The 56489-nt window shown below is 40.2% G+C and overlaps 2 protein-coding genes across 2 annotated transcripts; both read right to left on the bottom strand.

Moving 5' to 3' along the window:
• Positions 1 to 4112: 4112 nt before the first annotated feature.
• On the bottom strand, positions 4113 to 7139 carry AHL22 (AT-hook motif nuclear-localized protein 22). Its single transcript, XM_088984652.1, has one exon. It carries the CDS (start codon positions 6455 to 6457, stop codon positions 5573 to 5575), a length of 885 nt encoding a protein of 294 aa, XP_088840778.1. The 5' UTR covers positions 6458 to 7139; the 3' UTR covers positions 4113 to 5572.
• A 25485-nt stretch (positions 7140 to 32624) lies between these two features.
• LOC148862013 (brefeldin A-inhibited guanine nucleotide-exchange protein 2-like) lies at positions 32625 to 56180 on the bottom strand. The gene is given in 12 exon segments (XM_088981898.1): positions 32625 to 33436; positions 37080 to 37762; positions 37928 to 38309; positions 38407 to 38728; positions 39574 to 40079; positions 47544 to 47817; positions 48082 to 48374; positions 48461 to 48883; positions 49001 to 49346; positions 49435 to 49752; positions 54868 to 55894; positions 55897 to 56180. Coding segments are annotated over 12 exon segments (5340 nt in total). The 5' UTR covers positions 56048 to 56180; the 3' UTR covers positions 32625 to 32821.
• Positions 56181 to 56489: the final 309 nt, after the last annotated feature.

The raw sequence follows: 56489 nt of genomic DNA, 5'->3' as shown, positions 1-56489 counted from the left end.
AATGCAAATAAGTGCTTATTCAAATAAGCACTTGGTTTTAAGCACTTATTTTTAACATAAACACTCCCAAACATGGCCTTAGACCTATAAGTTTTTGGGTAGGTCATAATTCTCCACCTTTATTTGGCTAAATTAACCGCATTGAACCATTCCATTTTTTTTACACCCCAACCACCCCATCAGCTAGGTAAGCAAATTCTTTTCTAGTTGACAATATCAAAAAACTTCTTTTCTTTATTCCCCCATAGGAACTGTTGTTTTTCATCTTAGCTTTGAGAAAGATAAAGGATCTCATTAGAAATTGAGGGATAGTCTTCTATTTTCATCCACTAGGTTTAGCTTGAATTTTCTCCAATGTTTCTTTTATTTTTAGAGCAGAATTAACTGAAGGTCTAGCAAATATGAGGAAATTGTCAACGAATTGGGGAATAGGGATTTTTGGCTCTTTTCTTAAGACTTAACTCCCTAGTATATAGTTCTTATTATTGGCTTCCTTACAAATTAATCTTATTCGAGTTTCCCCACATTAAAAAAAAAGGGTATAGGGACAATGGATCACTTTGCCTAATGCCTCTCCTAAGTTCAAAAAACCTAGAAGGAGGCATTAGTCGAAATATGAAAAGATATTGTACTAATACACTTCATTACCTAATCCACCAATTTACTTATTAAAACATAATTTTCTCAATAAATGCCATTCTATTCTATCCTGTGCTTTGTCCATATCTATTTTATAAGTCACAATTCTAGGTTTTCCTTTTTTTTCTTTTTCGTAGTATTAAAACAATTAATATATTGTTCATAGTCTATCTGTTAGAGATAAAATCACTTTGAAAAGGAGAAACCTCACAGGATTGGTTTTAGTCTATTTACAAGAGTCTTGACCATTATTTTGTATGTCGCATTGCAAAGATTTATTGCTCAGAAATTATCATTCATTTCTGGATTTACAACCTTCAGAACCAAAGCTACATTTCCTTTGTCATTTTCCCTGAGTGGAAGAAGCCATAATTATTTGTTCAACCGAATCTTTGATGGTTAAATGGGATTTCTTAGGCGGTGTTTGGAACTGGTGTCGTTACTTCAGAAAATGGTGACATATCAATGCCACGTTAAAAAGTCGATGCTCCAGGAAATGGTAACATGTTTGGAATCGTTTTTATGAAAAAATGGTTCTAAACCATGCCTTGAAAATCGAGAAGGCATAGCCTCGGAAAACTCTGAATTCAACATTTTCTCAATTTGGAGTCGTTGCTACCAACGAGGACATGATGTGGTAGTGACATGGACTTCCTATAATGGGTACCAATACTGAAAACAGATATGGAGCATTGGTACCAAACATAAAGTATTGTTGTTGCCCTAGTAAACATCCTACCTGACAGTAATATTTTCGAACAAAAAAAAAACACCATTTTCTCAAAAAAACAATGCATTGATGCCAAACATATACTTAAAAAATAAAACATTTAAACCACCTAGCTCAAGGGCCTATAGATCTTACATGGAATTTAGGGCTTCCCAAAATTTACTCATAACTGACATTCTTCCCCAATATCAGAGCAACAAGGAAAAATCCCATTAATAAATTCATCAATACCCTCAATTGAGTCAAACTTAAATCTATCTTCAAACTTCTAGCAAAAGCATTCTTCTTCATCACTGCTTAACATTAAAATGATAAAAGCTAAAACAATGATTTTTAATTCCATCATCATCATCATGGAGGTGCCCATACATTGGGCTTTCCACGTGGGCCTGAAATGAACTTTAGAAGAGAATTCTTAATCCAAAACCCAACTCAACCGACATTTATTGTGTGTCTGTAATATGTCTGTCTGTATGTATTCATCAATAAGTATATATAAAAGCCAAACATGAATTTAATACTCTTAGGCACCATAACTTTCTTGTGATATATAAGCTAATGCTAAAGTCAATCAACCTTAATTGGCTAATTCTAAGTTTAAAAAGTGATTAACATTTTTAGGGTCAGGATTGGGAGTTCAACAACTCGGGTTGGGTTGAGATTGAAGGTTGACCTCAATGTTACCTAACCTACTAACCTAGCCTGACTTAAACACCTAGATATGAACAAAGAAAAGAAACTTTGAACTAAACTTCAGAAGAGATATCAAATCCAATATCTATTTAGCTAAGGGCCATTTCAGAACATAATGTTAATCATGGAAGTCAGCACCACGGTAGCCTTAAACCACAAAAGGACAAGACATAACTACCTCTGACCTTGACCTTTTGTCCTTTGTGATTTAAGGGGCTCGTGGCCATAGAGCCCACGATATGATGTCTGAGAATAGAATTCGTTTTTGACATTGCAGATGTTGGTGAAACTAGAGGGAGTTGAACTACCACATGCACAAGAAGGCTGAATACTCACTCATGCTTATACATCTTTTATTCAATAGAAGTGATTTGGTTAAAATCACCAGCCTTCTTACAGAATTTCACTGAGTTGGGAAATAGAGAAACCAAAACTATTAAGCCCAAAAGGTGCATCAAATCTCCTATATATGATTAACTTTATCCGTGCGTTCATAAACAAATCCTGGTGCATGTTTTCATTGCGAGTGGGTCAAAACCAGTTCTTTCTCGGCCCCAAAAATATGAACGGAGGAAGTGAGGGACAAAAAGAGATTAAAATGATCGAACCGATCAGAAAATCAGAGTGACGCAAATGGGTATGAATCCTTCACCGAATGGCTTATGGCATGAAATAGAAGAATGAAGCCCCTTGGCCTTACATGGAAGAAGAAGACATGGGTCACCTTCAATCAGAACAAACAGTCACTAAATTGAGGAATAAAACGTAAGGGAAGGAAAATCACTGGCATCAGCTAAGGGATCGTTCTACAACATGAATGTTTTTGTTTCGTTTGTTTTTGGAATCGCCACATCAACAAACAAACAAAAATATGTTATTGAACTCTGTCTGTATTTTCAAATGGAAAAAACAAGTTGGTTTTGTTTCAAGAAAACAATACATGTTTTCGGAACCAACAAAATACTAGCTTTTAAAACAAAAATAAACTTTCTAGTATAGAAATTATATGATATTATGGAAGATGATGTTGAATAATTAATCAAATGAAAAAAATGTTTTTGAAAACAGAAAACAAAAACAAAATATGTTTTTTGGTTTTAGTTTTGAAAACAGAAAATATATACACAACCAACCAAGAACATGTTTCTTTGTGTTTTTGTTTTAAGAAACAATCTGTTTCAAACATGATGGTTTTGATTTATTTTTTGGAACCAACAACAAAAAACAAAACAAAACAGTTCACATTGTAGAACAACCCCTAAATCATTCATATCATATTGCTAAATCAAAGACTACCATCACCAAGAGGCTGCACTGGTATTTCAAAGAGCTTCGTTTCATTTCCTGCTCAACTCTATAAATTCTTTCAAATCTTTGTATTTTACACATTGAGGCGTCTGTGTTAATTTTTTCATGCATGGACCAGAAGAGGTCAAGAGTTAATAACAATATTAATTGAAGAAAAATGGGTTAATTAATTATATGCTCAAATAAATTATATATCCGCCATTAGAAGAAAAGGGGAATTAAAGAATCAAAGAATCACGGTGTAATAGTCCTAGTGTGCTGCTGCTGCCTAACTCCCATCAATTTGGACACAGTTTCTCTGCATGAATACTTTGTACTGGATTATGGTTGACATAATGATGAAAAGGAGTAGGTTTATCTCGAGTGCAGCAACATGGACCACTATCAACTTGTGATATATATTAAAGACTACTAATAGAGACCAGAAAACATTAAAACACTAATTAGATCTTCCTGGGATCAAAACCTTTGTGGTACGAAGCTTGCACTCTCAAACTCTATAAAAGTTACAAAGAAAGTAAGTACAAAGCTTCATGAAAGACCCAAAAACAATCATTGGGAAAGCTGAAAACTGGTTAGCAGGACAAGCCTGGAAAAGAAAGCACTTCCTTTGGTGAAAAGAAAAAAGTTTCTGAGAAAAGTGCATGCAGTATGAGTATATAGCAAGCAGAGATTTATATTTAATTGAGACTCCAAAAAAAACCCAGAAGAGAAGAGAAAGAAATGGGGAAGCCAGAAAATATTTAGGACTTAAGCTGATGATTCCCATAGAACTGAATTACATTGTTTAATGGGTGAAAGTGCGTGTGTCGAGAAGAATGGTTAAGCTTATAGCTACATGAAAGATTAAAAAAAATATGGGGAACTGCTGGGACCAGTTGGGAGCTAGTTCGAGTACAAAGAACATGATGAGCTGGGCTTTGAACATCTGCCCCATTCCAGACAAGCAGATTTTTATTTTACTTACCTTACTTGTCGATCCTCTATTCCTTTACTGCCGTAGCTTTACATTGATCAGGCTAATGAAATGAGAGAAAACTGAATAGAACTTTAACGTAGTTCCAACTCCGTCTTTGTCCTCGTTTGTTGCCTTTTTTTTTTAAGTGTTTAATTGTTTTCCTCGAAAAGGAGCTTGGAGCTTGGTTCAGAGCAGTGCACGTGTAATCCAATACCCGATATTCATGTCTCCTTCCCGCCTCAGACACCATCCAACCATGGATATATCCTACACTGTGTCTAAGGCAACTCTAAGAAGCCCATTACCCTTTTGCAGTCTGCATTGCCACCTTCCCCATTTCCCTCACTGGTTCACCAAATGAAAATCAGCCTTTCATCTCATCGATCTCGCATCAGCAGCAGTAATTCTAATTCTAATAATAATAACAACAACAACAAATTGTTCAGTGTGGAAGTAAAGAAAGGGTTAAGAGATAGGTGGATGCGTGATGATGGGTTTGAGTCTGCTGACAGAACGAAATGAATTCAAGTTGGAGTGGTGGACAGTAGTGAATATCAGAAGGCCTTATCTTGAATAGTTAAGACTGAGAGGAGCTCAATCAATCTAAGTCTTGAATGCTTGGTGGGTCTTAGGGTTCTTCTCTCTCTCTCTTTCTCTGAAGATTTTTTTAGTTTGGGCAGGGAAGGGGGGCTGAATCATCTAAATGAAGCTTGATCACTCAGACAAGATAACCACTAACAAACCTGATAAAGGCAAAAATTAGAAAGACAATACTCGTCAAATTTCGTTTGAAGAGAGAGAGAGAGAGAGAGAGAAGAAGAAGAAGAAGAAGAAGAAGAATTGTCGGGCAAATTACCGGACTGCAACAGAAAAGGAACTAGAAAGAGGGAAGGAAAGATAGTCCAACCAACATCAATTCTTCTTCTTTCTTCTCCTTTCTCTTGTTGTTGCTGTTGAAGTTTTCTGTTCTTCTGTATGTAGTGACATTGGCCATGGTTTCCGAAGCTCTTCTTACCCCACCAAAAGTTCATTGAATTCGTACATGATTGTAATTCTTCAATCAACCGTCGGCAAACTAATTATCCGGTCACCCCCGGAGGCAACGCAAACACTAAAAAGGAAAGGAGGAAAAGAAAGCTCGAATCACCAACACCACATTTCTCATTAGCTCCAATTCTTTCTGGGCTCTTTTCTGGAAATAAAAAAAGATGATAGAAAGGTAAAACAAGACTGAGAGTAGCTTGTCAAAATGGAGGGCGACCAGTGGCCCAATAGGCCTCAGCTGGTAATTGGCATGGAGTTAGAAGGTTTGGTGGTAAGCCATGAAAAAGAGGCATGTTAGGGTCGGGCAAAAGCTGTTGCTGTTGTTGCTGTTGTTGCTGATCAACCATTCCTGGAGAGCCGAGAGGGCCTCCGCTCTGCATTGGGAGTGGTGGTTCTTCATCCTCAAGGGGGAGCCGTTCATAAGCTGCGTTACCGAATGAAGCTGCCATTATTACAACTGGACCTGAAGCAACCAGAGCACCAACCACACTTCCTCCCACTACTTGACCTTGTCCGCCTGCTAAGTAAATGGTCAATCCCGTCGCAGCGGGCGGAGCCGGAGGTGGTAGAAATGACCCAGAAAGAGAAAGGATTTCGAAGCGGCCATGTAAGGTCACAATTGCACCGGGCGTTGCAGGTTGCCTGAGAGTGACGTTAGTTACAGTGCCACTCCCACTTAAAATGCAGACTCCTCGCTGGCGCCTCCGGGCAAAGGTTGCGACACTCTCGCCGACATCGCACCCATTAGCGATCTCCATCACATGGGTTCGGAGAGCATTGGCACTATCTCGGGTTATGATGATCGGTGGCTTAGGCTTGTTCTTGGAACCAGCTGGTCTACCTCGTGGTCTTCTCGTCATTTCTCCTTCTCCGGCTGCAACAATCATTTCGTTGCCATCACCGTGGTTGCCGTTGATGTCATCACGATCGCGTTTCTTCCCTTTGTTTAGGCCGCCGCTGCCGCTGTGTTCATCTTCAGAATTCTGCTGCTGTTGGTGGTGATGATGGTGCAGATGTAGATCTCTTGTGTGGAAAGGAGGAGGGAGACCATGGCCATGTGCTGATGCTGTTACAGAATGATCCATAGCTTTCTTCTTTCCTCTCTCTCTCTCTCTCTCTCTCTTTTCTCTCTCTCTCTCTCTCTCTCTCTCTCTCTCTCATATATATATATATATATATATATATATATATATATATATATGTCTTCTACTTCTCTCTCTTCTTCAAAAGAATCGAAACCCCGTCTTCCACATACACAATACCCAAGTAGCTGAACCCCAGAAATCAGAGAAGTAACAGACAGAGAGAGAGAGAGAGAGAGAGAAAAGAGGGATCTTTTTGGAGAACACACAGCAAGAAAAAGATCAGGAAAGCCTTCTAGGCTGTCTCTCGTATCCCTTTTCTCTTTTGGTTTTTTTGATGAATTAATTGCTACTACCATTCACCAGAAAAGGGAAAAGGAGGAGGTTTTCGGCATCACCCACCGATTTTCTAGCTAAACCAGCCATCTTTCTCCTCTCTAACCTCTTATTAAGGTGTCTCTTAAGAAGTCTGAGTTTCATTTTTGTTACTGTTGTTGAGGGTGGAGGTAAGATGAAGAGACAAGGAGAGTAGTGATTTGGGTCCTTCTTTTTGGGTTAGGGTTAGGTCAAGGAGACGGGTGGCTGATGAGTTTGGTTTCGGTAAGATAGCGTGCGCATGGGCGGTGGATGGGCCCCCTCTCCCTCTCTTTTGTCTCTCCCAACATACCACGTTCTCTCCCCCTCTCTCACTCTCTCTTTCTCCTCTGTATATAAATGTCCAAGAAAGTAAATAATAACTCCGTCTAATCCTTCCTTATTCCTTTCCTACTAGCTACATTATTTCATCTCATCACCCCTTTTACACAAGAAGTCCTCCTTTTCTTCTTCTTCCTCCGTTGGTTATCACTTGTAAATATGCTTGAATCCAACTTTCTTTTATCAGCTTTTCAATTTGAGAATTATTGTAACTGAAAGAATGGTATGATTTATCTAATGGACGCTAAGAAGGGTGCAGAATGGGGGGTGAATTTCAAAAAAATTTCCTATCTTCTTCCAACTAGGAATCATATTCCCTAAATTTAGAATACTTTATTCAATGATCCTAATTGAACCATAAACAAATCAGATCTGAACCAAAAGGAAACAAGAAGGATTATACCTGATCCGGAGAAATAATATCTCCCAAAGTTGGTGTTCATGCCCAAAGAAGAAACCAAGATCCGCTCCTGCTGAAGATGACACAGCTGTGGATGGAACGGAACCAGTAGGGTGCGTCTTACACACTGGATTCTTCACAAGAACCATCTGGAAACCTTGAACACCGAATCATATTGTCTTTCTTGCAAGACTATTGTCAAGAACTGCTTTCTTGACTTCCTGTTGCTACAAAGATTCAATCTTCCAATAGGGAGTGGCGGCGGCTGAAGGAGGAGAAGTCCAGGGATGAAGAGGGTAGAACTGTTTCTTCTCTCTGGAGTCTGTGAGAGATCAAATCTCAGATTGCAGGATGTGTTTCTTGCTTACTCAAACCCCTAGTTTGAAATCTGATATTTCTGCTAGGGTTTTCTCCTCTTTCTTCTTGATTAAGAAACCTCCCCATATTTTGGGAGTTATCCCAATCCAAATCAGTATTTGGGATAGGGCTTAATCTTAATCCTATCTGCAGATTAAGTTAGTTAACTCATGATCTTATCAGGAGGTTACCAGATTTAAATCTAATTTGAATTTGGTCTCTTAGAGTGGATAAGGTTAAAGACCCAATCCTTTTACTAACATTAATCTCAGATTCGCCCCATGAACTGGTGATCATATCAGCCTAGTTTGAAATGGGCTTTTGGCCCATTAAGTGTTCATTGTTTAACCAGTTTCCAATCTGCTGCCCAGTTGGGCCTCTTTGTATGGCGTGGGACCCAAGCATTGATCTACACACCAGCCACATGGGTTCGGCCCAACCTTTGTTACAAGGCCCAGCCAAATTCACTGAAAGACTCAGTGATCCCCTTGAGCCCATCACATGGACCCTATGGGCCCAACACTTACATTAAGTGGTCCCTGGGCCAAGCCATCTTATAAAAACCCAAGGACTGTGGGCAGGTGCAAGATTAGCCCATCAGGTATTATCATAAATGGTCTTACACTTAACCTCTCAGCCCTTAATGATCAAGCACTGCCCGACAAGAGAAGACATCTTCCTCGGCTGCAAGGAACAGTGCCGTACTCTCTACTCACATGGATCCCGGGAATTAAAACCTTTTGCAAATCTTTTGAAACCGTACATATATATATATATATATATTTTAATTTTGCAAAACAAAATTCCAACGATTGAAATCAACTGCCGGCAGTTTGGTTTCCATCAGAGAGAGTGCATTCCCAATCATTACCATTGTCCGACAAAGGGGCTGATCCTGTCACTATGACCACTCACTCAGATGAATTCTCAAACTGCCCCAACATGTCCAGGTTTTGACCCCCACCAAGGATCTCATTGATTGACACATCAAAGACAACTCGATCCGACACCTTGTGATGTATCATAATCGAGTCTAGGGGTCAGGTGTAACTTTCCAGTTTTGCCCATCTGTATCCAAGGTCTAGGGCAATACTGGAAATCTGGTCTGGTTCAAGGGTTCAAACAATCCCATACTGCATGTGCCTTGGGTCTTATCAGATCTGAATCAAAAGGAAACATGAAGGATTATACCTTACCCTGATGGCACATCAGTATCAGCCTTGGCAGGATAAATCTCCCTAGACTTATCCAATGGCTGTAAACATTTAAAACTAACACAAGTTTCTATAAGTGACCAGTTTTAGGGTCTTATACCAAACAACATGAATCAAACATGCACTTTAATTTATTTCCACTAAATAACAAAAGTACATCAAATCCGATTGAAGCTAAGGGCATACAAGACTGTGTAACAGTAAGAACTAAATTCTGTTAATTAAGCCTTCTTCTTATTGTCAACATCTTTAGAAGTAACTGAGACCCATTTTCCTTCTGCATCTCCTCTTTCATGGGTTCTCTTACCTTTCTAATGTTTGATTGTCTCAAAGCATGAATTCTTCACTTGTCTTTACTGATAATATGGAAGATTTGAAAATCTTTTCTTTTCCTGATAAACAAAACTTAATTAAAAGCAAGAAAATATAAAATGTATGTAGCAGTCTAGTCTAGCAGAGTAGAGAAGCGTTCCAAGTGGTTTCTTGCTTTGATGCATGCCCAAATACTTAGTCCTAGAAAACTAATACGTAACTAAATTCTAAACAAAAACCACCTGAAGAGAAATTAATTTGACAGCCAATCATTCTTTGATGCCCAAAATAATTTTGTTTCATCTTAAATGTTCCAATGGTTTCTTCATTCTTGCCCTGCATGTTGAAACCTTTTTCTATTCCAAGTTTAAGTGCGGGTATGGATATGAGGGAAGCCATGATTAGAGTTTTCAGTTTCCAGCGGCAGAAGAAGCTAAATCCAAGCTTCTCGTTAGCATGCACAGAGGGTATAAAAGGAGAAAAGGTACAGAGAAGAGATGCTAGCGCTTTGTGATGACAAACATGGCTTCTGGGTATTTCTGGCATTCTATTTCCGTCCACCGGACAATCACCGTAGAACTGAATAATTCACTGATTTGAGGAGAAAGGTACAGTACAGTACAGTAAAAGTACAGTAATATCTGTATTATAACTTTTAGGGATAAGTAAGACAGGTAAAGACCGAGAGGGAGGGAGCGAGTCCCGCAGCACATCCCGACCATGTATTGGGATGTGCTGTGGGCATTGTGGGGCGCAGATGTGAACTCGGTGGGAGCGCATCTCCAACAGTGCAAATTTGATAGTATTAGATGGCGGGATGTGTTTGTGAGGTGAGTGTGAGACGCGCTCGGTAAGGAGCAGATCCCAATTGAGCAGTCGTGGAAGGAACCGGAAGGGCGCGGGAGGCGGGACCCTCACAATGAAGAAGTCAGAACTTAATTGTCTTAAACGCTTCCAATCTCCCTCTGATTCTCCCAGCAAATTTTAACGTTAGTGGGTCCAATCCTTTTTGTCAATAACACGTGTCACCTCCCGGTTTTCCTCACTCATTTGGTTGAACCTCCAAAAGACCAATCAGTATAGACCACGTCACTTCTTGTACACATCTGGAAAACAATGGGTCCCACCTAAACATCGCCGCCACGATGGCTAGTAGTAGTAGGAGGACCAATTTGGACAATGGGTCCCACCTAAAAGTATCTGACGGTGCTGATGCATTCACAAATCATACCAACATTTGCATTTGGCAAATGGCAAAGGCAATTTGGCATTTGGCATTTGGCATCAGGAGGGGGAGGAGGAGGAGGAGGGGAGGGGAGAGGGTCCCACACTCCCACTCCCACTTTTGATCAAAACCACACAAAGTCATGATGATGATGATGAAGAGGCTACGCTACGGTCAACCTCTGGTCTCGTGGGATTCCGGAACTGAACGTCACGCACAGACTTACATGTGTGCCAGTTGTCCAGCTTCTGGGTGATTGGGCGCACGTGCACACCTAGAGAAGATAAACGTGTGCGCATTGTGCACCTTCTCCTCTGGGACTCAACTGGGACTGGGAGTATTTATTGTATTAATGGACCATGGAGGAGTTCTCATCTTTCAATCTTATATTTATTCCTCGGTCTCTCTTTTCGTCTCTTTCTTTTTGTTGCTTCGCATGCAAGTACGGAGGGGATTGAGAAAGCTGAGTACCGTGAAACATAAGTGATGCCCCCATGGGCCATCTTGAACTGACGGAAATGCCCTTTGGAAAGCTCCATATCCATTAATGAAGCATTATCAGGGTTAAATTAAATAATGCATGATGTTGAGGGTAAAATGGTCCTCGAATGGAAAAAACAAAGGAGGTGGGGTCAGGTGATCCAGGTGGGAAAGTGAATCACTGGATCCGACATAAAAGAGCTGAAGGCAAGGGGCGGATGTGGAGCCCACTATGATGGTGATGTTAATGCCATCCATGATCCCATCCCTTTGGTGGGGCCCCAAAGGGATGGGTGGAAACAAGGCGCTAGACAAGATGCAGTCATTCAATCCTGTCATCTTAAAAACTGTCCCAGCCAACGGTGAGTTGTATTCCAGATAAAGTTGCATTGCATGTGAGAGAGTCGTATGGTAACCAAACTAAGGCATTCCCCTCCTCCTCCCCCCCCCCCCCCCCCCCCGAGAGAGAGAAAGAGAGAGAGGCTGAGTGCATTGACAGACTCTTGGTGCAGTCACCATGGCTCTGCCCAAGGCATCTCTGCACCAGAGAAAATGCATGACCATATGTGGTCGGTTGGGGCACAGAGAGTGCTTTCAGTGCCATTTGATGTCAGTCACTTCCCATCTACAATCCATTACAGCTTAAAATCCATCAATTAATCTTTTCTTTCTCCCCCAGTTTCTGGACCCTGGACCCATCTTTAAAAAGGAAGAGATCTGATGATCAAAGTGAAGTCTTTTGTTTCACAACACTTATGGAGAGGTTGATACTGTTCTCGACATATAAAAGACTTCTGAAAACTTGTTTTTCAAGGTTTTCCCATCAAGTGATGAATTTGCTTTAAGACAAGACACTCAACATGAAATTGTCCCATGAAACCAAACTACCTTTCAAAGTTGCACTGCCGGCCCAATCAAATTTGGAACAGCCACTACTCTAACAGAAAGCTACATACATACATATCCAAAGCTATTCTTCAAAGGTTATATATGCCAGACATGTCAAGCTCAAACCCTTTTCTTATTTAAATAGATATATTCCAATTCACACTCCCTTTCTTTAGGAGTTAAGGGAATCTACCAATTCACTAAAAGATATTGTTTTATTTTCAATCATATTGAAAAGAATTGCTTTAAAACTATTCTTTTATGCCTTTTCAGCATATCCTTCCTAAAACCTCTTTCACAAGTCTTCAGATATTGCATCAAATTAAAAAAAAAATAATAATAAAAGAAATAAAAGGTCCTGTGATATGAAGCTGCTTCAAATTAAATTATACAGTAACCCAATCAAGTTTGGATAAGGTATGTGCTTCTAGAAAAATTATATGTAGATGCATGAGTAGACTATCTCTTGAAAGCTTTTCCTATGGTCCACTAACATTTTTTGTTGTCAAAATAGGGTATGTTCCATCTTTTTGTGTAACAGTTTTTCTAGTTTTTTTTTTTTATTTCTCATTAAATTAATTTCTCCTCAGTGATTTGGCATTGGTTACATAGATTCCATTTCCTATGACTTATCAGTCCTCTGAGTTGTTCTTTTCCTTCTTTTTTTTAAGGAGAACGTTTCAAGAGGTTTGTATGATATATAATTAAGAGAAAAGACAAGGTTCATTATCATGAAAAGATAAGGAAACAAAAGAACTAGACAACAAGTTTATGTAGTTCAACAGTTGGCATACATTGAGGCAATTTTTGAAATTAACTCATCTCCCCATTACGAGCTATCAGCTTATACCTGATCGCATAGCTGAATTGAATGATTTATGCTTGATTTTTTAGTAAATAAATTATATATTCAGGAGGTTGTAGCAAACTCTCCTTAATGGCTGAAGCTAGAGTTGGGTTGTTGAATTACTTGCTGTGCATTGGATATTTTACTCATAAAAGGAAGACAAAGCCATAAGCCATTCAATTCAGCCATTTCGGCTGACATCAAAGTATTGAAGAATACATAGCATCTCCATTCTCCATACAAAGTTCTGAACTGAACTTCTTCTAGTAATAAGACAGGATCAAAATCAAGGAGACAGTGCAAGAAGGGGGGATTAATGTTGGGCCCAGCCCATTATGGGATATTGACCCATATTATAGCCCATTCTCCTTCAGTCAACTGTTTTTTTTTTTTTAAAGAAAAACAAAAACTAGGGTTAAATTTTCTTTTGCGCGCGGCGTGTTGAAGAGAGAGAGGAAAAGAGAGAAATTGAAATACTGTGCAGATTTCTCAGTGCGCAGAGTTCATCAAACGGCCAGAACTTTCCGAGCCACCGTTCGATCGAACAGAAATTTGGACAGTAAGTGGATAACTCATTTTTCTTCATTCTGAACGGTTGGATCTTTGATCGGAGCTCTGAATCGCCGGTTATTTGAGGTCGAACAGAAGCAACTCGTAGTTGTTCAGGAAAAGAAAACATTTCGCGGCAGTCTTCGTGGTTCGATTTGGCTGAAATTTGGTGGGATTGTTCGAAACTCACAAACCTACGATCGGAATGGTGGAGATCTGATTTGGAGTAGTGAAGGTCTCCATGTTGTGGCCTGAACAGTAGCCGCGTTTGTGAGTTTTTCTGACTGTTATTTTCACCGCTTTTGGTATTCTCGTTTGTATGTTTGAGAATCTGTATTTGCTCTAAGTTTGTGAGCATATTGTGGTGTTTGAGTTGCTGTAATTGTTACCTCAAGTTATTAGTAGAGATTTTTGGTTGGGTCTCCTTGGCCCCGTGGTTTTTACCCTTCACATTGGAGGGGTTTTCCACGTTAAATATCGTGTGTGTCTCTCTTTGCTTAGCTTATGATTGTTTTTGTTGATATCTTATTTGGAATTGTGATAGTTGAATGTCTACAAGTTTTTATTTTTGGGAGAGAAATAGTTTGTGGATAAACTTAGTTTCTTCCCAACAATTAATGTTTCTTTCTCGTCTCGATTGATCTAGGGCTAGCCCAAATGATACAAAGAAGGTAGCTAGCCGTGGAGAAAGAGAATGAGCGGCCATAGCTGGATAGATATCAGAACTATGATGATCGATCATGATCAGTCCAGTTGGTGGGCCATGGCGTAGGTTGGGGGTTCTCCTTCAACCAGCTCCAGCTGCTCATGCAACGAAAGGACACACCCACCATTTGACCGGACTGTTCGAAGAGACCAAGCTGGGTGTGGGAGTGAGTAGGACGCGTGGGTGCAAGGCAGCTGACACAGAAGAGGAAGCAGGCAGGCAGCTGCGCAGATGATGAGCACAAGCTCCACAGGGGCTGGACTGGACTGGCCTGCTTGGATCGATGCTCCGAGAGCTGAGGCTGAGGTTGAATCAAACTCTACGTTGGGATCTGAGATAGAGAGCCATGACCCACCAACGAAAATCTATGAACAAAAGATGCTCTTTGTCGTGGCCCCATGGCCCACTTTGTTATATATCGATCACTCCACTCACTCACTCTTTTCCTTGTTCGAATTATTATTGCATATTTACCTTCTCTGCAAATTTTCCATCTCTCTGTTATGAAGAGCTTTAGCTAGCTAGGCAGTGTTCGAACTTCGAACCTTAGAACTTCCCGAGAGTCGAAGTACAGTGCACACTGACAGCCTGAATTGTCCTCAGTCTAAACTGGTCGGAACTTGGACGGACGACTGGAAATATGTCTGGAACCCTTAATTTTAGACCCTGTTTTTGTAATTGAAATATAATTAGATTCCATTATCTAGCCCAGTGGGGTTATCTACAGCTAGGAATTAATGTTTTAGCCTTTTCCTTTACAGTGAAATGAAATTCTTTCATCTTAATTACACGCTGGACAAATGCAATCTTCACACCTTCAAATCATGCTGTATTTATCCTTCTGTTTCTTTCCTCTCTCCTTTCTTGTATCTTGGCTGCTTCTTAACTTTTCTTGTTTTCAGCAGCTCTGATCCATAACACCACGTGTATATGATGTAACTTGATTGATACATTTTTCACCCACCCCCTTCTCCTTCCGATTACTGATTGTGATTGACAAACTTATTTTCTGCATTCTCCGCATAAAACAACCACATCTCACTTATAAAAAAAGAAATCCCATGTCGATAGCTATCCATCAGTACTTGAATATGTTAATTCGTTCTAACTGACGCACACACATGTTGAAGAGGGTGGAAGCCATGCTTCTTCAACCACTGAGTGAGAGGAATAAATGACGACGGAGTCCCACTTCTGTTAGCTAACCGACATGAGGTGGCTCAGAGCCGCTGCTGTCTGTTGTGTGTATGTGTGTGTGAGAGAGAGAGAGAGAAAGGCCAGAGTGGCCTGAAGATGAGAGGAAAGTGGGCCGGTCGTCCCGGAGAGGAACCCTTCCTCGTTTTAGATTCTCAACCATCCAATCACCCAGATCCAGTCGTTGTTATATTATATAATATCATCTTATGCCTCTCTCTCTCTCTCCCTCTCCAAAGTCAGTCCTTGAAACAATATATAAACATAAATTATCACGGAAGCATCATTTTTCGAAAACCAGTCAACGCAAACCCCATCTATCTTTCCTCTGCTAGGTACCGATCAAAATTCATGTGCTTATCTAAGGATTCTCATTCACCTTTTACGATTCATGTCGACGGTGTTTCAGTTTTACCACCCTTCAAGGTTTTACTACCCTCCCCTCCCCACCCCGTAAGTGTGGATCTTATCACCATTACAATCTGTTCAATTGAGGCATTTAATTAGTAAGCTAATAATCAAGTTCAATTATATTGATTCATGTTGAGTATCATTTTTCAAGAAAATTATTTCTTTTCCTTCATTTTCATTTTATGTGCAACTGATCACAGATTCACAATCAAGTGACATTTCATGATTTACTTCCATATGGGAAATGGGATTTCAATTTTGGGCTGTGGTCCATCCTATCCAGCATTCGGCCCACAACCTGTTAGATTAATTCAAATTGATAGCTTAGAAAGTCACATGGGTAATTCAACTATATTCTCATGATTTTAGGCTCTGTTTGATTGATGTAAAATGAAGGTAATGAATGGTTTAATTTCCAGAAAATGCTATTCAATGGTGTTTGGTTGATGACTGTGGACAGTGAATAACCAACAATGAGCAGTAATTGTAGGAAAATGACAATATTGCTATTCTTCTAGTTTTCCAACATATATAGGTTTTTGATCCTCTCATCAATTTAATCTTGAGACACTACTTGTATATTTCTCAACCATTAATATCTCTTTCTCTAAGTTAAACAAAACACCAGGAATATTATTAGTTAAACAAATTTTTTCTTCTGTTTTGGATATCAGTTTCGAAGCAACAATTTGCTTATTCCCTTCATTTTGTCTGCAACCAAAAAAACCTTCACATGTTTTTGGCATAGAGAATGATGAACTTGTTAATTTCTCTTGCTTTTAACTTTGAACTCTTTTCTTGAGTTCTTATCCTAATATGATTTCATTAATTGAGAAATAGGCAGCTGATTCTCAAGTAAGACTCTTGAATTCACAAGGTCTTTGGATATGATGTACCTTATTGTCTGCAATTATCAGCAGGTGTTAGAAACGTTCAGGTCACGGGCTCAATATCTAATTAGAATATATATATATATATATATATATATATATATATATTATATATCCACCTAATTAACATTGAAAAACAATATGTGGAGCATTGTGAAGTGATGAAACATGGGAAGTTGGGTAATAAATGAAGCCATAGCTTAGTCTCCCCTTTTAGATAGAAGAAGAAAAGATGATGACAAATTAAAGCTTATTAATTAGTAACTATAAAACTCAAGAGCTAGCTACTGACTTAATAATAAATATTTCAATTTCAATGTGAAGGCTGCTGTTTTGATTAAAGAAATCAACCCATTAGCATCTCCCTATAAATAATTATTTTCGAGGAAGTTAGTCCATGGACAAGTTGAAAGAAAAACAAAGAACAGCCATGTGAATGTGACTGGCACCCATCACCACCTCGAATCTAGCAAGCACTGTGTTGCACTTCATCTGATCTATCTTCTTATCCTCCAGCTCCAGGGATGACCAACTGAAAGCTAGCTAGCTTTCACGTTGGAGTTAATTAATCAATCTCATTGCATCAAGCACTGGGATTATTTTAAAGCCAAAACAACCGACCAAAATGAAACTGCCACGTGATGGATAGCGATCGGTTTGGAATCATGTTAGTCATCATCCCTCAGACCCTCACCTGCTGCCTGCTCAATTGCTCAAACATGATGGAAACTGATGAACCCCAAGCACTATTGGCTAGCATTATGTCAACGGTTTCCTTTTCACACTGATCGAGATCTCGAGTTCATTCATGTTCAACATGCATTGTACCCCCAGACACCCTTTAATATAATACCATTAATCTACCTTGGATATGCATTGAATAGTCCTTTCACCTTGTAGTTAATTAAGGCATTTTGGTAATTAATTAAAGTAATGTAATTACCCATCTCACTTTGTTTAGGGTTTTCAAGCCTTCATTGATATGGTGCAATATTTTGCTTAAAATGGATAACTTGGGAATGAAAGGTATTGCCATCTATCCTAGGAAATACTAGCTAGCTTCATGTACTTGGTGAAATTTTCTAGTAAATTAGTTCTTTTGTTTATTTTTGCACATATATTATTATTATTCTTTAGTGTCCCTAAGGAGTAGCATTCTCTAGGTCTACATTTTTTTTTCCTTTTTCTTTGTTCCATTTAAAATAACTAAATCTTAATGCAAGTATTATCTGTCTTAACTCTTAATAGATGGTTTCTCACATTGTTTTTTAGTAGAATTAATTAGCTAATATGTAACTTAAAGTACAAATGGCAACATTTTTATATAGGAAAAGAAAACTATATCTATAAAGTGAAACTAATAAATTGGTTCCTACCTATTTGGAAATGCCAGTTATCTATGCAAATGTACCATAAGAGTTAGACAACCCCTATATCACCAAATAATTAAGCGCAGCTTGGGAAATAAGTTTCACCATTTTTAATAAAAATAATGGGATTGATTAGTATATTTAAAATTCTAAACTTCATTAAATATATTTACTTAATTTGTTAACTAAATTTGTGTAATATTCAGATAGCTAGAGATCTTGTCTTGAATGATTTGTTGTGTTTGAATACGATGCTATCCAATTCAAGGACACGATCAGATAATCCTGCTAATTGGACGAGGTTGAGGTGGAAGGACAAAGCCATGCATCGGAATCTATAACTAGGAGAAGGGTCAGAGGCCCGAGGAGTTATTCCCCCGAGTAGGCTCTCTAACGATCAACTCAATAGGATAAAGAGAGATGTGGCTGGGACAAGCAAGTTGAGGTAGTGTTGGCCCGAGCTAAAGAGATAGTACAAAAAGGTATTCAAAGAATGCAGTTCCAAAAGTCCCTTACCTCAAGTGGGGAATACCTACTAATAGTTGGGCGTTCATGTCCTATATGAATAAGGCATCCAGAGTTGGGCGTTCCCTCTTCCCCGATGGAGTTTGCTTTCTTGTTCGTGCAGGACACTCCTTATTCGTGCTCTTTCTTTACGTGTGGTGTTGATGTGGGCCGAAAGAGGGGCAGCCGTGGAGATAGCCATGTGGCATCCTTGGCCAACTCAACCATCACCAAAACACCACTCCCCCATTTTCGAATTCGATGAGTGTAGTGCTTGGTCGGGGCTGGGCATGGAAGAATTTTGTGGTCCTCAGCTGAGGAACATTAGTTTTTTTGAGTTGACTGGCCTGGGGTAAGGCCGGTTTGCAGGTGAACCAGCTGGTTCAATGCTCGTGCCATTTACACTACGGGTCGGTAGACGCATCATTTCGTCTTCCCAAGGTCACGCGCGTGCGAAGTGCAACGTCGTTGATTTGATTTGATTTGGACCGTTGGTCGCCTCTATAAAAGGGGAGATGGCAACCCATTTTACTTGTCACTTTGAGAGAGCAATCATAGGAGCTCGGCGAGTGTTAGTCCTCGGCTAGTGTTTCAAGTGTTCTACAATGTAGTTCTTCGTTAAGATGTCTCCATCTTCCTCCTAGTCTTCTTACTCTTCCTCTTCTTCTGGTAGTGCGTCCGGTAGAGTCCAAGCCGGGATTTCACCCTAAAACTACTATGCAATAGGTCCGCAAGATCGACGCCCATGGGGCCGAGGTCAATGGGCCTGAGGGTGAGGGTTCCATGGCAGAAGAGGTCGAGGTCGTGGAGACTGGTGATGCCAAAGTGGACACTTTGTCAGAAGAGGAGCCAAGCGCTCCTATGCGGTTCTATAGCCGCTTTGCGTCTCTGCCCTGTAGGTTAACGCCTGGAAACCTGGCCCGAATTAGGGCCCTTTACTATGTTCCCAAGGAGTGTGAGCTAAGGTACCCTGACATCAGTGAGAGTGCCACCTCGGCTCGATCGGGGGAGCTTTACGTCTACGAGCACAGCCTAATAGTTGGGCTAAGGTTTCCACTAAGCGAGGGTATTGCATCGGTGTTGAGGTGGTACCTCATCTAGCCAATCCAACTGGTGCCCAATTCCTTTAGATACTTGGCCAACCTTCTTTGCTACTACTCGGTTCACAACGTGGACATCACCCTATTGATGTTCACATACTTCCTAAGAAGCACCAATAAGGCTATTATTACTTCTCGGCTCGACAACATAATAAGGTGCTCGTCGGAGCCCCCTCCTCGGTGAAACACTTAAAGGAAGGGTTCTTCTTCGTGCCATGTCCAAGGGGTTGACCATTCCCGTCGAGTTGTCAATCTTGAGGACTAGGTTGTGAGGGCACCGATCGAGACCGAGCTGTCTAGGGAAGAGTTAGCAATCATTAGGAGGATAGTGAGAGTATACGTGCAGGAGTACACGTCGCTTTCCATGTTGACCCATGCCAGGATAATGGAGCCCCCGGTTGTTCTGTCCTTGCTTTTGTAAGTTTCCTTTTGCTCTATTTCCTCGGCCTTGACTGACTTGTTTTCTCTAGCAGATATGGTGGTCGTGGATGAGGAGGAGAGAATGAGGCACATGCAGGCTACTGCACAGAAGAGGGCGGCGGCTCAACAGCAACGCCGCCTAGAAGTCATGAACCCTCTTATGCACAAAAGGCCAAGGCTGGTTGAGGGGGACATGGTGGACGTTGGCTCTGATGGGTCTCCACCACGGTCCATGCTGTGGAGAAGCCTCGAGGTTCCCTTTTGGGTCTGGCAGAGTTGGGGGTCGACGTGTATAGGCTGAGTTGGAGTATCTGGCCAGATGACACTCTGGAGACTAAGGGTGTGCCCAAGCAATTGGCTCAGGGCATTCTGTTGGTCGACATTCAAAGAGAGACCAACGATTGCACGAGCAGGGTGCTAGAAAGTGTAGTCATCCGGGAATCCACCGCGGTAAGATGTCTGAACCGCCCTTTTTCGTTCTTCAGTGTGATTTGTCATTCTCATTGACTTGTTTTCCTTTTGTAGGATGTCTATGCAGTGATGATGCTAGTTAACCGGATGTATGCCCTTTGTTAGATGGTCGAGGCTCGGGAGGGCATGTTCTCTTGTCTACAAGCAAAGATGGTCGAGTTGAAGCAAGTGACGGCGGCCAAGGACGAAGAGATGTAGAGTTTAAAGAGCCATGCTCGTGAGCTCAAGGGGAACCTCGAAAAGGCATGGAAGATAGTCGAGGAGGCGAAGGCGAAACTATTCCATGCCAAAGAGGAAGCAGTGGTGAGGTGCAAGGAGTTTGAAGAGTTCCAAATTGCCCTCGACGACTATGCTATAGACTCATAGCAAGTATCCGGAGAGAGCTACCAGAGAGGGGTTATGCGCAAGTATCCGGAGAGAGCTACAATCGTGGCGAGGTATGGGCCCTTCAACGCTGAGCAAACCCCAACAACGTCTCCTGCCCAGAATGATGCCACGGTCGCTACCAAGGAAGCAAACCCTATTGATAGCACGATTAGCACGAAATGGCATTCTTATGTTTTCCTTTTTTTTGTACTCAACTCGGTATGTTGGGCTCAAAACTGTACTGCTCCTTATTGATAGCACCCTTTTGCTCGCTGCCAGAGAGGGGTTATGCGCAAGTATCCGGAGAGAGCTACAATCGTGGCGAGGTATGGGCCCTTCAACGCCAAGCAAACCCCAACAACGTCTCCTGCCCAGAATGATGCCACGGTCGCTACCAAGGAAGCGAACCCTATTGATAGCACGATTAGCACGAAATGGCATTCTTATGTTTTCCTTTTTTTTGTACTCAACTCGGTATGTTGGGCTCAAAACTGTATTGCTCCTTAAATTAATGAAGTGTTTATTTTGTTTAATATGTCATCTCTCCCTTCTTGCCTTTTTCCCTTTTTTATCATATTTTGGAGTTTGGCAAACTGTGCCACGGTCTGGGTCTTAAGGGATCTTTGTTTGGAGTAACTCGCTTCGAGTCTTGCTCGACCGGAGTGATTCCAAGTCCTCGTCATGGTTGAGGGGAGCCCGATGGCACTCAGTCTGATGGAGCCTACACTCTTTAAGAGGGGCTGACTGTGGTGCTCAACTAGCTCTATATTGACTTCGAACCGGGCTATTTTATGGAGTCAGTATCTATCCTCTTTTGTAGTCGATGGGGGCGTTGTTCCCACCGTGCCCTGCAAGGCTTGTTTGGCTTTGGGCCTTGACCATTTCAAGTCAGTCGGGTCTATCAGTTATTCTAGATTGGCTCAGTATGGCTGGTATGTGTGAGCTAGTGCGCGGTGGCGTGTTTCGAAGTCCCTATCTGTTGAAGTTTGCCTGGGCAGGTGTGTATTGTGTGTACTTGTCTACTGAACACAAAAAAGGGGGCTTTATTTCTTGAACTTTTTGTACAATTGGTGCTCATCTTTAACTATTAGTAGTACATTCGTAGATTCCCAATGTTCTAGCTCCTCAACACCAACTTTCCATTGCGATCTTCTAGTCTGTAGGTGCTCGAGCTGAGGACTCTGGCCACCCTATATGGTCCCTCCCATTTGGGTCCAAGTTTTACTTCTCTTGGCTCAGGCACTATGACTTTACAGAGGATGAGGTCTTCTATTGTGAATTCCCTCCTCCAAGCTTTGGAATCATAGTACCTGGTCATCCTCTGTTGTTGTGCTACCATCCTGATGTGTGCTCGGGCACAAGCTTCTTCTACTATGTCGAGCTTTGCACAAAGATCCTCATTGTTCATTCCGCCATTGTAGAGGTCAATCCATAGAGTAGGGGACCCGATCTCCACGGGGATCATCGTCGCGGCTCTAAACGCTAGGATGAATGGGGTTTCTCCGGTAGCCGTGTGCGGTGTAGTTCTATAGGCCCAAAGGATGCTCGATAGTTCCTCAACCCACCTGCCTTTGGCCTTGTCAAGCCTTGTCTTCGGACCGTGGAGCAGGGTTCAATTGGTCACCTCTGTTTGTCCATTGCTCTATGGTCGATGAACAGCTATGGTCTGATGATCTATCTTGAGTTCCATGCAAAAGGCTTTGAATTTCTAATCGATGAACTAGGAGTCGTTGTCTGTGATAAAGACTCGAGGAATGCCGAAACGACAGATGATATTTCTCCATAGGAAGCCTTGGGCATTCTGTACAGTAATGCATGCCAGAGGCTCGGCTTCGACCCACTTTGGGCAAAAGTCCACAGACTAGGAATGGACGTCAGGGGACCTGTTGGATGGTCCTGGAGATTTGAGTGCCTCTAATAGTAGTCACACCTTTGGACGAGTTGGATTGTGTCTTGCTTCATGGTGGGCCAAAAGTAGCCCTATCGAAGTGCCTTGTACGTTAAGGTCTGCACGTCAAGGTGGTCTTCATAGATACCCTTGTGTATCTCCCTGAGGATATAGTCAGCCTCTATAGGAGGGAAACACCTAAGGTAGGGGAGAGTGTGACTGGCAATAGAGTTGGCCCCGAATAGGGCAATATCGAGCAACCTGTGGGCGAGCCTTCTCACTTTGGTTTGGTCTACTAGGAGGGTGCCATCTTGGAGGTACTGCATGATGGGATCCATCCACAATGGCTCTTGTTGGACTAGGAGGACCATTAGGGTTGCTTCTGAAATGCTGGGCTACGCGAAAGTGTCGATTCTAACTGTGGTATGGCAACCCTAATGCATGGGATACGCTATAGTGCATCGGCTCGGATGTTCTCAACTCTAGGAATTTGTTGTATGGCAAAGTGCTAAGTTGTCTGATGAGCCCTTGCATTTTCTGCATGTAGACTTTCCATGGTGGGATCTCTTGCCTCAAACTGACCAGTTACCTGATTGACCACTAGTTGGGAGCCGTTGAAGGTTTCCACACGCCTCGCTCTGACTATTAGGGTTTTGTACTCCACCTCGTTTTTAGACACCTTGAACTCAAACCTCAGGGTGTGCTCCAGGGTGGTGTTGTTTGGGGCAAGGAGGATGAACTCGATGTTGCTGCCTTGTCGATTGGATGACCTGTCTACATGCAAGGTCCAAGCTAGTGGGGCCTCAACTAGGTTCTTTGTTGAGAAAGTGCACTCGGCTAGGAAGTCGGCTAGGGTTTGGGCTTTGATGGTGGGCCAAGGTGTGTAGTCGACATCGAACTTGCTCAGTTCCACGCTCCATTTGATCAGGCACCCACAGGCCTCCAACCTATGCAAGACTTTATTGAGTGGCTGGTTGGTGAGTGCTCGGATGTTATGTGCTTGAAAATACGGCTTGAGCTTCCTTTCTAAGGTGATGAGGGCTAAGGCGACCTTGTCTAGGTTTGAGTATTGTGTCTATATGCCCATGAGGACCTTGCTAGTGTAGTACATCAGCCTTTGGGTTTGACCCTCCTCCTTTACTAGGACCGAGCTAACCACTTCATCACAGCGGACAAGTAGAGAAAGAGTTGTTCTCTTGGGCTTGGTTTCGTGAGAAGGGGTGGTGATCTCAAGTAGCACTTCAATTCTTGGAAGGACTATTCGCACTCTTTGGTCCAATAAAATTCCTTCGTCTTTTTCAATTCCTTAAAGAAGGGCAAACACTAGTCTACGGATTTTGACATGAATCCTCTTAGTGCCGCTACCCGTCCGGTAAGGCGTTACACTTATTTTTATATCCATGGTGATTGCATGTCTAGGATGGCTTGGATCTTTTCTGAATTTGCCTCAATTCACCTCTATGTGACCATAAAGCCTATGAACCTACCAAACCCAATGCCGAAAGCACACTTTGTCGGGTTTATCTTCATCTAGTACTTCCAAAGGGTGTCGAAACTTCCTTTAGATCGACTAGGTGTTGCTCAGCTTTCTTGCTCTTCACCAGCATGTCATCAACATAGGCTTTTATGTTTCGGTCAAGCTATTCCTTGAAGATATGATTCACTGGCCTCTGGTAAGTGGGGTTGGCTTTTTTCAAGCCAAAGGGCATTACCTTGTAGCAGTACAATCCTGGTTAGTGATGAAGGCAGTCTTCTCCTGGTCATCTTGGTGCATTTGGACCTGATTATAATTGGAGAAGGAATCCATGAAGCTCAAGAGTGTGTGGCTTGCCATTGCATCGACGAGCTACACAATCCTCAGCAAGGGGAATTTGTCCTTTGGGCAGGCCTTAATCAAGTCAGTGAAGTCGATGCAGATCCTCCACTTTCCGTTAGCCTTTTTGACCACCACCGCATTCGCTAGCCAATCCGGGTATGTCACTTATCAGACGAAGCCAGCTTCGAGCAATTTTTGCACTTCTTCGCTGATCACTTGCCACTGTTCTGAGGCAAAGCTCCTCTTCTTCTGCCTCATGGGTCGGTAGCATGGGTCAGTTTTCAAGCGATGGATGATGACCTTAGGGTCGATCCCCGGCATGTCTTACTGACCAGGTGAACACATTGGCGTTGTCTCTGAGGAGTTGCACAATGTCATCTCGAAGTCAACCTTCTAGGAGAGATCCTACATGGAACGTCTTCTCAGGGTCATCGCCAAAGAGGGGCACTTGGGCAAGGTCTTCCATGGGCTGGTCGCATTGTGCTCGTAGCTTGTTCCTCAAGTCCATACTTTTTGTGGTGAGTGCTTCGATGGTGTGTGGTCTTCCTCTGCATGCCATCAAGTTACACTTCCTCGTAGTTCTCTGATTTCCATGGGATACACCCACTCCATACGGGGTTGGGAACTTCACAGCCATGTGGTACGTGGAGACTGAGGCCCATAGAGCATTTAGCATAGGTTAGTTGAGGATGGTGTTGTAAGGGGACAAGTCACGAACGACGATGAAGTCTACCATTGTTGTGGTGGTGATGAGGTCATAACCTATTAGCAACAACAGAGTGACCTTCCCCTAGGGTATCAGTGAGTCTCTGGGGAATTCCACCAGGGGTGATGACTGACATCAGATGGTCCTTCCCGATACCGAGTTGTTTAAAGGCTTCTTCAAAGAGGTTGTCGGTTGAGCTCCCTATGTCCACTAGTATGTGTCGGACCTCAAAGTTAGTGATCTCGGCGATTATTACAAGGGCATCGTCGTGTGGTGTATGACCCCCCTGATATCGTCGTCAACAAATGTGATGGGAGCATCCTACCTCTGTCTCTACGGTTCCCTATCTTCAACCTGATGAAACCTGGCATAGGCCTTGCAAGCTGAGCTGCTCTCTCCTCCAGAGGCCATGCTACCTGAGATGACAACGATGACTCCAACTAGGGGATCTCAGGCTGGTGCTACAAATCCATCGAGGTACCCATGCTGGACGAGGTCCTCCAAGTGGTGGCATAGGTCGCGGCAACTCTCAGTTCCGTGGTCATGGTCTTGATGGAAATTGCAATACTTGTCTTGATTCCTTTTGTTGTTTTGGGACTTCATCTTTTCAGGCCACCTAACAAAGCTATGGTCACAGATTTGCATCAATATTTCGGCCTGCAATGCGTTCAAGGGAGTAAAGCTTCTATACGTCGATGGCAAGGTCCTTGGTCTATGGTCAAGTTGGCGGTCCTATATCTTGTCGTCTCTGTTCGATCTACGCTCACCGTGGTCCTTCTACTTCCAATCATTTTGATCCTCTTCACTCCATCATAGTGCTTGGGCTTCCTTGGCATTCATGTACTTCTGTGCATGCTTCATGTCCTCTTCACTCCGATGCTCAAGTCAATAGGATAAAGAGAGATGTAACTAAGGCAAGCAAGTTGACGTAGTGTTGGCCCGAGTCAAAGAGATAGTGAAAAGAAGTATTCATAGAATGCAGTTCCAAAAGTCCCTTACCTTAAGCGGGGAATACCTAATTATAATTGGGCATCTGTATCCTAGATAGATAGAATTTCCGGGGTTGTCGAGATGAGGGCGTCCGCCGAAGTCTTCGGGAGGTTCTCTCTTCCCCAATGGACCACTTCCTTGTCTGTGTGGAATACTCCTTTTTAGTTATGCTCTTCCATTATGTGTAGCATTAAAGTCAGCCGAAAAAGGGGTGGCCACGAAGATAACCATGTGACATCGTTGAACAGCTCAATCATCACCCAAACAAAAAGAATAATAGCTTTGAGGAAATACAAATATGGTTGATAAATATTTATATATTCTATACATGCACTGTTATAATTAAAAAGAACTTGGTCAAAATATTATCCAAAAGCACTGGCCATCAGGGTTGAAAAATGGTGGTTTCTTAAGAAACCCAATATTTTAATAAGAAACAAATCGATACTAGATAGACGGCCGAGATAAATAATCAAATTAAATGCGCAAGAATATGATCACAATCAACATGTTTAAATGCTAAAATAATTACTAAGTCCCTGTAAAGAAAGCTAAGTATGTCACAGACCCATTAAACAAAAGATAGGTCCTACTTTTTCTTCTCTGGAAGATAGGTGCTACTTGGGATACAAAAACTAAGGCAAAGGCTTTTATTTTCTTTATTACATTAATAAATACTAAGTTCTCATAAAGGCATACAAGATTGCCTAATAATGCTAAAAGTTCTTTGTTGTGCGTAGGAAAAAAAAAACAAACGGATGAATTCCTCTCCCAGCTCTTCTTGCGTCACCTTTTTCTGGGATCATATTTATTCGGTTCTTGGTACATTATAGTTTCTCCATTGTTTGTAGGGATAGAGTAATATGGCCTATCGACCTAAGAAAAGAACCACTACAAATCTTCTTGACTCAAAAAAAAAAAGGAAAAATCTTTTAAGATGTTATTTGCTTTCCTGACTTTTGCTTATCTGTTGTATCACAAATGTTAGATATTATTAAAAATTGAAATAAAACAGATTTATACAACTTAACTGGAAGGGGGTAGGCCTGAACTCATAACCCTACGTATAAAAGAAAACCGCCCACAACACAAAATACTAAGAGGGGGACATGAAATTTCACCACTACCGGAGAAAAAGACAACCAAAAACATACAAAGTACTTGACTAAGACAGAGTTAATTAGCAAGATGAAAAATACTTGCCAATTGAGAACTTTCACCCAATTTGCCAAACTATCTGCTAATCTGTTACACACCATATACAGGAGAGTCTTTGGCAACCTGCTTAAGCTCAGTTTGGGAATGAAGATTGCAATGTGAAAAAAAATAATAATAAGGTTTAGGAATATCATATACAAGGTTTTGCATTGAATATTTTGTTTTTTTTTTTAGATATTTTGCACTGCACATATTTGTATTTGCACTCTTTAGGCTCAGTTTGGAAAGAGTACAAATACAATAATGTAGAGTGTAAAACCTTGTATTTGGCATTATTTTGTATGTATTTGCAATGTATATGTTTGTATTTAGGCCCATTTGCTTTTTGGTAAGTTATTTAACTGGGTAAATGCAATTAATTGGGTAAGTTTTTTTCTGGGAAACACTTACCCAAGTAAATGCTTTTACCCATGTTCTTTTATTTTCCAAGTAAATATTGTAATGACCATTTTAGCTATAAAAATCATTATTAAAATGGATTTTTTTGTCCCATTCAAGTGTTAGCAACTTTCCCCTAGGTAGGAAAGTTATTTACCCTTTTAGGAGATTAGTATCACTTACCCGGATAAGTGATCTATGCCTAGGAAAATAAACTTTCCTCGGTCTCCACATAAATATGAAAAATGATCATGGGATTCTTGATCAATGGGAACACCCCCTTTATACCCTTTCCAAACTGAGTGCAGGAAAAGAAAAAAAAAAAGTGTTTGTTCTGCTTCTCAACTGTCTGTTTCTCTCTTATTTTCTATCAAACCAAAAACAGCCTTAGTGTGCTCTTGGCTCAATCTACACATTTTTAATTACTAAACCTAGAGAAGGGCTACCATTGGACAAGTGGCAAGGGTTTTTGAGCTGCAATTTTCCCCATAAGTAGAACTGGCAGTAGGACGAGTGTATATATACATATATACACTTAGATTGATCAACTATAATATTTTTTTATTCTTTCTTGAAAGCCTTCATACAAAGTGTGTATTCCTCTTTTTAAGAAAAATAATACACCAAAAAAAAAATCATCATCATCCATGACTTATGGCTTATACCAATTATATGGGGTGGGGCTACATGAATACTATTTTGCCAATCCCTTCTATTTAAAGTCATATTCGCTATAAAATTATTAGTGTTTAAATCATTTTTTTTTTATTTCTACACGTCTTTTTTGTCTACCTTGTGCTCTTTTAGCCCCTTCAGCGTGTAACAAATCATTTCTTCTAATTCACACAATTAGTGGTCTTCTATGTGTGTGCCCTAATCATATCTACTCTTTTTCATTTTGTCGCCTATTGGAGCTATTCCTACATTCCTACACAACACACAAAAAAAAAATTAATACACATGGGGAGTTAAAGAAGTAATATGAGATGGCTATTTCATTTTAGAGATTTTGAATGTGTTTTGATTAAAAAAACGGTTTTCCAGCTAATTAATATTAAGTCATCTTTGAAATGAAGCTTATCTGATTTTGGATAGGTGATTCCTGTGAAAGGACCCATTTTTTCTGATGTGCATATGTTCACATACCTGATCACGAGGGAAAACAAAAGCAGTTTGTGTTTGGAAGCTGCTTGTAGGCCATGAAACCAAAGTAACTCAAATTTGATATTTAGTCCCCATTCGCTTTTCGTTAAGTTACTTATCCAGGTAAATGCAATTACTTGGGTAAGTTTTTCCTGTGAAACATTTACCCGGATAAGTGCATTTACCCATGTTCTTTTATTTCCTAAGTAAATAAGGTAATGACCATTTGAGCCATAAAAATCCATAAATAAAGGGGGCATTTTTGTCCCATACAAGTGTTAGCAACTTTCCCCCTAGGTGGGAAAGTTATTTACCCACCTAGGAGATGGGTACCCAAGTAAATATACTTTCCCTGGTCCCCACATAAATCTAAAAAATGAAGATGGGATTCTTGGTCAATGGAAACCAAAATCCCATTGACCAACTCCCCCCCCCCTACAAATATGTACAGTACAAATACATACAAAATATATAGTTCTGCACTCTACATATTTGTATTTATACTCCTTCCAAACTGAGCCTTAATATCTACACCGAGTTCACATCTGCGCCCCACAATGTCCCACAGCGCATCCTCACCATATATTGGGAACATCCCCCAATGATAATACCAGACCCAATGATGTCATCACCAGGAGATGTTCCCAATACACGGCGGGGATGCACTATGGGACATTGTGGATGCAACCTGGACTGGTTAGCTAGCTTGAACCCAACCCAGGAAAGTCAGGCAGTTGGGGTATGTATGCATCATTAAATGTATATATCAATAATTTCAATTTTTTTTGGATAAATAACAATTTTAAGTTCAAAGGCAAAATTTTTAAGTATTACTTAAGAATAAGCATAATACTCTAATAGGGAAAAAAAAACATAAGCATAATACTAAGGCACCTTAACTTTGTCTTTGTACATATAATAATGCTAAAATCAGCTAACCTTGATAATTAAGCTAATCCTAACTCTAAGAAATAAGAACATTTTAGCTAAAAGAAATGAAAACATAGGACCAATTCAAGCCCATTCCTAAGCTGGGTTAAGGTTAGGGAAGAAGATTCAACAGCTCGGGTTGAGATAGGGTTGACCTTAACCTAACCTAAACCCAGCTCAACTTGGATAAAACTTAATTTGGCTCCTACCTGGTCAGAGGAATGCATCTAACCAAGTTCTTAATTTTAGGGTTTAATTTAGGGGTTTAATGTTTAAGGTTTAGGGTTAGGATTTAAGGGTTTAGATTTTAATATAAAAATAATATTTTCTTTTTGTAAATTAATAAGTGGGTCGTACATATTCATCCAACCATGGTACAACTTATACCCTAGGTTCTTTATCTTTTTTTTTTTTTTTGAGGGACCTTCCATCCCATCTTTTCCAACCCCCATGAATTGTTTACCTTTATGCTATGTTTGGTTTGAAGGAAAATGTAGGGAAAGGTAGGGAAACCAAACACAGGGTTATGAAATTGAGAAGAAAAGAAAATAAAATAAATATATAGTGAAAACCTCACACATGATACGCACAATCATGTGCAGTAGCTTTCTTCTTTTTAGTTTTTTTTTTATTTTTCAAAATCTTACAAGGGGTCAATCTTGATCAAGTGCCGGAGCTTCCCTTTTATTTTAGCTTCTTTCCAAAATTTTACAAGGGATCAGTAACTCTTACCTTGATTTACCCCCTGCAAACAACCAAAGCTTCAAATACTAAGTATTTAGCATACCAGGGTATATCTGGAACAATATGATACACCCCAATACGTTGCAAATTTTTGAACCTGTATCCAATTAAAAAGTGGGTCCAGTCCAGTTTTTAATTTCTACAGACTCTCATTCCCGTTGCCCTTTTAATCAACCTTTCATACTCAATCTCTCTTTAATTATAAAGAAATAAATTAAAAACGCACATATATATAGGATAAAAGGAATTTTAAAAACAAAATATTAAAAACATTCAAAATTTTATCCTTTTGCTTATAAAGAAATAATTTAAGAAATTCCTAGGTAGAAACCCACCACAACTCATCTAACACTGAAAGAAAAAAAAAAAAAAGAAAAGACAAAGTACAAGACCGGCAATAATTACTCTACAAAAAAATATATATTCTAGATTTGAAAGTGGTAATATCAGTGAGCAATGGCATGAGTATTAATGATTCAATTACTCTTGTCATTAATCCAAAATCCAAAGGCAATCAAATTGGAGATTTGAGCTTTTTTAGTTTTGGTATAGAAGAATGGTGGATGCGACAGAGCAGGTTGCATGTGAAGCCCACTGGCCATCACGGAGAGCCTACATATCCACAAGTTTGATCCCATACCTTCTAAATGGAGGGGGTGTCATGTGATCATCTCCTAAATTGGACCAAGTTTAATTGATCGTGTATACACACATGTAAAGTCTTCTATATTAAAATAAAACTTTATGGTGGCATCATTTTTTTTTTCAAAAACAAACATCAAAAGAGGCATTAAACCTCTCCTAAGTTTGTTAACTGCAGTCACATCCCCTCAACTTTCTGGTACAGTTGCAAGTAAACCCCATTTTTTAGAATCTATAACAAGAGGCATGAAAATGTTCAAAATACTCATGTTGACCAATATATTTATTTTCCAAAATTTCTCCTCGTATCAATTGTTACCCGAGACCCTTCAAATCTCTTTTCCAAAGTTGATTTATTTTTTATATTTTCCCTTCATATCAATCCTTCAAAGGAAAAAGTGCAACTTTAAACTCTTTTTTGATTGTTATTCATAAAATTTGTATAGTTCTTTTTAATAGAAACCCGATTCAATAATAATTGTATATATATTTTAGACATTTTCATGCCTTTTTTTAAGATTCAACAGAGAAGATCTACTTACAACTGCATCAAAAAAATTCAAGGGAGGTGATTGCAATTAACAACCGTCCAAAACCTCGACTCTTCACAACGGTCACCTTGAAAATAAATTGGTGGCAAACAAAACTGATGAGAATACTGGTCTCGTAATTGGTACGGACTGGTCATTAAGTAGTTATAAAACAACAAAGCAAGCGGTGATTCAATTACTAAAGCAAGTAGCGATTCAATTACTCTTGTCCTTAATCCAGACCATTTGGTCCCTTTATTTTCCTATCCACTATTCTTCCTTTTACACGTGCACTCAATGACTCAACTAGTAGTTGCAACTTGAGAGAAAGAATCTTTTGAGGGGTAAGGCTTCTAAATCCTCCTCCCACCCACCATAATAAATAAACAAAGAAAAAAAAGAAGAATGGACACCACTAATCGTCAAATATCGGTTGCAATAAAAGAACCCATCAACTGCTTCGGTGGCAAGAAGCATAAAGCCATCATCCACGTAGAGATTCTTCCGCAATCTTGCAACCACATCTAGCCTTTGGATGTCTACATTATACACTTTGTCCACATACCTGCATGGTGAAGAATATTTACTTCACTGATGATTGATGTACAACACTGCTTGCATGCTAAACCACGCTACTTTTTTTTCTTTTTCTTTTTTTATTCCTAATGAGTAGTTTGTTACATTAAATCTTTATTGGCTTGAAAAGACACATACAACATCAAGACTCCTTACATCTACAACGCTGTATAGAGAACTTGTGCACAAGATGTTCATAAGCACTCGGCTAGTCAGCAAATCAAAACCATAGAAACTTTTCATAGACTAGCAACCTACACTTAATGACTATAACCAAAAATCAAATGGAAACTACAAATGATTGGAGATTGGAGGAAAAAAAAAAATATATATATATATATATATATATATATATATCATACATCTCTAAGTAAAAAAAAAAAAAAAAAATCGGACCTTGCCCCACTTAGCAAGATCGAAGCAAAACTGGTCCGACTGATGATCTGAGCATGTCGCTCAAAGCCAGTTGAACTTCACTTGACCCATGTTCACAACCTATCAACCCTGATAATAGGGGGAAGAAGCCAGCCAGGTTTTTCTCAAATGAGATGTCATCCAACCCACATATAGCCTGGAGGATTGCCACAATGAGTGGTGCACGTGCTGCCAACTCTCTCCTTGCAGAACCAAGAGGAATCAGCCAGCAGGGCCTTGATTGACTATCAGCAGATGGCTCGGGCAATCGCCCTGAGTGTGCTGTATCAAGGTAAGACTGCAGGACCTCCTTGCATAGATCAATGAGGTGAGCTTCCACTTCATCCTCATCATAACCAAGAGGCTTGTCAGCCATGAGATTCTGTAACAATGTGAGGCAGATTTGATAGGACTCATTCTCAAGACGCAACAATGGAGGGTCCTGCATCTGTGTCATGGAGCTAAGCTCCTGTAGCTTTGACCGCAGGTCATTGTCACTGTTTATTTTGTGAGCATGAGAAGCCACATTGTGTAATGACTCAAATAGCACTAAAATGTTCTTTACTGAAAGTTGAGTTCTATACATGCCATAGATCTCCATCATAGCCTGCATAAACAAGGAAGAGCTCAAATTTACAAGGTATTTGTCACAATTAAACATTCAGAAAAAAATGGCAAGCCAATTTATACAGCTATCTTTCATCTACCAAGCTTCTATCTAAACCAATTTGATTTTATCTAGTGTGGTGCCCCAGAAAAAAAAAAACAAAAAAACAAAAAAACAAAAACAAAAACAAAATTGTTTTATGTTAACACTGCAAACTACCCATTCCCAACACATGGGTTGTAAAAACTCTACAAGTGCCAGTAAACCTTAACCAACTGGATAGTTATCTTCGTAAAGAAAATGTTTATGTAACAAAATAACTTAAAATATTGAGCATAAAGAAATGCCATTATCTACAGGCTGTCTGAATATTGGGAAGTTGAGTGAGTTGTGCCCAAGACTCTACAGGCTGTCTGAACATCAAGAGAGGATTGATCAGTATTATGAAGTAAGGGGGGAGTAGGTGGTGTGGTGTCCCAAATTTAGAAAACCTTTTGCTGGAATAGGAGCTGGAAAAATGTTTAACGTTGCTGGACAGGCTCAAGAAAACAGATATTTCACCTTCTTCAAGGAATGGTCTGTGGTGGAAGGAGTGCAGGGACGGGAAGTTTTCTGTGAAATCTTTCTACTTGAAGCTGGTTAGAGACCAATTGGAATCGGGCCGAGTGGAAGGTGTTTGGGGGAATCCAGTTCCTCCTAGAGTGGAAGCCTTTGCTTGGCTGATTGCTCTGGACAGTATCTTGATTTCAGATCATTTAAAGAGGAGGGGATTCAACATGCCGAGCTACTGCTACGGAAGAGGAGTCCGTCTGTCACTTGTTCTCTTGCAAGATTGCAAATTTTATCTGGAAATTTTGTTCTTTCCTCTTTGGGGTAAGAGCATTTCAGCCAAGAACTACAACAGTAACTGTTTTCTAGTTGGCCAAAGCATGGAGGTAGCGGGAAATCAAGGAAAGTTTGGAGCTGTATTCCATTTGCTGTGTGTTGGGTCATTTGAAATGGAAGGAACAGAAGGTTGTTTGAAAACAAATCAAAGAGCGCTGAGGTGTTGGTGGCTTTGGTTGGAAAATTAGTGTTGGATTGGATTTTAGTTCTCTCAGATTTTGCTCAAGTTAATCGAGCAGAATTGGGGAGAGTTTCTGGAATGTACTTGAAATTCAAGCTTGTATTCATAGTAGATCAGTTTTCTGTCGAGTTGCTTTCTTGAGGTGTCATCTTGACACCACTCAGATTGTACTATTCTTTTTGTTTAATGAAATCTTTTCTTCTACTCTTTAGAAAAAGAAATGTGATTATCTGTTTCTGTTTTTAAACCCCTTCAGCAATCTAGTGACAATTTTTTCCTGCACAGCATACAAGTTCATCATGCATGTATGGAATGTTCCAGGGACCAATAGACAGGAGACCCCCCCTTGAATGACACAAATTCAGATGTTAGTTATACGATGCACTTGTATCAATCAGAAGGGGATAGAAGACCCCTTTCTATGCCCCTTTTTCTCCTCTATGTTTGTCATTTATTTATTTTCTTGTTTATTAAAAAAGTGTCTAGTATTTTCTCTTGAGAACATTAATACCGTCTTAGAATTATCATCTTTTACTTAACATTTCTTGTCTTATTAATATTGCTTTTTAAACGAAACTTGGAAAGAGCATAAACCATGCATCCTGTTGCCTAATGCCTCAGGTGTGACCTTCCCCATAACTACATTCAGAAATCAGAATTCTTGTCAAATTGTTCAGATTCAATATGCTCCGATACAAGGGGTGGATCAGCAACATCGTTCATCATAAAAACCAGTGTACAGATTCTGAACCAAAGATATATCACATCCCAGCCTTAGGCTTATGGTTGGTCTCCTCCTAACAGCATTGCTCAATCCATAGTTTTTAAAACCGACCTGGTGACCGAACCGGTCAGGGGTCCGGTTACCGGGTCGAACAGTTGGCCCGTTCTGACAAAAAAATAAAAAATTTAAAAAATTTTGAAAAACGATCAAAATGGTTCAAACGGTTAACCGGCCAGTTCAGTGGTTTGCTGACCAAAATCAACAGTTTTGGGGAAAAAAGGGGTTTTGGGGAAAAACAGAACTGGTCAGGTGACCAGTTCCCGTTTTTTCCAGTCCGACCGTCCAGTCCAGTCCAGTTTTGAAAACCATGGCTCAATCATTTTATGTGCCTGTGTTCGGGGAAGAGTTTATCTTGATTCTATCCATGTCTCAACTACAGCAGAAAAGATGTCCACTGATAACCTTCTGTATATTTTTCTTACCATTTATAGTGTTTTAAAAAAGGGTTTTGTTAGAAAGGCATCGGTGCGAGTAGCATTTACAAACTGCATAGACCTGGATCACGTTTTGACCTATAAAAAAAAAATCATGTTTTGACCTTAACGGTTACAAACAACTTTTGACATATTCTTGTACCAGTCCAAATGGTTCTTCCCAAGTCTGGCACAGGTTTATAACTACCAAAGAAATTCCATTGGTATAATTGGAAAGTAAATAAGATCCTATGTATGAAACAAGACCTTCGGGATTGAAAAAAAAAAAAAAAAGTAGCACCTGAACAAATCAACTATCAAAATAATAGACCCACCCAGTTTTTCATTTTGACAAGAACAGTTCATTGGCTGAAAACTTCGGATTTGTTTAGATGTTACTCCTTTGATGATCTTAGGAAAAGTTGGGCAGAGGAGGTCTCCACAACCGTAAAAAGAACTACAGGTAGTTTGGAGACCTCCTACAGAGGGTGTGATAAGCTGAACTTTGATGGGAGCAATCAAGGTAATCCAGGACCTTCAGGTATAGGAGGAATCTTAAGAGACAAGGATAACAACATTCTATCCCTATTTTCAGGACCAGTGGGAGTCGGTGATTGGACGATCGCTGAGATACTGGCTGCAGTACAAGGAATACAGGTTGCCAACCAACTACGAGTGGAAAACCTGATAGTTGAGGGAGACTCTAAGGTGGTAGAGTATTGAATCCAGAAACAGTTTTGGGGGCTACAGGGATCTTCTTAAGAAAGTTAATTGGCTCACAAGAAATAAGTCGGTCAGTTTTCAGTGGGTTAGCAGATTGGCAAATGCCATGGCTGATTCTTTGCCAAACAAGGGATCTCAAGGGTAGATTTATTTTGCGCTACTTTATGATTGTATTTTGTTAAGAGTTTGGTTAAGCTCTCACCTCTAAGGGGAGGTAACATCTCGTGCCTCCTCGTAGGGAGAATGTACACAGCCATCCTTATTAATAAAATCATTGTTCATTTATTCAAAATAATAGACCCACCCAAGCAACAAAGTGAAAGTTGTGAATATAATGATGGCAGAGGAATCGGCAAATGAGTCAAGAAGGTAGTTGGGTATATCTTCTTGGGTTTTATGGTTGGTGCCACTTGTGGTGGTTTGATTGCAGTGCAGGTTTGTGTCTTACTTTGGCTTTAATAAGAGCAGGTGTATATTTTCCATCTATTGTGAAGGCAAGAGTTTTCTACAGGGTCTCTTGCTATTCTCCTTTACTCGCTTGTTTCCATCCTTCTATGCCCTTTCCTCTTATATACCTCTTGTATCCATTTGGTAATCTTTATATTAGTAGAAAAAAGGTGTAAAAAGAGGGAAAATGAAAAGAAGAAAATGGCATACCTGAACCAAAAGAAGCTGTACGGCAGTACGACACCTGGCATCTGAAATTGCAGAATAAATACTCTGTTTTCTCTGGCTCCCAATATCATCAGGCTGAACAGATCCAGCAGATTCTCCATTACTTTCTCTAATTGAAGGCTCTTCATGGTCACTTACCACATCATTTTCATCAATGATGTGTGAAAAATCAGGAAGTGTAGAATTAGCCGCTTCTTTCAATGACAAAACTACTTCTAGCCATTTTTCCTCAGAAAACAGAGCCCCAGCACTGCTCATTAGCCGAACAAAAGCAGCAATTCCAATTCCAGCTAGGCTTTGGTGGGGACGCTTAATGAAACTTACCAGCAACATTAACACTTTCCACAATAGTGGATTGACAGTACCATAAAATTTTACAAAGAGATCTACAACCAGTTGGAGGGCCAACGTACATGTTTCATAAAGCCATGAATCCTGATCAAGCTCAGTTGGATCACCTTCATCTCCCTGGCCTTGTAAGTTTCTATCAGAAGGATCAATAGCATGACGGACATAATCAAACAAGGGGAAAAGGACTGAATTAACTACTCGCTCCCACAAAGGCAAGGAGAAAAGATGCCCATGGTTGCGTAAAGTATCAAACAAAACTTGCAAGGCACTTTGTCTGATATCGGACCTTGGATCAAAGCTAAGTTCTGACAATCCTGCAAAAAGAAAGATAATTCTCATATTCTATGTTTGCTTTGACTTCGCATAATTGAAAAATAAGTTCTATTATTCTATAATAGGAATGGGTGCTGAAATACTTAGCAATTCTATAGTACTTTCCACCATAGCAAAGAACAAATTAGATGCATATATTCCCTTACCAGCCAACAATGGGAACCAGAAATAGAGATGGTCATCCTTATCGATGATCTCTGCACTTTCTTGTTTTCCATCTTTGCCCATTTTGGGTGAAGATGGAGAAATTTTTACAGAAGATTCCCTCTCCTTATTCCTTGATGAGGAACCAAGATCTCCTTCGGCAAGTTTCACAGCACAGAACCGAAGGAAAGCAATTGCATTGAGACTAATGTCTTTGTTGAACCTGCTATTAGTAAATGCAATCAAACAGTTCACACAATCTGTAAAAGTAGTCGTTTCAGTTTCAGTTATGTAGGGGAAGTAATCTCGCACAATCTTCTCAATTATCTCAAAGGCCAAAAGCACAATATTCTTGTGGTCATCATAAGCTGCAGTTGTGAAAACCTAAAATTTGGAAAAATTCATAAGTACAAAATTAGATATTGAATAAGATAAGTAATAAGTTGACCATGACAAGAAAAGGAAATTTAGGAACAAGTACCATGAACATGCTTTTCCAACCCGACTTCACATTATTAACACGGGATAAAACCATTTGTGAAACACATCTGATAATCAATTCCCTGATCTCAACAGCACTGCTCTTGCGCATGACAATGATAAAAGGTTTCATGAACTCATTCTGGAAATTATAATTAGCCAACTCTTCTCGTTCTAAAAATTTCATTGCCAACTGGCGTAAGGAATCCATTGCAAAAATTGCAATTGAGAGATTTTCGGAACAACCAATGGTTACAAAGAAATCAGAGAGCACATGCCAGATCCTTGACCATACAAGCCTGATTCGATTCATGTTGTAGTGCCTGTATGATAAGATTTGCAGGAATTTTCCACATTTAACAGCAGCAGAGAAATAATAAATAAATAAATAAACTGAAGTGAAGATATTTAAAGGTATTAAGAAGCTCCCATATTAGGCACAGGGGACCCTTCAGCTAAACTGCAGGGGATCTTCTTTAGCTTATTCATGTAATATAGATCAGTAACTCAGTTTGTACAGACATAGAGGCTTTGGTCATAAGAGTGGTAGAGTCTAGAGTCTATTGGACCAGCACAGGGAGATCACATTGGCGCCCCACAGCACATCCCAACCATGTATTGGGAACATCTCCCAATAACAAGTATGAGAGATGTTCCCAATGCACGCTGAGATGTCCGCGTGGGGAACCTGTGGGGCGTGCTCTGTGGGGCATGGATGTGAACTCCAGCACAGGTGGAGGTTGTGAGCGTCAAACATTGTTACTGATTGGTTTAGAGACGGTAAGAAGGGGTCTTTTTTGGCATTATGTGAGAACAGCCAAAGCTCTGCATCCAAAGGACCAAAGTTCACATCTCATTCAGATGATCTGGAGGTCAGCCAACTCCCTTGTGGATAGTTTAGCTAGATAGTAGTTGGGATGGCTGAGTTGTATTTGGGATACATCCCGTCCCACATCATGTTTCCTTTGTTTTTTAGTCTCTTTTGTAATAGATATGAGTTGCCCCCTAGGATGAGACATTCTGCTTGGCACCGTCCTCCCCCTATTGGGTAGATTTGACATTTATACATGCAATACTCTTTGGATCAATGAAGCTTTTGTTAGTTATGTATAAAGAAGAAAAAGGTATATCCAAAGAAAAACCAATATAGAGTATAAGTGATTCTTACGCAATCTCAACAATTTTTGTAAGGCTAAAAACACGTGGATCAGATGTAGATCGCAACTCTTCCATAGAAACCTTGCAAAGAGATTTAACAAAATCAACTATTGCCTCACTATTCAATCTTTGACTTCTTGTGAATATGCGATTCATTTCAGAGCTTCCAACTTGCTCCAACATGTTCAAGTTGGACACTAAATTGTTCATCTGTTCAGATGTAATGACCCCCGAAGCATGGCCACTAACACCAGCACTATCATATGAACCCCTTCGAACAGCTGCAGCAGCATATTGAATACGGCCATGTTCTTTCTTTTTCAATACAGGAAGGATGGTTGACTTCGATTGCTTTGAATTTTCTAAATCATTCTGAGGTACTGCAAAGAAAGCCGCATCAGGAGGAGCTCCCTCTCCCAAGAGATGCAAATGCTCAAATCGTGAAACACATGTCAAAATATGCTCCCAGGCTTCTTGCAAATAATTGCCATCTTCATCAGCAATCGTAATAATTGCCTGTGAAATATATGTATTGCAAAGTACTGTCAAGAAAATGAAATACATTGCAAAATCATGTAGTATGAGATGCATAAATGTAGTTCTAAGAAAATAACCACTTGTAAGATGGTGAAGGCATCTTAATATTTTCTGACTATAGAATATATGAAAAACAAGTAATATATTGCCATTGGAGGCCCTGATGCAGATTATATGGATTTATTGATTTATTCTTTCCATACACCTAACAGTATGCTGAACCAACAGATTGGCAAATTTCTAAAAGTTTCTGGTACATCCACAATTATCCTAAATGAATAAACTACTTATGAATAAATCTGCCTATGAAATGAATACACTCATTGGCTAGTATCTACAAAATTTTGGCTAAGGTGCTATCAGTGAGAATTAAAGCAGTACATAACTTCCCCTGGTCTAATATGCAATCAAGCCCAATCTGCTCGAAATTAGATAGGTTCCTTTTTACCTTAGACTGGGAGGATCACTGGGGAGGGTTGACTTCCAAAGCTTTACCTAGGAGAGGCCTGGCTTAGGACCAGCACCCTTTAGGTTTGAGAATGCGTGGTTGTCCCACCCTGGCTTCCCACAAAAGTAAAGGAGTGGTGGGCAGAAAGTAGACCTAGGGATAATCAGAAGGGAATGATTTTTCATAGGAAGTTGCAGCTTTTAAAACCTAAAATCAAGGTGGAATCTGGTGGAGTTTGGGAGATTTGAGGGAAAAAAGCAGAAAGTGCTTGATCGAATTGAGAGTTTGGATTTAAAGGAGGCCCAAGGCACTTTGGAGGAGATAAACAGAAAACAAATATGGGGGTTGATAAAACAATTGGAAGATATCTTGTATGAGGAGGAGGTTAGTTGGAGGCACAAATCCAGGCGTAAGTGGATTAGAGAGGGTGACAGGAATACAAAATTTTTCCATCCTTTGGCAACCTGCGGAAGAAATATGTCTCTAGATTGGAGATTTAGGGTGAGACCTTTACTGATCAGACACCCTTCAGGTTTGAGAATACGTGGTTGTCCCACCCTGGCTTCCTACAAAAGTAAAGGAGTGGTGGGCAGAAAGTAGACCTAGGGCTAATCAGAAGGGAATGATTTTTCATAGGAAGTTGCAGCTTTTAAAACCTAAAATCAAGGTGGAATCTGGTGGAGTTTGGGAGATTTGAGGGAAAAAAGCAGAAAGTGCTTGATCAAATTGAGAGTTTGGATTTAAAGGAGGCCCAAGGCACTTTGGAGGAGATAAACAGAGAACAAATATGGGGGTTGATAAAACAATTGGAAGATATCTTGTATGAGGAGGTTAGTTGGAGGCACAAATCCAGGCGTAAGTGGATTAGAGAGGGTGACAGGAATACAAAATTTTTCCATCCTTTGGCAACCTGCGGAAGAAATATGTCTCTAGATTGGAGATTTAGGGTGAGACCATTACTGATCAGAAGAGAGATTGCCAGAGTATTAGTGGAGCATTTCAAGTCTACTTTTAGAGAACCTCAAGTGGGTAGTAGGTGGATTGATGGTTTGGATTGGCTGACACTACCTGATGCTCTAAGGCCTAGCTAGGAAGTTTGAGTGGGAGGAAGTGAAGGATGCAATCTTCTCAATGGATAGGTCAAAATCCCCAAGCCCAGACAGTTTCACTATGGCTTTCTACTAGGATTGTTGGCAGATTCTTAAAGAAGAGTTGATGGATGTTTTCAATGATTTCTCTTTGACAAGGGATTGATTAATCTAGGAATCAATGCCACCTTCATTGCCCTGGTTCCTAAATGGAATAGAGCAACCCACCCTAAGGGTTTTAGACCTATCAGCTTGGTGACTAGCTTGTATAAAATCATCACAAAGGTCCTGTCTATAAGGTTGAAAGCGGTGCTCCCTTCTTTAACATCCCCTAGTCAAGGGACTTTTGTGCAGGATAGACAAATCACAAACTAAATCTTGATTGCTAATGAATGTTTTGAGGATTTGAAGAGATCTGATAAGAAGGGTTTAATATGTAATTTGGATTTGGAGAAAGCCTATGACTCAGTGGACTGGTTTTTCTTGATGGATGTTCTAAGTCACTATGGTTTCACGGAGAGGTGGTGCAAGTGGATGTGGGGTTGTATTTAGACCAAGGGTCTAAATATCACAACGTATCAAGGTGTATCAGCCGATATGTGTCGTATCAGAGCCGTCCTATACACCCCTACACTTAGTGTTTCAGGGGCATATCGGCTGATAGGTATTTCAAGGGGTAGACAGGCCTTAAACTGACCCCCTTGAACCAGTTTCAAAGAAAAAAAAAACTAAAAAAAATAAAGGCAAGCTTCAATACAGGCCAATACGCCCCATCCGGTGTATCGGACTGTATCGATATTTTGAACCTTGATTCAGACATGTCATTATTCAGTACTTCTAAATGGTACAGTGGTGTACTTTTTTGAAGCAGGGCGTGGAATTAGGGAGGGAGACCCCTTATCCCCTTTCTTATTCACCCTAGTTGCAGATGTCTTGAGCAGAATAGTTCTAAAGGCAAATTCTAATCTTCTTGTGGGAAGGGATAGAGTGCCCTTGACACACATGCAATTTGCAGATGATACTATCCTCTTTTGTGAATGCAATGGCCAATGATTTAGCTTGGGTTAGAAATTTGAAGTTGAATGTACACCTCTTCGAAGGAGTCTCTAATTAAAAAAGTAAATTTTGATAAGAGTTGCATTGCGGGGATCAACTTGAAGGAGAGGGAATTGGAACTTTGTGCTGGAATATGGGGGTGTAATGTATCTCAGTAACCTCTAAATTACTTAGGGCTACCCCTAGGGGTCAACCCTAAGGACCACAATTCTTGGTCTCCAATGATAGAGGTGCTCACTAAAAAGCTTGTCTGTTGGAAAAGGGGGTATATTTCTTTAGGCTCAGTTTGGAAGGAGTACAAATACAAATTTGTACAATACAAATACATACAAAATAATACAAAATGCAAGGTTTTGCACTCTACATATTTGCATTTGTACTCCTTCCAAACTGAGCCTTAAGAGGTAGAATTACATTGATCAAATTGGCTCTAGCCAACCTCCCTATGTACTACTTGTCTGTGTTTAAGGTCCCTAAGGATGTTACAAGAAGCATTGAGAAGATAATGAGAGATTTTTTTGGGGATTCGGGTGAAGAAAAGAGAGATCATAGGGTTTGCTAGGAGACAGTTTGTAGAAATAAGGAGTTTGGGGGTCTAGGCTTAGAAATGTTCGAAAAAGAAGTTTGGCCCTTTTAGGGAAATGGTTGTGGAGGCTACCCAAGAAAAGGGATAGACTATGGGTAAAAGTGGTGGTGAGTATACACAGACTCTCGGACAATGGTTGGGATGTTGGTTCACTGCCAAGGGTTACCAAAGTTCTCCTTGGAAAGCAATACATGCAATCCTTCCCTTATTTCTAGATTTCTACTTCTTATAAGGTATGATCTCAACTCTGCAAATAACATTAAATTTTGGGAACAAACTTGGTGTCCGAACTTACTGTTGAAGGACCTTTTTTTATAAGTATTATGTTGAAGGGCCTTTTCCCTTCCTTGTTTGCTTTTCCTTGCCTTAAGAATGAACCTATCTCGAGTTTCTTGGTCCCTTCAAACTCCACAAATGGCTTTGATTGGAACCTTGGTTTTAAAAGGAGATTAAGGGATTCTGAACTTGAGAGTGCCCTTCTTTTGCTCAACCTCCTAGAAGAAGTCTTTTTTTACCCTTCGAAACCTGACAGAAGAATTTGGACCCCTACCCCCTCTGGATCTTACTCTTGTGCTTCTTTCTTCTTCAAGTCTCTACCCATGCTCCTCCGAACTCCCTCCTACCTTTTCCTATCAGGGTTGGGGCCTTTTGCTGGGAAGTTGCACACGAAAGAACAAATACCTTTGACTGGCTCGAAAGAAAAAGAAAGTAAGTGGTGCTTATCTCCTCATTGGTGCACTCGATGCAAGGCTACTAGTGAGAGTTGCATTCATTTACTTATTACCTATTCCTTTGTTGTAGGAATTTGGGAATGGTTTTCCTCTTTATTTGGATGTAGGTGGACTCCACCGGTTGATGTCAAAGGGCTCTTTGATTCAACGGCTTTTTGTTGGCCAACGAAAAAAGAACTCATGTGGAGCAATGGAGGTGTGGTAGGGTAGCAATCTATTAGACAGTGTGTGGAGAAAGGAACGCTAGAATTTTTAAAGATGAGGAAATAAGGAAGGAAGATTTAGGCCTCGTTCGTTTATCAGCTGGCCATTTACCCGGGTAAGCACTTACCCATGTTCTTTTTTGTTAAATCTACCCAGGTAAATGAGGCCTCCCAACTTTCCCATGTTCCTTTGTTTTAATTTTTCCATCTTTTGCCATTTTTACCCTTGGGTCCAACCCAAGTCCATGTTTTTTGGATTATATTGTTTTAATGGGTATTTTTGACAGATTGTATTTTGAACATTTGTTCTCCACTCAAGAAAGCTAACTTTCCCAAATCGAAGAAGGGTAACATTTCCTGGGTAAGTGATACCCAAGGAAAACACATTTATCATGGGTCCCACCTAAGTCCTCAAAAAGAACATGGGAGAGTCAATCAATGGGAATCACAATCCCATTGACTGACTTTCGCTCCCAATAGAATCCGGGAAACGAACGAGGCCTTAATGGAAACTATTATGATCAGAGTGGCTTATTGGCTTAAATCTGTGGAAGCTTTCTCAAATGTGTCCTTTGATGATATCTTTAGAAACTGGAAAGAGGTTGCAGATTCAACTTCTCAGAAGCAAGTTATCGCCCCTCTTTGGTCCCCACCGAAAAGAGGATTTATCAAACTAAATTTTAATAGAAGTAGCTTGGGCAATCTGGGTCTGTCAGGAATTAGAGGGGTTTTTAGGGATGAGGAAGTCAGGAATGTAAGGTTATTACTTTATTTTTGGGCCCAGCTGGTGAGGGAGACTCCTTTAAGGGAAGAAGTGATGGCTCTGATAGAAGGGGTACAAAGGGCAGGAGCCATGAACTCAAGGAAGTTAATTAATAGAAGGGAATTCCAAACTGGTTGTGACATGTCTGCAGACAGAGGAAGCTGGGATGTGGAGGTACAATAATGAGAAGAATAAATTTCGGTGGATCACCAGGAATATGGATCTAAGACAATATTGGGTGAAAAGAACTATAAACTCTAAGGCTGATGCACTTGCCAAACAAGGGGTGGAAGAAATCAATTGTTTTGGGCACAGCTGTAATTATCATTGTACTTGGAGGGGAGAGATAAGAGAGCTTATCTCTCACTGTCTTCTTCGTGTTGTACTCATATTCTCTTAACTTAATGAAAAGTTACAGTTATTGATCCAAAAGAAGATAGAAAGCCAGATGAGTTTTAGGAATTGGAAGCAAGTTAGGTGAGAGGTGGACTATAGTGATTGGTTACATGGTAGACAAAGGATAAAAAAGAGAAACAAAAATATGAGGAAAAAGGAGAGGGAACACTTGATTGACTCCATCTGAATTGAACTTCACAACTTTTTGAGAATTTATTAAAAACTAAGAGACACATAATCATCTCCCTGCTGTAATATATAGTATAGATTATGCTGTTTTATTTTATTTACTCCTTGGCTGTAGGCTTGTTAGCTTGTTTTGTTGAAGGTGGCATCTCATCACCTTATCTCTTCTTCCTTTTGGTTGATGAATTTTCTTTAATTTAATATCAGGGAAAAAAGGGAAAAAAAGAAAAGAAACAAGGTCACACCTCAATACAAGACAATGAAGGTAATCTATTTGCTGGACAATGTGTTGCACATATAAAGGAAATCTCTAATGATGTCATCCACTAAGGAGTCTGATTAGGTAGCATATCATTATGCTAGCGCTTCTTTACCTCTTTGAAATATCTCTTAATGTTCCTTTTTCTTAAATCTCCATTTGCCTTCCGGATTCTGGAATTCAATGGCATTCGATGACATCTAATTTAATCCATAAATCAGTCCCTTAAGCTTTACTCATTGGCCCACTACATGTTTTAATTTTATAGGAACCCTATCCCATCCCAAATCACACTCATTTCTATTTCTATCCTTTCAAGTTTCCAGTTCTTTGGATGGTCTTAGAAGGAAAGCCCTTCAACTCACTGCCTCTTGCTTGATCACCTCCCCGCTCTTCCAAGGTGTCAATCTGAATTCTCAACCAGTTGAGTGCAAAATTTCTTCAAGATCTTACAATCCGCAGACCCCACCCAACAGATCCAGAATGTCCTAATACAAGACCTGCCTGTGATTCCCTCTTGAAATTTGATAGTAGTTGCAGATTTTTTTTATCAATAACAGCAACTTTTATTAAGAAAAATAATGATAGAAAATTACAAAAAGGGAGGGGTAAAAACTCTTAACCCTCCCTAACATCAAACATCAGATTACAACAATGCCCAAAAAAGATTTGCTCTTCCCACCCCTTGTTTAGCCAAAGTGTCCGCCAGAGAGTTAGCACTCCTCTTGGCCCACTGAACCCAAATTTGCATGTTTTGAGTTAGCTGATTGATTTTCTTTTTTTTCATTTGAAAACTTCCACAGACTGAACTCTTCCTTATGCGGCCAGCTAACAGTCAGCCTAGAGTCACCTTCCACCAACAGTTTGCTGATTTTCAGCTGCTGGGCTCTTTTAATCCCTTCCAGAGCTGCCAAAATTTCAGCTCTCAATGAATCCCCCCAACCTACAGGTCCTGAGAACATGGCAATAATTTGACCTTCTTCATCCCTGAAAACACCACCTATACCTGAAAGGCCTAGATTTCCTTCACTGCTGCCATCAAAGTTCAATTTAATGAACCCCAAAGCTGGCAGAGTCCAAGCTGGACTAATGGATGTAGTCAAGGGAGCAGACCAAGCCACTTCTTTCCATTTTCTAATGATGTCTCCTGCTGAATAACCTTCGGAGTCCAAGCTGGACTAAGGGATGTAGTCAAGGGAGCAGAATTTTTTATAGCCACAGTCCTGCTGGAGTTGGCAGACATTTCAGATGCAGGGGTAATCTGACCTGGGCTTTCAGTGGGCCAATTGACTTGGCAGACTCTTCTGAATCTGAAACTAGAGCCTTTCTCATCAGCATAAGTATAGCCAAGTCTCTTAGTGCAAGACCACTGCTGGTGGAATGTATTTCTAGGAATGTTATTGGCTGGGTTTCCAACCTTGATAGAGGTCCCAGGAGATTTGGTCATCTGTTAAATAAGATTGGGAGACCTCCTTTGACCTCTCATGCACTTTTAGATGGATCCCAAGGGAATTGAGCACCTTAGCTGATTCTCTTTCAAAATTGGGGGTGGATAAAAGTTATTTGTATAGTGCAGATACTCTACCTTTGTAACTGATTGAGGTCTTTTTTGTTTCTCTTGCACATCCTTCATGTGCATCTGAAAGTTATTACAAAAAAAAAAAGAATTTCTAGGAAAAAAAGGGAAATCACCAAAGCATAAAAACAAGATAAAACTGTGCACAAACCTTGATCGCATCAATGTTTTTCTGTTTGATATCTGCAGCTGAGTGGAGGGAAGTGAACTTTGCTAGTGAAGTAACAAAAGCATCTCTGTGAGTCTTCATGGATATCACTGCAGTAACATGGATTGCATAACGGAATCCTTCAAGACACTGCGCAATTATTACTTCATCATCACTTTGGTCAAGAGGGACACTGAAGGCAGCCAACATAGGAGCCCAACAGACCTCAATCATGAATCTCAGTATTACAACATCTGTTGCTGCATAGTAAACTGACCTACAAATTGCAAGTGAACATCCAGATCAAGAAGATAGTTGAAGAAGTTTCATATTTCATTCCATATACAACTTTGAACTTACAAGAGGCATAATTAACACCAAAAACCTAGATGTAGGGATTAAATTGCAAGATTTATACCAGGGTAGATGTGAAAATAAAGTATCTAAAAATCCACAGCATATACTCGGTGACATTTCTTGCACTGTCATGGACCTAATGAAGTCACAAAATTTTAATAAGGCAGAAGCTAGTTGAGATTACTCAGATTTACGAGCTTTTTCCTTGAATTGTTGTTGCATGTGCCTCATGAGATCATCACTGGTCTCCATGTTATTTTCATCTCCTCGCTTACGGACCACAATATTCAAAATACCATCTAGGCCTAAAAGTCTATTTGAGTTCACAGACTGCTTTTGTTGGGGAGCCAAGTCATCCTCTTTCATTTTAATCTCATTCCTTGAAATCCGTTCAAACAAAGATCTCAAGTACTCTTCAGGTAAATCTTTTCCATCATCTATGCCACGATTGTTCCTTATAAAGTCATCTGGTGACATCTGCATAATATAATAAAAGAGCACAGCTTGTCAAGATCCTATCAAAATATCTAATTTGTTTCACTTGAAATTGAACGATAATGCACCTTGTTTTTAACCATGGGGTTGTGGGCATCAGTGTTGAGCATTATTACAGAATAGGCAAGGACATATGCAGTGTCTGCACTAGTGAAAGCTTTTGGGTTACACTTGCAATAGCGTTCAGCAAATTTTTCCATGATACGGTCAATCTTCTGTGCTTCACCTGGCAACCTAAAGCCTTGTAGAAAAGCCCTGATTGCTTCATCAAACTCCATTCCTTGAAAATCAAATGAATCCACGTATGCATGCATGACTTTTAATGGTAACTCCTCCCTCTCTCCTAGATAATCACCAATCAAGGTCTTGTTCAAACCAGATGTATTTCTAAGAAAATCCGCAATCTCCTCTGGTGAGTCCCCTACCTTCTTTGCATTGATAAGGAAATCAATGCCTTTCTTAGGTTTCCTATTAAAAAGAGATATACCTTCCTGCCACAAGGCTCACATTAGATCCAATGTAAAATACAAGCAGAGAATTATGCTTTGAGAGAGAGAGAGAGAGGGAAAGAATAACACACGTGCATTAACATTGCAAAAATTACTTACCTGAAATTCAAGCTTGTATGCCCGACGCTGCTCAATTGTTGATACATCAGAAAACTCATTGGATGCCTCAGAATGAGAATCTGGACCTTCAGCAGACTCTTCCCCATTCCCATTTGCCACAGGAAGACTTCCAGATTCTGGACCATTCTCAGTTGTTTCTATTTTATTAGGAGAGTGAGGATCTGGAATTCGCAATTGTTTGTCCATCCAATCTCCCATTGAACGCAAAATTGCCACTAAGCACTTCATTGCTTCAAGTTTCATGGTGGCATCCTGAGGTGGCAGTAGGGTAGTGGCAGCACCAGGAGGGACACCTTGAGCAGTTTTGAGAAGTCCATTTACCATCCTGTCATAGAAACAATGACATGACTGTGAGCCCTGATGCCAACACTAAAATTCTTGAAACATCAATGCTTGAGTTAAAAATAGAATACCTCTCAAATATATTTGATGAATTGACATCACAATCATAATTAATGAAAATATCCACCAATATCTGGGAATCAATGCATAGCTTGTCTAGAAACCGAAGCACTATCATCTTTTGCTGAAAATTAGGCTGAGCAATATTTTCCAAAACTCTTAGAACAATCATAGGAAAGAATACTCCAATCTCTGCCTTCAATCCAGCTCTAAATCTTGATACCAAACTAATGAAAATGGAGCAAGAAAGTTGAAAAATAATCACAAGGTTTGATGCACTGTTCTTCAACAATGATAAGCATAAGTATTGCTTAATAGCACCTAAAAACCTGTTGCATATCAAGAAAAATATCAGAATTGTAGTACAATCCAAGTAAGTCATCTAATTAAGATAAAGTATAAATTCTTGAGGTTGGCCCCATATTCAGAAACAATAGCCATATGACAGGGCATGTGACTATGCAACAAAGGTTGTGAAATCACAAATTATCCTAATTCCTATCTCATTAAAGGAAGGCATGAACTTTATTCAAGTAAGCAAGTCCCTAGAAACTATCAACTAAAAATGTAATAAACATAAATGTTGATAAAGGGGATGAACTAAATGCAGATCAAAGACTCAAAGTTATACAAAATCACATTGAATTTGTTGACTAGGACATTTATACCCAAACACCCATTGTTCAGAGAACCAGACCGGGCATAGAACCAGGGAAAGGAGAGGTTCACGGGTCAAAGGTTCAACCGGGGTGGAACCGGAGGTCAAACCGTGATGACATGGCATATATACTACGAGTCATATAAATGCTATATATAATATATTTTACAACCTTTTATATTCTCAAATATAGTGGATGGATAGAAAATTCCTTTAATTTTTAAAGCAAATGACTAAAGTTCAAGTCTGTTAATTTAAATTTTTTAAAATAGATGTACAATAAAGTAATATATAAAATAAAGAGTCATTAAATAACACAAGTAAAGAGATGGGCTAGTGGTATTAACCACTGGTGATGTAGTAGCGACATGGAAGGCTTCCTTTGTTTTAGGGGTAGGTAGGTCTGGCTCGAAGAGGAAGAGAGAAGGGGAGGAGAGTAGTCGAGTTTCTAATAGAAGGAAGAGGTCCAAGAAAGGCAAAAAGGAAATGGCGGGGAATAGTGAAGTCAGGGTGGGGGAGATGGGAAGATTTAAGTAATACTCTGGTAAGGGAAACACCACTTGGAAGAAGGAAAGTAGATATAGACAAGTTGGTAGAGAGACAGGTAGAGGTTGGAAAGTCTTTGGGATTATTTTTCCTGGGAGGGGAAGAGGTAGTCAGAAAGGCCATAGAACAATTCGAAAGAAACAGAAGGGAGGAACAATTTAAAAGGGCGGCCGGTGGGGAAGGGGAAGGGAAGGAAGTAAGGAAGGCTGATGAGGAGTGAAGGGACTGTAAGAAGAGAGGGGGGAGAGGCAGGAGATGAAGTTGATTTCCTGCAATGTGAGAAGGTTGAGGGTTGGAAGAAGAAGGGGGTGGTAAAAATTTTCTGAGAAATCACAGACTTGATGTTGTTTTCAAGAAATGAAGTGCAGGAGGAAATGTCAGTCATCTATTTATCAACTGCAAGTTTGCTAACTTCATGTGGCGAATATTTACCACTGTGGTCAGGGTTTTTGAATATCACCCAGTTTTCAGTTGCAGATATTTTTGCTTTGTGGCCTAAGTTGGGAGGAAGCAAGAAGGCGAAACTGAGTTGGATATGCATCCTTTTTGCTACAGTTCGGAACATACGGAAGGAGAGTAACATAAGAACACTTGAGGACAGAGCTTGCAGTAGGGTTTGGGTGGTAGCTGTTGTTAGCAGGTCCATGGAAGAGTGGAAGACTGGATCTTGGTCCTCACAGAATTTAGGCAAGCTGATAAGGAGGAACTGGGGATTAAGTTAGGGGAGGTTATGGGTATTCAATTATGTAATGTGGAAAACTCATTCTGGTTTTCAGATTGCATTGTATTAGGGTGGTGGCTTGTCACCCATCAGCTTGTACTACCGTTTTTTTGTTTTTCAATGAATTTTTACTTTACTTGTCAAAAAAAATGGACTAGTGGAAATCAGGCAATATATCAAAATAAGAGGTCATGGGTTCAAGTCTTGCCAAACACATTTTAAAATATCAATTATTTAATGGCCCAGGCAGTTTCTTGAAACTGGGACCATTCACCAGTTTTTTAGCAAATACGGTTATTGTGGTGTGACCGAACCGGCCAGGACCCCAGTCACAATTCGACCAGTCTGGTCCGATATCCTAAACACTGCAAACACCAATGTTTTCAAAATTATACAATTCAAATTAAATTGTATCCAAATCACAAGATCAAATTGTTTTTTTTTTTTTTTTGATTTACAGTACAATTTATGAGTAAATTGTTGCATAGAATTGTAAATTGGGATTTGAAGTCAAATAAGACGGTTTAATGTTAACAATGTTTTGAAGAGAGACATTTCAGGCATCTATCAAAAAATATAAAAGGCATTTCAGGCCTCATTTTAAACTTTCTTTTTATTTAATGAAGGATATGCATGTTGCAAAATGAGTTTTTTTAAGCTTTTCTTTCTTCTTTGTCTCTTTCTTTTTGTGCTTTGAAAAAAAAAAAAAAGGATTTTTCCCAATCTTTGCCTCTTTCTTTCTGCTTTGAAAACAGGGGTTTCACCCCGTATTCTTCTCCTTCTCCTTTGTTCCAACATGAGAAATGCATGTGCATCAAAGACCTTTATGTGGCATGAAAGGAGCTCCACCTCCATTTTTTGTATGAGTAAAAGTAAAATCTTATTAAAGCTCCACCTCCATTCTTCTTGTACTTTTCTAAAAGTAAAAATATTTTTCTTATTCTTTATGCCATGATTTATGCAACAAATTGCACTTTCTCTTAGATAGTTATGTTATTGTTTAAAAACTAATTTTGATGGTAATTTTTTTGGTTTATCTCAGTGTGGTCAGGGTCAATGACTCTTTGATTGTGTAAATTGAAGAATGTCTATTTGAGAGAATGTCTAATTTGTGTGTAAATTGGAAGAGAAGTTTATTGGCAGGTGTCAATCTAGGAGGCGAGGAATTAAGGTCTATGGCAGAAACTTTGGGGTGCAAGAGTGGGAAATGGCATTTAAGGTATTTAGGTTTGCGTTTAGGTGATAACCCAAGATTGGCTAGGTTTTGAAATCCAGTGGTAGAAAGTATTGAGAAAAGACTAGCCAGGTGGAAAAGGAATTATATTTCATTAGGAGGGAGGCTAACTTTGATCAAATCCACTCTAGCTAGCCTCCTAGTCTATTTTATGTCAGTCTTTAGGATGCCTCAGGCAATGGCAAGAAGAATTGAGAAACTTATGAGGGATTTCCTTTGGGAACCAGGGGAGGGGAAGAAAGATCATTTGGTGAGATGGGAAAAAGTGGTCAAGAAGAAGGAAGGTGATTGGGGATTGGTAATGAGAGCTTAAAAAAACAGGCCCTCTTGAGCAAATGGCTTTGGCACTTTCCTGTGGAAATGAGAGATTATGGCATAGAGTGGTGGCTAGCATTTCACATGCTATCAAGTAATGGTTGAAATGTTAATTGTCTACAAAGAGCTACTCTAGATGCACCTTGGAAAGCAATTCGTGGCTTGCTTCCCTCTTTTCTTAATTGTGTGAGGTATGATTAGGCTTCTAGTAGAAAGATAAGGTTCTAGAAATATATGCAGGTAGGTGAATCCCCTTTGAAAGATGTCTTTCCCTCCCTTTTTGTTCTTTCAAATCTCAAAGGTAGACCATGGCTGATTTTTTACTTCCTCCTTCTTCTAGCTTGAATTGGAGTTTAGGTTTCACTAGGAATCTCAGAGTCAGAAATCCCCTTGGTGTCTAACTTGCTGAGAGTCTTGGGAGTCTTAGTCCTTGTTGATAATGAGAGAGATGGTCGGCGGTGGTCCCTTAACCCTGATGGGAAGTTTTCTTTTAAGTCTTGTTTTAACTCCCTTGTTTCCACTTCCTCTCCCCACCTTCCCTGTAAAAGAAATTTGCCGCTTCCCTATTACTCCAAAGGTCAAGTCATTTTGCTGGGAAGTATTCCCTGTGTGCATTAATACTTGTAATTTGCTATAAAGGAAAAGACCAAATTGCACCTTGTCCCCCAATTGGTGCTTCTTGTGCAAATTGCATGGTGAAACTATCTTCCACCTCTTTTTTTTTTTTTTTTGATAAATAACTATCTTCCACCTCTTAATCTCCTATCCTTCCGAATGGTTTTCTTCTCTATTTGGTTGCAAGTGAAACCCTCCTAGCAGTTTGGATGGGCCACTCAGCCCTTCTGTTTTGAGAAGCACAAAAAAAGGGCAGGGTTTTGTAGAGATGTACAAGGGTAGCAGTGTTATGGACAGTGTGGGAAGAAAGAAACACAAGAATCTTTGGGGGTTCATTACTCTTAAAGTTGCACATTGGGTGAAAACCTTAAACTTCTTTCAGACTTTAAAGTGGATGACATTTTCCGGAATTGGTGGGGGGGGGGGGGGGGGGGGGGAATTGTTGGCTCTTCCTCTAGGAAACAAAAATCTAGAGGTTTGGTCACCCCTGTGGCTAGTTGGAAGAAGTTGAACTTTGATGGTAGTAGTGTGGATTACCCAGGACCCTCAGGTATTGGAGGGGTTATCAGGGATGAAGGTGGCATTATTTGTGCATTCTTTTCGGGTCCAATTGAGCAAGGTGACTCGGTCAAAGTAGAACCTATGGCAGCAGTTTACGGGGTAGAGAAGGCCAAAGAACTAGGAATTACTAGTTTGATTATTGAAGGTGACTTGAACATAGTTGTGGAATGGTTGAACAAAGGCGAAAGGGTGACTTGGCAGCTTAGGAATGAATTTAGGCGCTTTATGTTGCTGTCAAAAGACATGAACTTGCAAGTACATTGGGTTAGAAGATCTACCAACAGTTTGGCAAATAGTTTAGCTAAGCAAGGGGTTCAAAGACAACCTATGTACCGGACACAATTGTAATAAGGGTTGGGTGGCTTGCCTTGCATCAGGCATGGTAATTGCTCACAACTTCTTGTTGTATCTATTTCCTTTAATCATTAATCTTTTCTGTGGCTGGTGATAAAAAAAATGACTCTTGAATTGTGCAGATTGACTCTATTTTTTGCTAATAAGAATTTCTGATATATGTACCAATAAAGAAGAAGGAGCTGACCAACCAAGGGAATTTATAGATTAACTAGCCAACTCCCTTTCAGCAGCAAAACTATAAGCTGCAGGAATAGCAAAACATACAGACAATTCGCACTAAAACCAAACCCTGAAATAGATACAATAAAAGAATAAAACTAATGGGTAATATGAAACTTTAACACTGCTCATTCAACTTCAGCATGGAAAAAGCAGCAAAAAGAAATTACACATCCTCACAAAATGAATTAAGATAATGAAAGTTGAGAGAGAAATACCTCTCACTGGTTCTAAAGATAGCTCCAGCGTTCTCTAGCAGTATCTTCAACAGCTCAAGTGCTACAATTTTTCCCCGCATCAACTGTAGATCATTCAAGACCTCCTTGGGAGGTGTCTTCATTGAGAGCTTACAAAGTGCTCTAAACACCAAGAAAGCATCCCGTCTCAACTTATTACCAATCTGAACTTCCAAGTCATCATCTCTTTCAGCCTCACCCTCAGTCAATTCTCCTTTTCTCCCTTCTAAAGCAGTCTTGTACATGCTGATCTCCCAATATTTGGCATCCAACATATCCTTATCCGTTGAATCCAACAAATCTGCCGGATTCGTGGTTTCAACAGTCGTAGTTTCAAATGCACCATCATGGGCACCCGCCGATGACTTCCTTGGAGTCACAGGATTCAAGACCACATCAATGTCTTGCATGATCTTCGTAATGAAACCCTGGACAAACTGTGTCATGCTTGCATCCGTATCGGACTTTTCCACGGGCTCCATCAGTTCTGCTACCACAATCGGCTGAACAGGAACAGTGGATGAATCAGCCTCCATCCTCCGAAACACAATCACCAGCATCTGTATCAAAGAAGCCTTGGCAGTCGTCTGGTTAACAACATTCTTGCTCCCTAAGTAGATATCGTAACAAGTCCCAACGATCTGCAGTAAGCAATCCCCGTGGATCCGCAATGAGATCGAAGTAACAGCTGAGAGCAGCGTCCTAAGTATCATGAGCTCAACAGCATCATCACCCAAGTCATGACACTTACAGACAGACTCCATCAACTGGGAGAGAAGCTTGGCTTCGGACCCACCAGAAGGATCCGCTTCACCGCGAATGTAGCCATGAGCGATCAGCTTCTGGATGCAGTCAATAGCCGGATCGGCAATCTTAAGAACTCCCGAACCACAAGCGGCAATCAGAGGGCTGAGGATCGATTCGGACTCCGCGAGAGAGAATTCAACAGTGCCACCGTCGTGCAACGGACCGGGAACTGATTTATCCAATTCAGCATCGTCGGGAGTAGAGGAGGCTTGTCGGGAGAAGCTAATTTCTCGATTGCATATTTGCATTGGTGAACTAGTTTAGAGTGTTTCCTCCACGAACCATTCTTGATTATCTTCTCTAGGGCTGGAGTTATTACAAGACTCAAACGGGAATCGGCTTCCGAAGAAGCCATTCCCGACCTAGCCTAGCAGAGTTTCAGATCTGAATAAATGAAAACTAGGGCTTTTTCTTTTTGCTACGAAACAAGCCAACTGCTTCGTCGAATCAGCAGAGCGAGATGGCTGTTGTGTTCGCTTCTTCAAGTTACCACACCAGAGAGAGAGAGAGAGAGAGAGAGAGACCGACCGTGTTGGTAAAAAAGAACCGGAACTCCGTGGGTGAGAGAGAGATCGAAAACGGTTCGGGACAAGCCAGGCATTTATTTTCTATCTAAATGACTAAAATACCTTTATTTATAACATTAGAGCGGACCAGCGAACCAGGCAAACAAAGCGAGATTCATGAAATAAATGACGGTAATGTCGCGGGCAGTGACATGGGCATTTTGGAGAATGAAGCCAGGGAGATTAGTTTATGAGCTTTCAGCTGTGAAAGTTTGCACAACCAAGCCGTTG

This window comes from Nelumbo lutea, chromosome 4 (genome assembly GCF_056320005.1).
Source record: "Nelumbo lutea isolate HS-2025 chromosome 4, American lotus-T2T, whole genome shotgun sequence".
Taxonomy (NCBI): Eukaryota; Viridiplantae; Streptophyta; class Magnoliopsida; order Proteales; family Nelumbonaceae; genus Nelumbo; species Nelumbo lutea.
The sequence above is the reverse complement of the archived record's forward strand: the minus strand, read 5'-3'. Positions and strand labels throughout refer to the sequence as shown.

Bases quoted from the DNA above. Each gene is read 5' to 3' on its own strand.
- AHL22 (XM_088984652.1), bottom strand. From the start codon at position 6,457: ATGGATCATTCTGTAACAGCATCAGCACATGGCCATGGTCTCCCTCCT.